We start from the raw sequence: 72,089 nt of genomic DNA, 5'->3' as shown, positions 1-72,089 counted from the left end.
ATGAAATAAAATTACAAAAGAATATCAGATACTCAAAACATAAAATGAATGATGAAAACAAATCAGATCTCACACAATTGTATCTATTCTAATGGCTTCAATTTCCTTTGACCAAGTCTGAAAGTTTAGCCACACAGAGCCATGAAGAAAGTTGAGGGAAACCCTAGAGAAAAGAGGATGAAAATCTGAAGAAGAGACCAAGAGGGGGCGTCCTTCTGAACTCTCCTCGTGCCTCCTTTTTATTTCCTTCTTTCTCCTGGTTTAGGGTTTTTCTTTTCGTGCATCTGGTCTAGGTCACAGTGCACGTGCCACAACTTGAAGCCCAATTTCTACCTAGATGAAACCAGTATTGCTGTAAATTATAAAAATAAAAGTTGTAGAACGTTTTCTTGGAATTCCATATCATCATTAATCATCTCAATTAGAGCTCGGATGAGAGAGTTATGTCCAGATTATGAATCAATGTCTAAACTGTCCACCCAATTGACTTCGTTTTGCACTTAACGCTTCCATTCGCATCCTAAATCAAAATAAAAGAAAAAAGATTATATTGAGGCACCAAATAATTATAAAATCCTGAGCATTAAGGGATAAAAAATGACATTTTGCAATCTCATCAAATTCCCCCACACTTAGCTTTTGCTCATCCTCGGACAAAACTCAAATTCGCTTCCCCAAAAACACTAAGGTTGTAACGCCATCAACAAAGAACAACCAAGCTCTTCATAACTCATAACTTATCATGAAAAAACATTCTTAAACAACTTAAAATTACTAAGTAAGCATTTTCATTCAAAGATGGTGTAAACTAAATAAGTAAACCCTCACAGAAATAAACACTCGACTCTCATGTTTTTGAAGGGTTTGTGTTTCTCTCAAATTCATTCCAATGAAAATGATATACCATAGGCATGCACATCTTCTCATTCTCCACCACTCAGATCACATACATAACACAAATCATAAGGACTTTTCAAGGGTTGTAGCGAGGTTTAGGATCAAGGTGGGAAATATTTTGGAATGTAGCTCAAAAGCCATCGAAATTAGTGGAGTAAAAATGAATCAACTCAAACTCGAATATATATGACATGTAAAACCAATCACTCCACTCAGCAGCGTGTTCAATTTGTATCTATCTCGTATAAATAGACCCCTTTCTTGGAATTTTAGGAGGAATTATGAACTTGGATAGTTTGTAACTTTAAAAGCCATTCCCTCCACTTCCTTTCTTCTTTTCTTCTTTTCTTTCTCTCTCTTTTTTTTTTTTTTTACTCAACAATGGAAATCATGAATTGATGATGAAACCATGTTCCATTTCACCAGTCATAGCCATACCACAAATCCAGACACCCCCACACTTATTTCTTGCACACCCACAAATCTTTATGGTGGACAATGCTCCACTAGCTCTACGGCTTGGGTAAAGGTTTATTTTTTCAGGTTTAAAGCTTGTAACGTGGGTTCACAAAAAAAAAAAAATAAAGCTCAAAGGGGTTCAACAAAAGGAAAAAAATAATACTGACAAGGTAGGCTATTTGGCTTATATAGCTTATAACAAAGAGGGCCATAATCATGTTCATGCATGCATGTGTCAATGTGACCTCAATGAGAATCAAGGCATGTTCTAAAGAAAAAAATTCATCGAATAATATGTCTCTCATGAAAGAAAATAGTGAGACTGATATGGATGTGTCAGTCAAAAGGCTCAAAATCTCACCGTCTTTTGTCTACCGAATTTAGTCACTACCATCCTCATAGAAAATAACTAGACTAATTCATTCTCAGTTGGAAGATTACTTATTCAATCATGTTATGAATCTTTCAAGAGCATAATTTAATCTTGCTCATAACACACACAACCAAAAATCATTAAAAACCACAAAAACAAAGAATTATTTTTTCAAATAATTTTTTAAAACCAGAATTGAAACACAACCTAAATCCCCTCCCCCACACTTAGAACTTACATTGTCCCCAATGTAAGGTGAAATGTAAAGAGAATGCACAAATAACCAAAAATACAAATTCCAAAATAAAAAGAAAAAGGAACGAACTCCCCTTGGGTTGCCTCCCAAGCAGCACCTTTGTTTATTGTCATTGGCTCGACTCAATGCATCCATAATTATGGGTCATCCTACACATAGTATTTGGCATAACTCTTGACCTTATCTCTTTGAGCCCTAGGCAAACCAGGAGGTAATATATTAATAACCAAATAATTTAAAATATTTGCTTACCAAGGTAATGTCACACTCGCGGTGAGCAATTGCTCATCACGGAACGTTTCCTGCAAATGAAGTTCATCTTGCACATGCTTTTCGTCTTGAAGTGCACTAAGTTTACTAAAGATGATCACTGGTAACATTCCACCATCTCCAAGGAACACGTACTTGAGGTGACTTTGGAGAGGCTTCAAATCTGGAGTGGGAACCTACAAAACAGGGGGTAAAGGCCTCTCATTAGAAACTGGTAACACAATATAAAGAACATTACCTGACTGCTGTAATTGTGAAATATCCTTCAACTCTACAACAGTTTCCTGCAAATCAGAACTAAAGGTTAACTCTGCATTCTCTTTCTCAAGATGCTTATTTATGGCAACTTCCAATTCATCTTTTCCATCAAGTTCAAAAACTTCTTGTGCGAAAGAATCAACTACATCAATAGAATAAACATGATTATCATCACAAGGATATTTCATGGCATCATGTTAAACTTAACAATTTCACCATCAAATTCCATGGTAAGTGTGCCACTATGAACATCTATCTTACTCTTGGATGCCTTTAAGAATGGTCTTCCTTACAAAATAGGAGTAGTTTGGTCACCATTTTTCATATCAAGCACATAGAAATCAGCAGGGAAGATCAAATCATTAACTTGCACAACAACATCCTCAACTACACCCTTAGGATAGGCATTAGATCTATCACCCAATTGAATTACAAGATCAATTTTATTCAAAGGTCCAAGTTTCAAAGAAGCATATATAGAATATGGCATGACATTAATCGAAGCTCCTAAATCTATCATGGTCTTCTCAAATCTGGTGTTACCAAACATACAAGGGATAATAAACATACCTGGATCTTTGCACATCGCAAGGAATTTTCTTCGAATAATTGTAAAAACATTCTCCCCTACTCTCACCTTCTCGCATCCTTTAAGTTTTTCTTTCCTCTTAATTGTGCATAGTTCTTTCAAGAATTTAGCATAACGAGGCACTTGTTTAATAGCATCTAAAAGTGGAATATTTACCTCATATCTATGGAAAGTCTCATAGAAATCTTTAATTTGCACATCTTTTCTAGAATTTGCCAAAGCCTGAGAAAAAGGAGGAACTGGTTTATAATCAGAAAGAGAAGGAAAATTACGCTGAGGTACATCATCGTCATTGGGAATGTTCCTGTCTGCAATGATGTTTTTCTCTTTTTCTTGCTCTAACTATGCAGGGGCTGCCTTTACCGGAATCTCAACCTCTTTACCACTTCTCAAAAAGATTGCACTTGCATTTTCTCTTGGATTTACTACCGTTTGAGAGGGTAATTTTGTCGAATTTTGTGCCTCTAGCCAAATAATTACGGTTGCCATCTTGCCCATCTGATTGTCCAAACTTTGAATATTGGCCCTTGCCTCTTATTGAAATTATTTCGTCTCCTATTGAAATAGCAAAGTATTAGTAGCAAGAGACTTAACAATATCTTCTAAAGACATACCAGAATTGGAAGTTTATCCCAGTTGTTGTCTAGGGGGATATGGATGCTTATATTGCTGGTAACTTGAGTAATTTTCAGTCGTGGTGTCACGGGCAAAGATGAGCCTAAACTCCTTTACACTGGCAAAAATTGTAAGTCTCGTATGGCCTGCTTTCAGTCCTTCAAAAATAGTACAGCCTCTTTCCCTCAATCGTCATCACAAGGCTCCTTCCACACCCCCCCCCCCCCCCCCCCCCCCCAAGTCGAACAATAGTATGAAAACAAAGAAAACCAAGAGGAGCAGAGGGGGAGATTACCTTGTATTGATGACTAAAAAAAAACACAATGCTGGTCGTCCAAGTTGGAGGACCAAAGTCTCTCTACAATTCTCTCCCTCATGTGCTATACAAGTTTTTTCTACAATATGGTGAATGACTCTACAAGGGTTGAATGCCTTCGTATTTATAGGCTTCAACCCCTCCCTTCTCTCATGCTTCCGTCCAATGAGAGAAGAGATCCTCCCTTATCAAATCTCCTTGATTTGATCCTCCATTCAAATTCCTTGATTTGCTCCCTATCCAAATCCCTTGATTTGCTCCTTTTGGATTCAATCTTGTATGTGGACATCCTAGGTGTCTCCATTCGTTTGGGCCACCTAGTCAGCATTCAAAAGAGTTCTAGTTGTCATAGGGAACATCTGGGAGTGGCCAAACCCAAAATGGCAACCTCCCAGATTTTGCCACTTTGCATGCGTAAGCATGCACACTCATGGCCACCCCAAATGCGTTGGGTGCCTGCGCTATTGCTTCATGCGCTCACATGCCCGCAACCTCCGTGTCGCATGCACACTTCACCTTCGGCAACCCCAAACGCCAATGCGCCTTCTACCCGGGTCATGTGCACATGCGCTTGGTGTATAATTTTAGTTACATCAACTTTTATACCTCGCAAGCGTACGAATCGTTCGTGTAATCTAGCAGTAAGCGAGGGTCATATCCACAGGGAGGATTGAATTTTGTGTATTCTTCAGTCAACTAGCCTAACCAAATATGATGAATTAATATGAACTAAACACTAATTATATCCTAAATTATCAAGCAATAATTTAATTAACTACTTGCACAACAGGAAACGTCAACTCTGGATTTTACCGTGATTCGTGCCTCTCTCGAGTGCCACGTAACCACGAATCCGGATTCTCAATCCTTGCGTCTAGCCCCTCTCGGGTGCCTAGAGTTAATGACAAAGATCGGATTACAATAGAATGCAGAGAATTAATTTCCTATTGTGATGATGCTAAAATTATCAACTCTGGATTTTACCGTGATTCGTGCCTCTCTCGAGCGCCACGTAACCACAAATCCGAATTCTCAATCCTTGCATCTAGCCCCTCTCGGGCGCCTAGAGTTAAAAACAGAAATCGGATTAAAATACCAAAATTCAACCTCAATTATAATCTTACCCTAATTAGCTAATTTACTCAAATATCAAGAAAACAAATCTTAAATAAACCTTAATTATCCAATCAGATTCAATTAACATTCAAAACCTAAGTTCAAACCATATAAAAACTAAATTCAATAATGACGAATTACTCCCCTTCTTCCTCCTCTCGCTCGGGCAGCAACTCGTTCTCACGGGTGCTGCAATTTCCCAAAATTAATGGCTTCAGGTTGGCAAGAGTGAGTGGCCGGAGGTAGAGACGACGCCGGTGACGAAGGTTGGAAGCCGACGAACGGAGGGAACGTCCGGCGAAGAGTGAAATAGAGCTGACGTTCTCTAACCGGCTCTCTCGAGTCTCGGTTGGAGTCGGAATAGCTTCGGGACTGGTCGGAAATACGTAACCGACGCCGGAGGATAGTCGAAAAGTGGAAGTGGCACCGGAGAAGCTCTCTCAGATCTCTTCTCGGCCTGGCGAGCGACTACTGTCGAACTCACCTCGACGGAGACTCTCTCGAGCTCTCCTCGGGTTTGTTCTCAGTTGCTGGACGGCAGTGGACGGCGGTGGATGACGGCGGCGCGGCGGAAGGTATTGGCCCAGCGAATGACGGTGGGGAACTCCTCTCGGGTCCTCCCCTGTTTTCGGTCAAAAAACCTCTGTTTTGGTCTCCGTTTCTCTTTCTCTTCACGTTGCCTCCCTCCACCTTAATTCTCCTGAAATTCCATAATTAAATCTATAAAAAGCATTTCAGGAAGAAATAAACCTTAAAAACAATGAAATATAATTCAGGAGAGAAAAATATGCAATATCGATAGTGATTAATGCCAAATTCAATAAATGCTCATTTCATTCGAAAACCGATAAATAACCACCTATAACACAATTATAAAGGTTATTCTATTATAATTAACTTAGTTCTCATGTCAGAATATGGCATCTATCAGCGCTCTGCTTGTTGTGTGTCGTGTGCGTCTGTTTCATTTGTGGTTTCTATCTCGATCAACTGTTGGGGCCGTTGCACCTCTTGGTGGTTGGCCATCCATCTAGCCAACTCAAGTGCGTCTTTTTCTTCTACAGCTGCAATCGGGCTGGCCATATGCGTGCGCCCCTTTTGGCCATGCCTTTGCACATGGCCTTGCCTGTCGTTGTTGTTGTTGTGCTTTGGACTCACACAGTCTTCCTCCTTGGTGTCTAGCCACACCCTGGCTTCTTCCTCTGTCTCATACTCCCACCGATATAAGGCCGACACACTCGTCTGTAGCCCCTGGCGGTATGTGGCCACTTTCTTCTCAAACTGCCATAACTCAGCAACATCTTGCCAAGTTGCTTTGAAGTCCGATTGACCCTGCCACTTGACCAAGTATTGCGTCCACCGGGGTTTCCCCCTTTGGCGCTCCTCTCGGTTTGCAATGATATAGTCTACCCTATTGGCAAAGGTGGTAGATATATCCATAGGGGCTCGGGGATCAACTATCCTATCCAAATCTGGGTCTTCAAAGTACGGTTTAAGATTGGATACATGGAATACATTATGAAACTTAAACCTTTTTGGTAGCTGTATTTTGTAGGCTAAGTTGCCCACCCATTCAATAATAGGAAAGGGGCCTTCGTATTTCTTCAAAAGACTCTTGTTCTTGTTCATTAGGTGATGAAATTGCTCAAGTCTGAGTTTGAGAAGGACCTGGTCTCCTACATTGAAAGAAGACACCCTCCTCTTTATATCAGGATATTTCTTCATCTTCTTAGTTGTCTTGTGCAATAAGATCCGTGCCAGCTCCGTTCTCTCTTTCCACCTATTCGCCAGCTGATGAACTGCTGGACTTTTTCGTGAAGTGGCTGGAATGAGACCCATGAGAGCCAAAAGTTTTCGTCCTATTGCCAACTAGAAAGAAATGTGCCTGGGTGATTCTGATTCCTACAAATTGTATGAAAATTGGGCCATGTCTAACAAGTCTGGCCAGTTTTTTCTGATTTGCTGCAACAAAATGCCGTAAGTACTATTCTAACAAAGCATTTACATGATCTGTTTGGCAATCACTTTGATGATGAAAACTAGTGGAAAAATTTAAAGATGTTCCCAATAGTTTAAAGAGCTTGGTCCAAAACTTCCCTATGAATCTGGAGTCATGATCACTGATGATCGTTGTGGGCACGCCCCAGTGCTTCACCACATATGCCATGAATGCCCTAGCTGCTCCGTCTGCTGTAGAATCACTTGGCACCGTTACGAATGTACCATACTTCATAAATCTGTCCACCACCACCAGGATAGATGCCAACCCATCTTTCTTACGTAATCCAGAGATGAAGTCCAATGAAACAGACTCCCATGGCCGCTTTGGAATAGGTAAGGGTTGTAGCAAACCTCTAGGCTTGCGTTGTTCGATCTTATCTTGTTGACAGATAAGACACGTGTGCACAAACTCCTCCACATCATTTTCTATGTCCGGCCAATAATATTGGCCAAACAGTAAGGCCAACATCCTTCTTTGTCCTGGATGTCCTGCCCACAAGGTATCATGGCATTCCCTCAAGAGGTCACGCCATAGGTTATCATACTTAGGCACATAAAGTCAATTACCTTTGGTCTTGAGCAATCTGTCGTCTAGCCAGAATCTTCTCATCTCGACCAAGGCAGCAGCTTGGATAATGCTAAAAGCTTGAGCGTCTTGGCAAAGTCCAGTGCAAATCCTGTCTACTAACAATGCACTAACCTGTGTAATTGCTGCTAAGGCTCGTAATCGCAAAGTCGCATTTTCTGTTTCTGCGCCAAAATGGTCTTCCATGAGCGCGTGCGCGCCTTGCACAAAGCTCGTGTCTCCTGCACTTACGCACGCGTTGTGTTCCTCTTCATGTTCTATTGCTACCACACCGTGCGTGGTGCGTGTCAAGCAAGTGCCGGTTGTTGTGGTATGTAGGGTTACAACCGCTCGAATGCAAGGTGTCGCGCGAGTTTCCTCCTTAGCCGCATGTGCGGATGTTGTTCCAGTTTGTTGCACCGTTTCCATGTGCACTTTTGCAAGTGGGTGTTGCGCCCTTTTCATTTGCATCTAGCTGCTGGTTGCCACACAAGTTGGAAGGGTTGCGGTGTGGACCAAGACCGCACCTGCTGGTGCTAGCTGCGCCATGTGCGCTAAGCTCTGGCTGGTCTCTTCCTCATAAGAGTTAGGTGTGTCCACCTTCCTGCTCAGTGCATCTGCAACACCATTGGCCTTCCCCGCTTTATACATCATTTGAAAGTCAAACTCGGCCAAGAAATCTTGTCATCGAGACTGCTTTGGACTGAGCTTTTTCTGCGTAAGAAAGTAGCTAGATGCGACGCTGTCAGTTTTTATAGTAAATTTGAAGCCTAAAAGATAGTGCCTCCAAAGACGTAAACAATCTACTACAGTTGCCATCTCTCTCTCTTGTACAGTATAACGTTGCTCAGTTTCATTGAGCTTCCTACTCTCATTAGCAACTGGGTGTCCTTTCTGTTCTAGTACACCTCCAATGGCATAGATTGAGGCGTCTACATTTACCTCAAACGGCTTACTGAAATCAGCAATGTGCAGCACTGGTTCAACCACCATGGTGGCCATTAGCCGTTGGAAATGCTCTTTTGCATGAGTCCGTCCATTGCCACTTTTGGTCCTTCTTGAGGAGGTCGGTCAAGGGGGGCTGCTATAGCTGAGAATCCCTTGATAAACCTCTTGTAATAATTTGAAAGACTAAGGAAACTCCTAAGTTCACACACCTTGGAAGGGATCGACCAATCACGCACAGCCTCCACCTTCTTGTTGTCCATCCATATCCGTCCTCCCCCTATCCAATGTCCAAGAAAGGACACCTCTTGCAACCCAAAGGAGCACTTCTCCTGACATACAGCTGATTATTTCTCAACCTTTCGAACACCTTTCGAAGGTGTTTCTTGTGCTCATCCATACTCTTGTTGTACACCACGATGTCATCCAAATAAACAACGACAAACTTGTCCAAGTATTCAAAAAATACCTCGTTCATGAGAGTGCAAAATTTTGCAGGTGCATTGGTTAGGCCAAAGGGCATAACCATGAATTCATAAGCCCCATATCGGGTTACACAAGTAGTCTTCCCCTCGTCTCCTTTAGCAATCCGGACTTGGTAATAACCACTTCGCAAATCCAGTTTGGAGAAAACTTGCGCCTCTTTCAACTGATCAAAGAGATCTGCAATAAGAGGAATAGGGTACTTATTCTTTATAGTTACCTTGTTGAGCGCCCTATAATCGATGCACAGTCTCATACTTCTATCTTTCTTAGTCTGAAATAGTATAGGGGCCCCATAAGGTGCTTTTCTTGGCCTTATGAACCTAGCGTCCAGCAGCTCACTGAGTTGTCTTCGCAGTTCGTCCAGCTCTTTTGGTGCCATCCAGTATGGTGCTTGTGCTGAATTTCTTGCTCCTGGCTCAAGCTCTATGCGATGGTCCACCCCTCTCCTATGTGGTAACCTCGCAGGAAGTTGTTCAGGCATGACATCTTTATATTCATGCAGTACGGGTTGTATCTCTTTAGGGGTAGGCATGACCTCTACCTGCTCTATAGCACAAATAGAAGCAATGTAAGTAGAGCAGCCTTGCTTAAAACCTTTCTTAAGCTGGAGGGTTGATAGAATTAACTCCATTTTTGTTACATCTTTGTTGTCAAGTTCAGAAATAGTACAAGGACTTTGCTCGTCCATAATCCCCACTACCCCAACATGCGGCATTACAAATGTCTTACAAACCGTGAAAATCTCCATTCCCAAAATCATATTGAAATCATCCATGGCAACAATAGTAAAATTCAGAAATTCGAACCCACTTGCCTATCTCCACCGGGACGTTCTTGGCAATGCCTTGGACTTCACGAGCAGCAGAATTTACAGCTTTCATTTTGCTCCCATCTTTCTCTCCTCGTATATTTAGGCGCCTAGCCTCCTCCTCCGAAAGGAAGTTGTGGGTGGCGCCAGTGTCCACCATTGCCTTCACTAGGCTTCCAGGAAGTGTTAAGCTAACAAAAAGAAGTTCTCTAAAACGTCTTACCAGAAGTGGAGGGTCTCGTTCTCCCCTTGAACGAACAGTATTCAGCAATGTTATAGAGCCCATTCTAGCCTCGGTTCCACCATCCCCAAGTTCGGTGTGAGCAGCATTGAGGAGACGCTTCTTTGGGTAGTCCCATGCAAGGTGTTCTCCATCACAAATGAAGCACCGAACCATCTTCTTTGCTTTGTTTGTCTTCATCTTCTCTTATAGCTTGGCCTTGGCCTCTCTTGACCAGGGCTTCTTCTCATTTTTATCCTTCTTTTTAAAATTATTCTTAACAACACCATTGTCCTTATTAACCAAATCATGCTTCCTTTTATATTCAGTTAATTTTTCAGCAGTAGCCAATGCTGAAGTTAGTGTTTTCACTTCTCTCCTTCTCAATTCCTGCTCAACCCATGGACGAAAGCCAGCAAGAAAAAAAAAGAGTCGGTCTTCATCTGACATATTGGAGACGCACAGCATTAGAGAAGTAAAAGATTACACATATTCTCGAATAGTACCTTTTTGTGGTAGTGCCCGTAATTCCTTCCTTGCTTGGTACTCAACATCCTCCGGAAAGAACTGTCTTCATAGCTCTCTCTTGAAGTCGTCCCAAGTTTGGAAAGGCTCTTCTCCCTCTTGTTCATCTCCCATACGCCTCCTCCACCAAAGAATTGCATCATTGGAAAGGAACATGGCAGCAGTACCAACCTTTGTTTGTTCGTTGGTGAGCTTGCTAGCATGGAAGTATTGCTCCACTTGCCATAGAAAATTATCTATGACCTTCGTGTCTCTCTTTCCGGTGAAAGACTTTGGCTCAGGCACCTTGATCTTTGCTTGTATGTGAACAGCCCCTCCATTTGCCAAGGTTTGTTCGCACAAGGAGAGTCTTGCACGCAGCTCCCCAGTGAGGTCTTGGACATCCTTCCCTAATTTTTCCATGTCCACCCTCATGACAACAATGGCTGAATGAAAGTCTTCCTCAAATCCTCTTAGCCAATTCGGAGTTGGTTGATGCTCCTCAATCGTCCTTTGAATGAACTCCACCCAGTTCGTACAAAGGTTTTCAACACTATCCAAACGATGCTCAAGAGTTGTAAAACGAAAGTTAATGTCACTTACTTGTTTTTTGCCACTTGAAGCATCTTCTCCACTTGTGGAAGCCATTGATTTCAACGTACGCTCTGATACCAGTTTGTCACGGGATTAGACGAGACTAAACTCCTTTAGGCTGATGGAAATTCTAAGTCTCATGTGGGCCTACTTTCAGTCCTTCGAAAATAGTACAGCCTCTTTCCCTCAATCGTCATCGCAATGCTCCTTCCCCTTCAAGTCGAACAAGAGTATGAGAACAAAGGAAACCAAGAAGAGTAGAGGGGGAGAATACCTTGTATTGATGACTAAAAAAAACACAATGCTGGTCGACTAAGGTGGACCAGAGTCTCTCTACAATTCTCTCCCTCACGTGAATACAAATTTTTTCTACAAGATCGTGAATGACTCTACAAGGGTTGAATGCCTTGATATTTATAGGCTTCAAACCCTCCCTTCTCTCATGCTTCCGTCGAATGAGAGCAGAGATCCTCCATTATCAAATCTTCTTGATTTGATCCTCCATTCAAATTCCTTGATATGCTCCCTATCCAAATCCCTTGATTTGCTCCTTTTGGACTCAATCTTGTATGTGGGCGTCCTAGGTGTCTCCATTCGTTTTGGCCAAGCCAGCATTCAAAGGAGTTCTAGTTGTCATAGGGAACGGTTGGGAATGGCCAAACCCAAAATAGCAACCTCCCAGATTTTTTCACTTTGCATGCGCGCACATGGCCATCTCAAATGTGTTGGGCGCCTGTGTTGTTGCTTCATGCGCTTGCACACCCGCAGCTTCCGTGTCACATCGCACTTCACCTTCGGCAACCCCAAACGCCAATGCGCCTTCTACCTGAGTCATGCATGTGCGCTTTGCTTGTTGTGTGTCGCTCGCGCGTCTATTGCATTTGCGATTTCTGTCTCGGTCGGCTGCTGGGGCCATTGAGCGTCTTGGTGTTTGGCCATTCGTCTAGCCAACTCAAGTGTGTCTTGTTCTTCTGCAGTTGCGGTCGGGCTGGCCATATGCGTGCGCCCCTCTAGGTCATGCCTTTGCACCTGGACTTGGTCATCACACAGTCTTCCTCCCTTGTGTCTGGCCACACCATGGCTTCGTCCTCCGTCTCACATGGGAAATCTTATCCCATGAATAAAAAAAAATCAATAATCTGTGTATGGACTGGTCTCGGCAAACAGAATTTCCAAAACGATAAAACTATTTTCATAGCTCCTTCTAGATAGAGGGGCATGCATATTCATAATATAATAAGATGAAAGCATTCACATATTCATCCTTGAATCATCATCTGAAAACGAGAACCAGTAGCATAAAAAAATCTTTTTGAACACTTATCTCTTGGCTAGTGTTCTTCCTTTATACAAAAGCCTTCTTTGAGTGGTGTTGATCATCACTTCTCTAGAGCATTCCTTTATTGAGAGATCCTAAATATGTTTCTTTGATACCATGTTGAATTTAGGATCCCTTTTCCATGATCACGAACAAGATAAAGAAGAAAGAAAAACGAGAAAAGGGGAGGAAAGCTCTCGGTAGAGAAGAGAGAAAAGAAAAAAGAAAAGGGTGAGTTGCGTCAAGTAAGGAGAGGGAGAGAGAGAACCAACTCGGGATTGAATGTGTGACCTTCTTAATTCCGAATTAAAACTCCTCTATTTATAGTAGAGGAGGAGGTAGAGTCCTTATACAACTTGTCATCCAATCCTAATTACATTCCAACTCTAACTCTTCAATATAAGTAAGTCTATTCAAACTAGAACTCCTAGAAGACTAATTGGAGTAGAACTAGGAGTCCTTTATTACCCATGATATTATAAGGGATAAGCCAGCTCGTGGCTTTATCCTTGTGGGCCCCTCATGATCCTCAAGCTCACCTTGATAAGAGTGCCAGCTTGTGAGATCTCTGTGGGTCGCACTTGATCTTCAAGTCTTCTAAATCAATTCAGCTTGTGCTTCTTGATTCCTTAACTCGTATTTGCTTTGGGAGAGGACTCTTCTTGGTGTCCCAAGTCCTCTAGGATTCTTCTTGATGACCTACTTCCTCATGGTGGGTCCCACCAGCTCGAGCACCTTGGTGGGGCACACATTGTAACACATTCCAAGTGAAAAAAATAAATAAATATTGCCCTTGCATTGTGAAAGCACAAAAAAGTAAAACAAAGTTGTGCTTTTTTTGGCATCTACTTGTACTTTCTCTCCAAGTGAAAAAAAACAATAAATATTGTCTATTTTTTTTCCTTGTTATTGGTTTAGAGCAAACATGAATATTAACCATGAACTGTGGAGATTCATATATATAGGTCGTATAGGATTAGACCCCTTAATATGAATCAACCAAAATTTACCCTTCAGATTAGTTATCGTAGATAACTCAGTAAGGAATAATTTTAAAAAAGCCATACTCGGAGGAGTTAGAGCAAATTAAAGATTGGGCCCAGTTTCCTTTACAACCTGGCCCAATCTACAAATAGATTTAGATGACAAACATATCCAGGATACCTTGTCCCTAAAAATCTATACAGACAATTGGTTGAAAAATAAAATTCAACCAGGAAGACAAGTTATGCGCATACTTATATGAGTTGTAGCCAGAGGAATCAACACTGGAAAGGTTTCAGTTAAAAATTCTAAAAAAAATCACAGAATTAGCCAAAAATATTGGTTATTCTAAAAACTTGAACATAGAAGAACTCGAACCCAGAGAGTTAACTTGGCCAACAGAATGGGTAGTCCAACCTTTGGCACCTAGACACCTTCCCCTCGCCTGAAAAAACATAAAGGAGATAGAAGGCAAACTAGTGATTACCAACGCTAGGCCCAGCTTTTCCTTCAAACAGGATAGGCCCTCTACCTCTACAAGTAGAGCCTCAACCAGTTTTCATTTCGAAGGAACAGGAAACCCAAGGCCCAATGCCTATGTTCCACTTCACATCGATGATGGCACATAACCTATATAAAGCCTTAGGTCCACCAATAGGTAACAGTGACATAGTCACCTATTCCAACCAAACCTTAGAGTCTTATGGAAAGACCCTTAATAGGTTAGAAAATGTTTTTGATAGTCTACAATAGAAAGTTGATTTCCTCTATGATGAACATAAACATAGAGAAATAATAAAATGTCAAACTATCCTAGAAAATATTCTAGAAAAAATTGACCATGGAAATAGTCTTGTTTTCTTTAAAGAATTAACAAAACTAAAACAAAGTTTAGATAATCTAAACAAAGATAAAATGCAAGAACTTCTAGCCAGAGTATTAGCATTAAAAGAATGTTTAGGTTCCCCTGGTCCATCAAGGTATAAAACCCCTTTTACAGTTGAACTCCAGAATGATCTACATGAAGAAACTTTTAGATCGTTTAGAATTAAAAAGAGAAGGACTTGCCTTTGCTTTACTTCTAAGAGACACTCTTCAGCCTGAAGATGACACAATCCCATCAATGGTGATGTACCATTATCCATGGGAAAGATATAATGATCGTGCCCATAAACTAAGACGCAAGATCATAATAATTAAACAAAATTTACACCTCCTAGCTTTATAAAAATGATCTATAGAGAAAGAGTAATAGATCGTTTAAATCAAGCATGAATAGCAAGAGTTCGCTCTGCAATACAAAGATAATCTCATACCAGCAAATGAAACTATGACAGCTTATATTGAGTTTCAGGTTGAATGGATGAGATTAAACCTTAGAGCACACGCACTACAGTGCATAATCAGAAGCCTTCAACGAAAGATTCAAGAAATAGCTCTATGAATGAGTTTTTCTATTTAAATGATATCGAAACTCTAGTACCTTTAGGCCTTCCTAATATTACTGGATAGCTTAAAAACCTAGCGTACATTGCACCTTGCATAACACCAAGAAAAAAAGATCTAGAACCTTCTGCCTTTAGGAATTCTTCAAAAGCATCATCCTCTACTAATGATGAAGTTTATGCATAATATAATACTTTCGATCGCCAAACAATTTATTATGTTCAAGAGGAAAAACCTTCCTCTAGTAAACCAAAAGAGCAACAAGATAGCGAACCAGAAGCATGGGACTCTAACAAAGTTGTAATAGAAAATACCAAGAAAAAGGAATACTCTGCTAAAGACAAAAAGGCAGATGATCTTGGTAAAAGATTTAGAATACTTCGAGGTGGCAATACTAGCCAACATGAAGCAGAAACTTCAAGGGTACGAGATACCCACGCGCAAGACAGCTTCCAAGACAACTTGTAAGACCGCACAACGGATAACTCTCGAGAAAGAGAAAGTTTCTCCCACTCCAAATTTTCATTCGGAGGACAAAGATATTCGACAAAATATACCAACGTCGATTCAAATCATGCTAACAAAGGACACCGAACCATTGATAGCATAAATCCATTCGGATTTTATCTCAACTTGGATTGTCCCAAGAATGGAGAAAAAGTCCTTAAAGAATGGGAAAGAAGGATGAGCAATGCAGCAAATATGCACAAATCTTGGGATAAAGATTCTGCATTGAACTTTTTTACCCATGCTTTGCAAGGTAATGTAGCTAATTGGTGGGACAACCTTCCCGAAGACCAAAAAACACCTACATCCACATCTATAGTTTCAATTCTAACATGGTTAGTTGCTAAGATATCAAAAGAATTTCTAGGTATACATCCTACCTTAGAAGTTACAACTTATACAAGTTACAAATCTGTAACATTTGTTTTTATAAGAAGTACTATTGCGAATTTGCAAGCTACATCTATAAATTACAAAAAGATGATCAGACACCTTATCTTTCCATCTTTTACGCAAAATTGTCCGAACCTTTTGCAACTGTCTTTGAAAAAGACTATGTTGTTAAATATTGGCCACATAACAACGCAGAATTTCCACCTGCAACAATGGAATCCTTCCTACGTTTTAATACTCTAGGAAGAAGACACAAGTTTGTACAAGACATGTTGTCAAACCTCTATGAAACCCAAAGACTACAAAAGAAAAGTAGTAAATAAAATAAGTAAACATTATATTTTCCTAACCAAAACAAAAATTTAGGAGCTTATGGTTGTAAAAAAAACTCCCATAGCAAAGAAAATATCCAAAAACAAATCCGTAAGAAAACATTTAGGATACAACAAAGTTCAAAAACTAGGTATACTCTCCGAAAGAGATACTTTAGAAAAAGAAAAAACTCTGGCCCTACCACATCTAGTAAAGGGTCTAATGCATATTGCCCAAAGGGGAAACCCCCAAGCACATGTAAATGTTGGATATGCTAGAAAGAGGAACATTTCACTCGCATTTGTCCAAATGATAAGAAAAAATTGCAGTACAATACCTTACATGATACTAGCCAAAGAAAAAGGATTGGAAATCATCCATCATGATGAAATCTAGTCAGATGATGAAGTGTATGAACTTCATCTTGAAATTGAGTTTTCCACCTCGAAAAACTCAGAAAACATGTCAGACTCTTCAGGCACCTTCTCTGAATGAGTATCCACATAAATGCAGAGCATGTTGCCTCTGGAAATTCATATATCACGGTCTTACTTAAGCTTCCAAGATATATCAAATTCCATATACACACTCTAGTAGACACCGGAAGTTCTTATTGTCTTGCTCAACAAAATTTACTTCCGAACACTTTATGGAAAACACTTGAAATACCCTTTCAAATAACAGTTGACTTAGGAAAAAATATTTCACTTCCTGCAAAAGCCCAAAATATTCATCTCGACATTGGAGGTGAAAAGTTTTTAATACCCAAATTAATCAATTTAGAACCAAAAAAAACTCAAGACTAGATTTAGTCCTAGGAAATGAATGCCTCATGTTCCATGCCCCTATAGAACAAACGCCAGCCTACTATAAATTTCGTTGTCGTACCCAACATGAAATAGATAATTCTGCCATATATGTATACACAGTAAAACCCCCTGAAGCTTTTGCCATTTCTGGCAATGGAGACGTCCTCCACCAAGTCTTCAAAAAACACAACAAGCGTGGTGACGAGGTTCCCCCACCCCCCTTGAATCTCTCCTCATTGCAGAATCCTGCAAATTAGAAGTTCAGCAGCTTCAGGATTCCACTAGTTCTGAGAAACCCTTAGAATGGTGAAATACACAAAGACCATATGCTGACCTCGAACTCCTTGATCTTGAAAAAGAAATTCGAGAAAAACCCATGGTATATATTCCCTCTGATGTTGAAGAATTTGGCAACTTAGATCAATGACTTGCTAACCCAAGGATTAATCTGTGCAAGTTATTCTCCACATACATCTCATGTTTTCTGTGTTCGGAATCATGCAAAGATAAAACGTGGAAAAGGTAGAATGGTCATTAACTATAAAAAAATCAATGAAGCCACAAAAATGGATAGTTACTATCTTCCTAACAAAGAAAGGTTAATAGCCACAATAAGAGGAAAACAATGGTTTTCCAAATTTGAATGCAAATCAGGGTTTTGGCAAATTCATCTAACCGAAAGAGTAATTCTCCTTACTGCAATCAGTTTTCCCTCGGGACATTATGAGTGACTTGTTATGCCCTTCGGGTTAAAACAAACACCCAATATATTTCAAAGAAGAATGGACGATATCCTCAAACCATTCTTTAAATTTTGCTTAGTTTATGTTGACGACATCCTAGTTTTTTCTGAAAAAAAAAGATGAACATAAAGAGAAATTACTTAAGGTATTAAATGCCTTAAAAAATACTGGGATAGCACTTAGCAAAAAGAAATCAGAATTTTTTAAAACTAAGATAGATTTCATAGGACTAAACATCTCAAAAGGAGAAATCATTCTCCAAAATCATATTCTAGAAAACTAGCAGCTTTTCCAAATGAAATTGAAGATGTAAAACAACTTCAATATTTCATAGGATGCCTAACGTATGCAAAATAATTCATAAAGAATTTAGCATAAATTAGAAAACCTATTCAACAAAAGCTAAAGAAAGATGTCAAATGGGAATAGACTCCCATTGACAGTTCGGAAGTTATTAGGATCAAACAAATGATAAACACCTCCCGGCGTTAACTCTACCAGATCCAGATGAAAAACTAATTTTAGAAATGGATGCCTCAGATCATACATGGGCAGCAGTACTAAAATGTAAAACTAATGATTCTAAGAGAATATGTAAATATACCTCAGAAACATTTACATCAACTGAAATAAACTATCATTCCTATGAAAAATAAATTTTAGCAGTAAAAAATGGGATAAAGAAATTTTATATATATCTTGCCCTCAAAGAATTTCTAGTTAGAACTTACTGTAAGAATTCTATCGGTTTTATGACAAGAAATATAGAAGATTCACTTTGTCGTGGTAGATTACTCTGCTGGCAGTAGTGGTTCTTTCAATTCTCTTTTATTGTTGAACACATTAAATGAGACAACAATTATTTACCTGATACTCTTACTCGAGAATTTTCTTGTGTTGCAGATAAGTAAAATGGATCCCCTCAGCAACACATTGACGGATCTGGCAGCAGTAATTGCCACCCTCACGGTATTTCTCTCGACATTATAGTCCCTTTTTAACAACCTCGTAGTTCTTTCTGAATGAGGAGAATTATCAGAGAACTTTGCCCATTTTTTGTTAAGTGGAGAAAACTTACAACTCAAGGTTAAGGAATTACCCGAAGAGTTAAAAGAACTCACAAAAAGGCGTGATACACCAAACTCCTCTGGGACTTCTACTGAATCTCCATCACTAGAAAAAGAAGCCATAACGTCGGCCAACAAGCAGATGAATAACTTTAGTGTTTTGATAAACACAAGTCGACCCGGTATTTCTACCAGTCATGCTAGGCATGAAAATGAAATCACAACCCAGTCTTCTATGAAGAAAGGGGAATCAAGGACTTCTACCTGCCAGTCTTGAGCTGGAAAGGAAGCCAAAACGACTCCAAAACCCATGGAGACAGACATGCCCAAGAAAGATACTTCTTTCAAGGCACAATTAGTTACCCCATCTGAGTTCACTAGGTTGACAAAGTGGGTAAACTAGATAAAAAAGAGTTTAATGAGTTCGATTTTCTTATGAAAGTCTAACCTCTAAAACTCTAAGACATTATATCTACAGAACCTTCTCTACGCACTCAAAAGGTGGCCAGTGATAGTATAAAAGAGTCTATTTTCCATAAGACTTAGTTCAAAAATTGGAATGAAAACCTTGGCATAGGGATTCATACTCCCTTTATGACCACGGACTCCAGTGAACACTGGAACCGTTTGGTGATACATCCAGAAATTGATAGTAAATATGTCAATATGTTATACACATACGGACTAATTTGTCAAATCTTTATACGAGCAACAAATTTAACTATACTCAAAAGATTACCAAAAGAAATAACCCATAAAGTAAAACAAAGTCATGCTTTTTTTTTGCATCTACTTTTACTTTCTCTCCAAGTGCAAAAAAAAAAAAAAAAAATTGTCTACTTTTTTTCCTTTGTATCATTCCAAGTGCAAACTGAAAAACAATAAATATTGCCACTGTAGTTGCTAGAGCTAAAAGCAAAACTAAGTCGTACTTTTTTTTCCTTCTATTGGCACTTTCTCTCCAAGTGAAAAAAAAAAAATGTTGCCTACTTTTTTTTTTTTTTTTTGCTTCTTCTTCGTACTTTTGTTCCAAGTACAGTTTTTTGCTTCTTGTTGGTACTTTCGTTCCAAATGCAAAAATAAAACCAATAAATCTTGTCATATATTTTTTTTTGTTTCTTTTGGGCACTTTCGTTCCAAACAAGTTGGAAAATATGATATAATTAGGATGACACTGATGTAATTAGTTTATATTTTTTGTCTCTTATTCACTCTTATTAGGGTGAAAGGTATACTTGTAATATTGATATTTTTTATACCTATAAATATAACTTATGGGAAAGGGTTTGGACATAAATCCAAAACCCTAATTTCTTTCCTCCTCTTTCCTTCATTTACTCTTCTCTCCTCTCTCTTTCATATGTATAATATTCTCTCTGCTTTCTTCTTTCTCCTTCCTTCTCGCGTTTGCTTAACCTTACCTTTGAAATCTTGAAAATCAACATTGTATCAAAGTTGTGATTGTTAAGACTCCATAACCTAATCTCTTTGCTCGGTTCCATATCCACCAGGCAGACCAAGATCAGATCTTGTGTCTCCTTTGCTTCTATTGATCAACAAAATGAAAGTGCTTCTAGGCAGTTTTCATGGCAATTATTTCAGATTGGGTGGTAAGTAATCTGAAGTTGATTTCCTTTTTGGTTTTAGTTATGTTCTTCCTCTAGGCTGGCAACCATGTTACGTTCTGGAACTTAGTGTTATTTTTAGTACGTGGGGTCCAGCCCATGAGTGGGCCCCACCACTAATCTCTTTCGTGTGAAAGAGATAAAGAAAAAGAAACGAAAAAGGGGTTTTTCAACATAGCGATAGAAACAGAGAGCGGAAAAAAAAAGAGGAACCAGCGCGAGAGAGAAACAGTGCGCGAGAGAAACAGAAAGGGTTTTTCGCCGTGAGCGAAAAACAGTGCCGTGAGCGAGAAACAGTGCCGTCAACAATAAGAAAAAGGGGTTCAACCGAGAGGAGAAAGAGAAGAGAAAGAAGAAAAGAGGAGAAAAGAAAGGAAGAAAAGAAAGAAGGTTTTTGAAGCTTCTCCAAAATCGTTTTTTCTTTCATCCTTATTTTGGTGAAATCTCCATATCCGGTGATCTCTAACCTCTATTTATTTGGTTATCTCTCAATTAGTGTGAATGAGTTTGAATTAGAAACTTGTTTTCTCTCATGATATTTGTAAACCTCAAGTTTGGGCAAACTTGAGAGAAATTGATATTGTAAGCCCATATTTAATAGTGGAAGATTATTCGGATTTGCCCCGTGGTTTTTTCCCTTCACACTGAAGGGTTTTTCCACGTAAATCTCGTGTTGTGGTTGTATGATTGAGCTTGGTTGTTAGAGCTTCCATTAAGAGCATTTGGTAGTTTGTGAATTTGCTTTGTGGTGCTTCCCATAACAAGTGGTATCAGAGCTTTTGGTTATTTGGGGTTTTTTTTATCCAATGGAGAGTTCAAATGCAGCTAATAGAATGGTTGGTTTGAATGGAGAAAATTGGATAATATGGAAAGCAAAAATGGAAGACTATTTGTATTGCAAAGACTTGTATGCACCCATTGAAGGGGAAAAACCTGAAAATATTTCAGATGAAGAATGGAAGAAACTTGATAGAAAAGTAGTTGGACATATCCGACAGTGGGTGGATGATAGTATTTTTCACCATGTCTCAAGTGAAACTTCAGCCAAATCATTATGGAAAAAATTAGAGGATTTATATGAGAGAAAGACAGCTGGAAATAAAGCTTTCCTCATAAGGAAGCTTGTGAATTTGAAGTACAATGACAATAGTTCTATTGCACAACATCTCAATGAGATAAAGAGCATTGTAAATCAATTGACAGCCATGAAGATGGTTCTTGATGATGAGCTCCAAGCCCTTCTATTATTGAGTTCTCTACCAGATAGTTGGGAAACCTTAGTGGTGTCTTTGAGCAACTCCACTCCGGATGGAATTGTGAGTATGAGTCTTGTCACTGGCAGCTTGTTGAATGAAGAGACAAGAAGAAAATCACTAAGTTATTCCCACTCTCAAGCATTGGTGTTTGAAAAGGGAGGTAGAAGCAAAAGTAGAAAACCTCAAGAGAGAGGAAAATCTAGAGGAAAGTCAAAGTCAAGAAGGGATCTTGAGTGCTACTATTGCCATAAGAAGGGACATATCAAGAATGAGTGTCGGTTTCTCAAGAAAGCACAAAAGGAAGGAAAATATAGTGCCAAAGAAAAAGAGAATGAAAAAGATGAAAACACAATAGTGTTGGATAATGAAGTTGCCATTATGACTTATGATGTAGATTCTCTTTTAGCAAGTGATTTTGAAACAAGTTGGATTGCTAATAGTGGTGCTTCCTTCCATGCTACTCCTCATGCAGAGTATTTTTCTATGTTTCAGTCAGGTGATTATGGAACAGTGAAAATGGGAAAGACAGGTTTTTCGAAAGTTAAAGGAAAGGGGGACATAGTCATCAAAACTAACCCCGGGTGCAAGATGATTCTTCGAGATGTAAGGTATGTCCCAGATCTTCGCTTTAACATAATCTTTGCAGGCATATTAGATGAAGAGGGATTTGAGAGTCATTTTGTTAATGGCAAGTGGAAGCTTTGCAAGGGATCACTTATACTAGCAAAAGGAATCAAGTCATGTACTCTTTACAAAACTGAAGTAGAAGTCATTAATGAAGGCTTGACTGCAACCCTAGAAGCAAACTCATCAAATTTATGGCATAAGAGACTTGGACATATGAGTGAGAAAGGGTTAGAGATTCTAGCAAAGAAGGACCTTTTACCTAAAGGTATGAAAATTTCTCCTTGTGATGATTGTTTATTTGGTAAACAACATAGACTTACCTTTGCTAGAAATGCTCACAAGAAATATACAAAGATTCTTGATCTTGTCTATTCTGATGTATGCTCCATGGATGTTAAGTCTCTTGGTGGTGCAGAGTATTTTGTTACTTTTATAGATGATGCTTCTAGGAAGGTTTGGGTCAACACTATGAAATTCAAATGGGAAGTTTTTGATATATTTCAAAGGTTTCATGCCATGGTTGAAAGGGAGACAGGTAAACAACTTAAATGCTTATGTAGTGATAATGGAGGTGAATATACTTCTAGAGAATTTAAAGATTATTGTTCAAAACATGGAATTAGGCATGAGTTGACAGTTCCAATGACCCCTCAACACAATGGTGTAGCTGAAAGGATGAATCGCACCATTGTGGAAAGAGTAAGGTGTATGCTTTCTACAGCTAAATTACCTAAATCCTATTGGGGGGAAGCTGTGAGGACTGCAGTTTATTTAATAAATTTGTCACCCTCTTACCCTTTGGGAGAGGATATTCCTCAGAGAGTATGGAAAGGAAAAGACATCTCTTATTCCCATTTGCATGTATTTGGTTGTAAAGCTTTTATGCATGTACCCAAAGAAAACAGGTCAAAGCTTGATGTGAAATCTATTCCATGTGTATTTGTTGGATATGGAGATGATGAATTCGGATACAGATTATGGGATCCTAAGAATAGGAAGTTGCATAGAAGTAGAGATGTGGTCTTTCATGAAGACAAAACCATTGAAGACCTTGAAAAAGTTGAGAAAAGTCAAAGTACTCCAAATATTACCTCATTCTTGCCTCCTATGTCCCTTCCTACACCAGTTATTGAAGAAAGTGTAGAATCTCATGAAAAGGATGATGTTATCCATGAAGATGTGACTCTTAATGATGCTGAATTGGGGGAGCAACTAAATGAACCCTCTCAAGAAGTTGAAGAAGAAGAAACTCCTATTGAACAACCAGTGGCTGAACTTGAATTAAGAAGATCTCAAAGAGGTAGAATTCCTTCTCAGAAATATCCTTCTAATGAGTTTATTACTCTTACTGATGCAGGTGAACCTGAAAATTTTCAAGAAGCTCTGAAAGATAAGAACAAGAATATGTGGTTGAAAGCTATGAAAGAGGAGATAAACTCTTTGCATAAGAACCACACCTTTGAGTTGGTGACACTGCCGAAGGGTAAGAAGACCTTGAAAAAAAAATGGGTTTACAAACTGAAACAAGAAGGGAATAATAATGTCAAGTACAAAGCAAGATTGGTTGTAAAAGGTTTTAGCCAAAAGAAAGGAGTTGATTTTGAAGAAATTTTTTCACCTGTAGTGAAGATGCCATCAATTAGACTGATTCTTAGTCTAGCTGCTAGCCTAGACTTAGAGATTCAACAAATGGATGTCAAAATAGCATTTCTCCATGGTGACTTAGAAGAGGAGATATATATGGAACAACCAGAAGGGTTCAAAGAAAAAGGGAAAGAACATATGGTTTGTAAGTTGAAAAAGAGTCTCTATGGGTTGAAACAAGCCCCAAGACAGTGGTATAAAAAGTTTGACTCCTTTATGATGGGTCAAAGCTACAAGAGGACATCTACAGATCATTGTGTTTACTGTAAAAGGTTCCCAAGTGGTTGTTTTATAATTCTTTTGTTGTATGTTGATGATATGCTAATTGTTGGGCAAGATATGAATTCGATTGACAGGTTGAAAAAGGATCTCAGCAAGTCCTTTGATATGAAGGACTTAGGTGCAGCCAAACAAATTTTTGGCATGAGGATTTCTCGTGATAGAAAGAAGAAGAAAATTTGGTTGTCACAACATAAGTACATTGATAAGATTCTTGAGAGGTTCAACATGAAAGATGCAAAACCGGTAAGTACACCACTTGCAAATCATTTCAAATTAAACTCCCAACAGTGTACTTCAATTGAGGAGGAAAAGGAAGTCATGGAGAAGATTCCCTACTCCTCAGCAGTAGGAAGTTTAATGTATGCTATGGTATGTACTAGACCAGACATTGCTTTTGCAGTTGGTATTGTGAGTAGATTTCTTGCAAATCCAGGGAAAGAACATTGGGTTGCTGTTAAGTGGATTCTCAGGTACCTCAAAGGGTCTAGCAAATTGTGTTTGTGTTTTGGTGGTTCAAAACCTATATTAGAAGGTTTTACAAATGCAGATTGGGCAGGTGACATAGATGGGAGAAAGTCTACGTCAGGTTACTTGTTTACTTTTGCAGGGGGAGCCATCTCTTGGCAATCTAAACTTCAAAAATGCATTGCTCTCTCTACAACAGAGGCTGAATACATTGCAGCAACTGAAGCTAGTAAAGAAATGTTGTGGTTGAAGAGGTTGATGGGTGAGATAGGCTTCAAACAAAAGAGGTATGCAATTCATTGTGATAGTCAAAGTGCTTTGGACTTGAGTAAGAATGTTACTTTTCATAGTAGGACAAAACACATTGATTTGAGGTATCACTGGATTAGAGATGTGTAGGAAAATAATATGTTATCACTTGTGAAGATCCATACTGATAAAAACCCATCAGATATGATGATAAAAGTGGTGACCAAGGAAAAACATGAGTTGTGCACTAATCTAGCCGGTATGGAAGATTGTGGAGAGCCCTCCTCATGGTCTGGAGGGGGAGATTGTTATTTTTAGTAGGTGGGGTCCAGCCCATGAGTGGGCCCCACCACTAATTTCTTTCGTGTGAAAGAGATAAAGAAAAAGAAACAAAAAAGGGGTTTTTCTGCATAGCGATAGAAACAGAGAGTAGAAAAAAAAAAGAGGAACCAGCGCGAGAGAGAAACAGTGCGCGAGAGAAACAGAAAGGGTTTTTCGCCGTGAGCGAGAAACAATGCCGTCAACGAGAAGAAAAAGGGGTTCGACCGAGAGGAGAAAGAGAAGAGAAAGAAGAAGAGAGGAGAAAAGAAAGGAAGAAAAGAAAGAAGGTTTTTGAAGCTTCTCCAAAGTCGTTTTTTCTTTCATCCTTATTTTGGTGAAATCTCCATATCCGGTGATCTCTAACCTCTATTTATTTGGTTATCTCTCAATTAGTGTGAATGAGTTTGAATTAGAAACTTGTTTTCTCTCATGATATTTGTAAACCTCAAGTTTGGGCAAACTTGAGAGAAATTGATATTGTAAGCCCATATTTAACAGTGGAAGATTATTCGGATTTGCCCCGTGGTTTTTTCCCTTCACACTGAAGGGTTTTTCCACGTAAATCTCGTGTTGTGGTTGTATGATTGAGCTTGGTTGTTAGAGCTTCCATTAAGAGTATTTGGTAGTTTGTGAATTTGCTTTGTGGTGCTTCCCATAACACTTAGAACTATTCCCATCATTTTTTGGCTGTCATTGCAAGTTTTGAATGGTTCAGAAATTGGAAACTTAGCCAATGGAGGAAGATTCCTAGACTTGGATGATTTCCGAGTTATTCTCTATCTAAACTTGGAAAGTTTCTAGTTTAGAAACTTGGAAACTTTCCAGTTTTGAATCTCAGGTAGGAGACATGACATAGAAGGAAATTTTTATAATTAAAATGTTCCTAACTCAAGTAAAGTAAACTTGGTGAATTATGGCATGATCTCTTGTATTTGGATCAACCTCCTCTCGCGACTTCTCACCTTCCCTTCTTGTTCATCCTTAATATTTGAATACTAGCAGCTTCTCTTTTTTTCGTGGGACTTCTAAACTTCGCTAAACTTGTTGTTGATCATCTACTTTATTCTTATGACAAACAGACGATGATTGTTACCTGCTATTATCAAAGACTTACTATTCCTTACTATTACATAGGGGGAAGCTGTTTGTATTCAGCCATATTTCTGAATCTGACAAACATATTCAGACATTGGTTTCGTCTCTGTATTTTTTAGAAGTATTTGCAAGAGTCATCGGGTAGCAACAGAGTAACAAACTCTCCTAATTATGTAATATCATCTCTTTTTATAAAAATATTTGCAGCAGCATTACTGGTTAACCTCTGCAAGAACATATTGATTAACAACAGCTGGCGTGGCTGCTGGGATATGATTAGCTTAGATTCAGAGCTTTGCCTCTCTAGTTTCTCTATTCTTGACGACCAATAGCAGAGGAAGAGGCATTTGCTCTTCGATTTGAATTCCTTTGACTCAACAACAACTTTCCTCCTTGCTTCAATACGTTGGGAAGCCTCTTATCTCCATCCTTTTTAATCATCTTCAAGGCTATGTCAATCAACACGTTGCTGGACATAAATAGTATCAGAACACATAGTCATCTGCTTTGGTAAGAAAAGCAGTTGTTGCCTTTATGTTCTCTTGATTTCCAACACTTGGTCTCATTGTTGCGCATGTGCAATCCTGGTGTTTTAATTGAATCATACAATTGGTGATGAGATAATTGGGTGACATTGCTGCTCTTGTTTTGTTTTATTTAGTTGGTGAATCACCAGGTTGTTGATTTTCAAGTGTTCTGGAATCTATATCATTGAGCAGGTCACGTTGCAGCCTCTTTTTTGAATTTCAGAAAGATTGTTGTTTTATCTAGTTGGTGAGTCAGCTTTTGTAATGAGCAATGGTATAATAAGCCTGTTTTGATTTATTGCTGAAACATATCACCGTTGCTGTTTTTATCAAGTTGGTGAATCAGCTATTGTAATCAGCAATGGGATTTAATCAGCACCTTCTCATCTTTTGTTTGAATCTAGCTGGTCAATAATTACTCTCCATGGGATATCATGGATACTCAAAAAATCACTAGTTCAGCAATTATCAATTTGTGTCACATGTTTGGTTTCATAACTCATTTAGTTCTGGAGTTATACCTCAGCTTATTATTGGGTTCAACTTATTATTGGCAGTCTATTACTGATCGAGCTTATTACTTAGGGCACAACTTCCTGATGGACTCTCTATGAATTATTTTGTGTCCTTATTACTCTTAAGGACTTCCATTATTTACCGGTTATCCACTGTTATACAACTGCACATTTGGTACATGTTTTTTGGGCATTGGTCCATTTCTGTTACTGCTATTGTGTCTCTTTGATTGAGACATTATTTTATAAGAAGAACTCCTTGGTTACTTGCCTAAGGTTCATTATTTACTAACTATTGTCGGCATTGGTTCACTTGATGCAGAATATGAATTTCTTAGAAAAATATTTCACATGGTGGTCTCAGCATCTTATCTTTTTCATTACCCATTACCCATTGGTTATTTGGTAGCCTTCCTCCTACCATCCATTATTTGATCTCATTTATCTCCTTTGGACAACCCTTTTTGGTGCATTGATATGGTTGGTCATTTTTTTTATTTATATGGGTGTTTTAAGTCCATTGAGACTTTTTATTGATACCCGTGGGTCTTTTATCGTCGTCTTGTGAATGGCAGCCATCACCTACTCTATTTTTTATTGTTAACCTTGGGTCTTTTATTGTCATTTTGTGAATGTTAGGCATTACCCTCTTTAGTGATTATTATCATTATATTAGTTCAAAATCCTTTGAGGTTATTTTTTACTTATGTTTTATCACTCATTACTACCCTTTGTGAGTCGGTGTCCGTTGTTGGGACACCATGATGGAGTAGTTTATTACTATATCTATGTTATTTGGTTCAAGTTGGGATCGCAGCCATTACCTCCTAGCTTGATGGGGAGTGTTGGAAGATATGATGTAATTAGGGTGGCAGTGATGAACTTAGTTTAAATTTTTTGTCTCTTATTCACTCTTATTAGGGTGAAAGGTATACTTGTAATATTAATTCTTTTGATACCTATAAATATAACTTATGGGGGAGGGTTTGGACATAAGTCCAAAACCCTAATTTCTTTCCTCCTCTTTCCTTCATGTACCCTTCTCTCCTCTCTCTTGAGTGTCTAATATTCTTTATGCTTTCTTTATCCTCATTCCTTCTCTCATTTGCTTAACCTTGCCTAAGAAATCCTAAAAATAAAAATAAAAACACAAAAAAACAATATATATTTCCCCTTGCATTGGGAGAGTTTAATAAAGCAAAACAAAATCGTACTTTTTTTTTGCTTCTTCTTGGTACTTTCGTTTCAAGTGAAAAATAAAAATTAATAACTTTGCCCCTTGAATTGTCAGAGCTTAATAAAGCAAAACAACGTCGTACATTTTTTTTGCTTCTTCATGGTAGTTTTGTTTCAAGTGAAAAAAGAAAAACAATAAATACTGCCCCATGCATTGAGAGAGCTTAATAAAGCAAAATAAAGTCGTACTTTTGTTTGCTTCATTGTGTGGGCCTATGGGCCTTCTCCTTGGTTTGTGGGCCTTGAGCCCATCTTCCACTTCTCTTGAATATAGGGCCCTTCCTTGGTCTTGTGGGTATCTTCTAACACACTTGGACTTGTGAGCCTTCCTTGGTCGTGTTGGCTTAGGCCCATTTCTAATAGGCTCAATGTGTTCATTGTAAAATCAATTTGAGTATTATTAGTAGTGGAGTGACCACACATATGAGTCAATATTTGAAATGTTATCGTAGGAAAAAAGTGGCAATGAGAAAATAAAAAACCATAAACTTTAAACCAATGGTGTCTAATGTTGATCAGAGTCCATCTGCCCTTCCTTTTATGGATTTTGGAGGCAAATATAATCAATCTAGGATGAGAGTACTCATTGTTCATTGGATTTTTATGCATAAGCATCCATTCATGATAGTAGAAGAGGGATTTAAATTTTTAATGAAGATGGCAAATGTGAACTATGAAAAAATATCTTGTAAGACCATTAAGGAGTGTATGCAGGTGTACGAGGCAGAGAAAAAGAAATTAAAAACTTTATTAAAAGAGATTAACAAGATTAGTTTTACCACAGATCTTTGGAAGCCCCAAAATCAAAAGATTGAATATATGGTTATTATTGGGCATTTTATTGATAGTTATTAGAAGCTACAAAAACGAGTCTTGAGTTTTGTGCATTATCCTCCTCCTCGTGGTGTTGACATAGCAGATGTTATTTACAAGTATTTGAAAGAATGAAAAATTAAAAATAAAACATTTAGTATCTCAGTTTGTCTAAGAGTTTTGAAAGATGACTTTTCAAGAAATAGGAAATTGGTTTATGGTGCGAAGTTATTTCCTATACAAGTGTTCTTATTCTGAACTTATTAGCCCAAGATGGTCTTATTCAACTTAAGGATATCATTCAGAATGTGTGTGAGAGTGTCAAATTCATAAATCTAACTGAGGCTAGACTTTTCACTTTTTTTAAAATTGTGCAGCAACCACAACTAGGTGCAAAAAGGTTGGTAATTGATTGTCTAAGTCATCAGAACTCCACTTATGACATATTGTCTTCTGCATTAAAATTCAGAGATGCATTTCCTAGATTTCAATATAGAAAACAAATTTATGATTGTTTGCCAAGTCTTGATGAATAGGAAAAAAATTGAATTGGTATGTGGGATTCTAGAAGTTCTTAATGTAATCATTAATATAATATTAGGGAGTGACTACCCTACTTCTAATTTGTACCTTAGTGAGGTAAATAGAGTAAATGAAATTTTGAATTTTCATTCTACAAATAAAAATATTTTCATTAGGTCAACAATTACTGGAATGAAAGTGAAATTTGAGAAGTACTGGGGTGAATGCGATTTGTTGATGGTTGTTACTTTAGTTTTGGATCCAAGGGTCAAATTAAGATTGATCAAAAAATTATTTTCCAGAGATATATTCTAAGGAGGAAGCTACAATGAACATAAACCTAATTCGATGGACCTTATGTGAGATTTATGATTAATATGTATCCATATATAATGTGAAGATTAGTAATGAAGGGATTGCTTCAAGTATTAGCTTTACAAGTGTTTTCACAAGTTGTAGGTTTCATTTTTCATAAAGTTCAGGTTCGTCAAAGTTAATGGCTTATGTGAAACAAGTAGAAGTAGTGAATTCACCAAAGTCAAAATTAGAAAATTATCTTAAAAAAGGTGTGTATATTTGTGAGGAAGTTTCACAATATGATTTTGATGTTTTAGAATGGTGGAAAGTGAATAATTTGAAATTTTGAGTATTATCTAAGATTGCAGCAGACATCATTGTAATTCTCATATCTGTAGTAGCTTCAGAGTCTACATTTAGTATTGGGTGGTAGAGATTACCCATATCGTTCTTCCTTGGCACCAAATACAGTTCAAGCTTTCATTTGTGGTTGTGATTGGGTTTGGGCTCTTCACAATGTCAAGAGAAATCAAAAGGTGAACTACTTTTGAATAATTATTTATTATGATATTTTTTAGTTTTATATTAAATTTTTGTTTGATGATTATAGCTTGAGAAGAAGACTGGAGATAATGCTACCAGTTACTTGATTTTTCATCTTTTTCTCATCTTGGTAATTTTAATATTTTTCACTACATTAAGTAATTACTAGTGGAAGAGTATTTTTTATCCGACAATTATAAGTTTTTTTTTGTCAAAGGTGGAGGATTTTCTCATGCGAACGTGGACTTAGTATATTGTTTTCAAGCACGAAGAGAAAGAGCTAGAGTTTATATATTTATACTTGATTTATAGTTTTTATTTAGGTGATTGTAAATTGATATTGATATTGCATTTAAATATTTGTGTTTGATTATTAAATAAATTTTATGTATAATATTATGCAGTGTTTATGAACAACTTTACATAGAGTGTATAGACAAATTTATGCAGGTTTTATGTATAGAGGGCATGCCCAAATTTAAATAAAATCATAATTTTATATACAGTTTATTTGACATGTATTTTATGTAAAGTTTTAAATGTAGGTTGGGGCTCGAACTCAGGCTCAAGCTCAAGCTTGAACTCGGTTACAATTTTAGGCTTGAGATTGGGCTCGGCTTGAGCTCGAGTTTGAAATATTTAAATCAAGCCCAGCTCGAACATATGCAAGTTCAAGCTCAGCTCGACTCTATGCCACCCCTGGCAGTAAGTGTAGTGAGTCAGTATATGCATAAACAACAACTTACCCATTGGCAAGCCTTAGAGAGGATACTAAGATATTTAAAATGAGCTCTAGGAAATGGAGTTCTCTATAAGAATCATGGCCACTACAACATAAAAGGTTTCTCATATGCAGATTAGGTTGGATTACCTAATGACCAGAAGTCCACTTCAAGGTACTGTACCTTAGTTGGAGGTAACCTAGTTACATGGAGAAGCAAAAAGCAAAATGTTGTTGCAAGGTCCAATGAAGAAGAAAAAGTACAGAGTTATGGCATATACAATTAGTGAGCTTCTATGGATCATATGCCTTCTTACTGAATTTGGGATTCTATAAAGGAGCGTCTATGGAATTTATTGAATTTATGGAAAATAGAAATACTTCATTGACATATTATAATCAGAGTACATGAACCTCTATTTATAATAGAGGAAGGTAGTAGAGTTCAATTACAATTAAACTACCATTGTCCCAATTACACCCAAACTCTAGCACTTAAAGATAAGTCCTAGCATAATTAAATAACCCAATATAAATAGAAGACTAACACGACTAAAACACCTTTAAACTGAAATTCCTCTATGAGACCTGCTTCCATAATAATTGTGGCTCTATTTGACTTCTTATTGTGTAAGACTTCTTATGCCACCTCACATATTTTATGGGTTTGGACCCATCTTCCAACACTCTTGGATATGTGAGTCTTCCTTGGTCTTATGGGCTTGGGCCCATCTTCCAACACTCTTGGATATGTGGGCTTCCTTGGTCTTATGGGCTTGGGCCCATCTTCAACACACTTAGATATGTGGGTCTTCCTTGGTATTGTGGATTTGGGCCCATCTTCCAACACTCCCCTCAAGCTAGGGGTAAGAGAACACCATGAACTCCCAGCTTGCTGCAAATGATGTATAGGATCTTTTCATATAAAATAGTAGTCCACCATATCTTCCAATACTCTCCCTCATGTTGGTGCTCTCTTCCATGAGGTTCAGCTGGCATAAGATAAGTGAGAATAAAACCACTCCAAGTCGTATGACATTGTGCCATACTCCAGTCATAACCCATGTTGGATGTAGGGTACACTCCTATCATTCTCAGGTAGTGGCACTCCTATCTTTTGCAAGTAGTGGGTCTATATGCAAGGCTTAGAAGTGTAATAAAACTCTTCCATTGCTATGTCCCTCCACAGGACAACGACTCTCAAGTGGTAGGAGTAATAAATGCCAATTAAGGGGGGTAACATATATGTAGTAATAAGCTCTTCCATCACTGTGTCCCAACCCGAGCATTGACTCTCATAGGTAGAAATGGGTGATAAATACCTATAAATCACAAGACGGTGATAAAAGACGTGATACGTGATAAATGTCTGTCATTCACGACAACAACAAAGGACGTGATAAGGGGGTAATGCCTGTCATTCACAAGACGGCGATAAAAGACGTGATATGTGATAAAGGTCTATCATTCACAAGACAGCAACAAAGGATGTGATAAGTGGTAATGCCTATCATTCACAAGACGGCGATAAAAGACCCATAGGTATATATATATAGATATAGATATATAGATAGATAGATAGATAGATAGATAGATAGATAGATAGATAGATAGATAGATAGATAAATAGATATAAGTCTCAATGGACTTAAAACACCCATATATGTGATGGACTTAAACTCCCAACCGAAGCAACATGCAAAAAGTTGGCCCAAAGATGTATGTGAGAGTCAAATAAAGGATGGTAGGAGTGATGTTATAAAATAACCAAGAAGATAGGATGTTGAGGCCACTACTTCTTCAATAATAATGTCTCATCCAAAGGGACACAATAGCAACACCAAAAATGGGCCTGGGCCCATATAACACGAACCAAAATAATAAAAATTCATGTAGAAAGGACCCATGAAATAATCCAATACAATATGTTGACCAAGGAATATGTTGTGAATACCTCAAAAATAATAATCCAGGCGGAGAAATAGAATCGTGTCAAATATCACCAATAATTACCACAATTATTACTACGAGTCAAGATTCTTGATCTTCAATTTTTTTTACTGCAAAAAATTTCTTCTTAGAAGTAAATGCTTCATCTTTTATGATCCCCCTTTGTTGAATATTTGGTCACATAAAACTTACCACAACATATGGAATAAAATACATCTTTCTTGTACTTCTTCTACTTCTCCCCCCTCAAACAGGGAGGTAATAGCAGTGTTCCCAGCTTGAACCAAATAACATAGATATAGTAACCGAAAAAGGGGTAAGTCAGATATTTTTCTCATATAGTTGATCAATAACAGCAACTCAAAATTTGACGCAATACAATCGACTAAAATTTGGATTTTTCAATGCAACAGGATACCAGTATGATCTTCGATTCTTCTAATGAGAATATATCTTTAAATATAGATCAAATTGACATGAAATTTTCTCCTTATAAAAATAGACTTAAATAAATTTCATCCAAATATAAATTCTCTTCATAAAATATACTTCTATTGAGATATATAATCTGATAGATTTTGATCTCTACCAAACCAAGTACTTTTTCCTCTTTTTCCCGCATGACCATTGACTCTTCCAAGATCAACATTTCCATATAAAAAACTCAGATTGAGAATTGGTTGAATAGGTAAGAAAATAGACTTACAGATATTTCTTTTAATATATAATTGTCATTATAAAACTTCGTTCTTGATAGCATAAAATAGCTCGGAATTTGAAGTTTTTTGCTGCTACATGAACATCTTTTGCAATCTGACTTTTGCTGCTTCAAATATTAATTTCTCTTTGTAGATAATTCCAATTTCAAAAAATATTTTTTCCTTGGAAATTAGACTCGGATATCTTTCCGTCAATATATAATATGCAATATGAAAAGCTCAGTATAAAGGTGAAAACGTAAATCAAATAAAGGGTATACGGAGTAAAAAAACAAAAATACGAACCTAAACTGTTAGAGATAATAAATCAGAAAAGGATCACATTACCTCTATGGGTTGACTGAGTCAACTCACAGAACCTGCTCTGATACCATATTGAATTTATGGAAAAGATAAATACTTTATTAACTTATTATAATCAAAGTATATGAACCTCTATTTATAATAGAGGAAGGTAGTAGAATTCAATTACAACTAAACTACCTTTGTCCCAATTACACCCAAACTCTAACACTGAAAGATAAGTCCTAGCATAATTAAATAACCCAATATAAATAGAAGACTAACATAACTAACTCACTTTGAAATTGAAACACCTCTATGAGACCTACTTCCATAATAATTATGGCTTTGTTAGACTTCTTATTGTGTAAGACTTCTTATGCCACCTCACATGATCATGGTGGGTCTCATATCTTATGGGTTTGGGCCCATCTTCCAACACTCTTAGATATATGGGTTTTCTTTGGTCTTATGGGTTTGGGCCTATCTTTCAACACACTTGAATAAGTGGACCTTTCTTGGTCGTGTGGGCTTGGGCCCATCTTCCAACAAAATTATATTGTGACAACTAGGCGGTCATCATATTACTTCAAATTTTGTCTTCCATGAGAGGACAAAACATATCAAGTTAGATTGCCACTTTATACGAGAGAAATTTCAAGTTGGTATCTTATCTCTCAGTCATGTTTCATCACAAGGGTAGGTGGCAGAGATTCTTACAAAACCAGTAACTTTCACGATCTTAACCATTATATGTGGCAAGCTAGGTATCTACGATATTTTATCTTCACTAGCTTGAGGGGGAAAGGTTGGAAGACACCTCAAGTGGCATTAAGGTGTAATTAAGTGTTCTTCTCATAAGGATGGAACAAGGGTGTAATTATTTAAGAGGATGTATGTCTACTTATTATGTCTTTTCCTTTTGAAAGATTATAGCCCTGGGAGCATTGTAGTTATTATAACACTCTTTCATAAACTATAAATAGAGGTTCAAGGTGGGGGTAGATCATTTTAAGTCTCTCCTCTTCTCTCAAATTCATCCTTAGCCTTTCTCTTCTCCCAAACTCTCTCGAACTCCCTCTCTAGCCATCCTTCTCTTTCTCTCTTCTTCTTGCTTCCTCTCCTTTCTTCTCTTTTTCTTCGTCCTCTCTTCTCTTTCACCCTCTACTTGAAGACAATAGGATCCTAAATCCAACAAAAAATTGAAATAAATAAGAGTAATCATCAACCAATTAAAGAGAAATTGACCAAAGCACATAGTATAAATAGTACTTTCGTAAGAAAATATATGGTAATGAGTTGATTCATGAGCCAACAAGTCGAGTTTAGAAAATCTCGAACTCAATTTATTATACTTAACGAGTCTTATTTCAAGTTTGACTTTGAGCCAAACTCAATTAAAAACTAAATTGGTAAGTTTTTTCAAGCCGAGTTTGAGCGACTTCTAAGACAGTTTGGCTCAGTGCCACCCCTACAAGTGGGTGTTGACAGGCAAGGGTCCCACTATCTTGGCCCACAAAGGCACTCGGAATCCTAAGAGTAGAAAGCAAAAGGGACCTGATCAGACCAACAACATTGGTTATAGAGACCGCCGCAGTCCGCGTCATGCAAAATTTTCCAAATCGAAATAGCGGAGCCTCCAAATGTGTGGCCTCAGATTTTTCTCCCGTTGTGAGATAGCGCCTACGAGAACCAGTCAGTAAACTAATGGTTCTCAAATGAACACATATATCGCCTCCAGCAACACAGCAAAAGATTTTTCACAGCAATAGACTCCCTCCCACAGCGGAAACAATCAGCGTAGAAGGACAAGAAGAAAGAAGAAAGAAGAAGAAGAAGAAGAAGAGCGTGTAGCATTGGGAGAGAGTGTGCTTCCCCGTACCCTCAATGGCCACATCAATTTCTGCTTCGGGCCTCTCTTCTTCTTTTGGTGGAAGTTGGGCCACGTCCTTCGGCGGGGAAGGCCGGGCCATGCTGGCGATGTCGGTTCCGACGTCTGTCCGAGTCGGGAAGTCCACTCGCGCCAATCCCGTGATGAAGAATGTTAACGAAGGGAAAGGATTGTTCGCACCATTGGTCGTCCTCACCCGTAACATAATTGGGAAGAAGCGCTTCAATCAGTTCAGAGGCAAAGCCATCGCTTTGCATTCGCAGGTATATGTTTGTTGCTCACTGCTCCATCTGTTTTTTATCCGTTTAGGATCTCTCTCTTTTTGGTTTCGACCTTTTGAATAATTTGAGTGTCCGGTAAATATTCAATTTGCTACAAAAAAGGACCGATAACCGACGATTCATGGATTTTTTTACTCAATGTGTCAGCTTAGAGCTATATTTTCTGTTGGTTTATTTAGAACTGGGAATTTACAAAAATGAGGCTTCTTACTCGAATGAACGAAAATATATTGTCTGTATTATTTCGATTTTTTTTCCCACATCTTATAGGAATATGTACTCCAATAGGCGTCCATCATAATCTACTGGTGGCCTTTCAGCCATATCAGTTCCAGAGTCGTTGGGTGTTTCGCAAAGTCTCTCGTTCATGTCGAGAAGTTTCCTTTTTCTGTTTGCTCTTGATGGATCATTGTATCAAACTTCAGGTGATTACGGAATTCTGTAAGACGATTGGTGCTGATGGGAAACAAAGGCAAGGGTTGATTCGACTGGCGAAAAAGAATGGTGAGCGTCTTGGATTTCTGGCGTGATGAAGAAAAATATCACTATTGGCTTGGGGATTCCCAACTCAAGCAAGTCTTTGGTTCCGAGTCCTAATCTGTTAATGATTCAACTGAAAACCGTATGTATATAGATAGAGTATAAAGGTGAAGCCATAACCTCATCAGTAATCAAGATTCTATTACTTCATTCCAATCAAAATGCAAAAAAAAAAATTCTAAACTGTTTATAATATCAATTCTGTAGCTAACAGGAATACCAAATCAGTTACAAAACCAGGTGGACTGCTTTCACATGCTGGATGAGGTCCATACATGCTCAGAAATGAAAATCAATTACTAATAGGTTGTAAGTGATTCTGATACAACAAATTTGGACCAGCTGACACTGGTCTTATCCCATTTTGAGCTGTGCAGGTAACATGAAAGAAAAAAATAAAGCTCTCAAACGATAGAAGCTATTTTTAGCAAGACAAAGTTGCTCGAATACAGCTCCCCACCAGAATCCATCTCCTGTTACTTGTTAATATGCAAGTAAACAGTGCCAAGAAAGATGGCTCAAACTGTGTATCGACTTCTAGTTAGCTTTTCCCTCTTCGAATCATCCTGCAACATACAATCAAGTTAATATTGCACTGCAACAGTAGGATCAAAAGATGAAACTTCCCAATAAAAGACTTACATGGAATGTGTATGTGATCTTATCAGTGACATCAATGATCTCCTTCCACTTTCTTCCAATGCTTATCTGCAATATTTGTAGCATAGATGTATCAAAATGCATACAACAAGTACCCAGATATAGTTAATAATAGTTGAACGACAAAATTCCATAACTTGCCTAACTACAGCAAACAGATGCAAATCAATACAAGCAGTCGTCGACAAGCTTAGTAAAGCAGGGTCGGTGTCAGGGGATTGACATTGATTACCAAGCCAGAAATGGGGAAGCACCATGCTCGAAGAAACATATAAGAAGCACCATGCACAAATTGTAATGAAAGATTTAAAAAATAATCTAGTAATAAATTTGTTTTCAACGTTTTGACATTATCAAATCTTCACACAAGGTTTCCTACAATATTTAAGAATAGTTCTTTCAGTTTCTGAAAAGGTTATATAGAATAGCAACTCCTACCAAAAGAGTTTTTGGTAAGTACTAAGATAATAACCACTGTAAAAACATAACCACAACTTTTATTAAGATATGAGCCCACAAGAAATAGGGAAGAACAAAAAATGAAATGATTAAAGTTGAGGAAAGGCTACAAAAAATTTAGTCCAATATGAAAGTGGTATATGATAGGAACTGATTCATAGTGGCAGCTTAAACATAGTTGAGCAGCAGAAGCTTGGGAATGATAATGATAATGGGCTTGACGGAAAGAGAAGCATGGCTTCAAAAAATTAGTACCAAACGGAGATAAAAGATATTGGCAATGAGAGATTTTTAAAACATCTTTTTTAGTTCTTAAGGTTAGCCACAGTTGTTTCAATTATTAACTTTGCACTTGACACCTACTGCAAACTTTTGCTCAATATTATAGATGAACATCATGCTTCAAATGTGGCACAGATTATGAGGCCACTCTCCATGCTCTACCTAATATGCATAACAAGGCACATGTATTATCAGCTCCACTCATATGATCAACAGAACAACTCTTGCATGGTAACAATCTGAAAGAGAATACAACGTTTGAATGGAAGGCAAGCCAGAAAGGAGAAGGGAGCATAGGAGGGAATGAGATCGAAGGTGAGATGAAGGGAGAGATGGTGGACGAAGATCTGGTGATGGTGGTGAGGACAGAGGCGAGGTCGAGGCTGAGAACTTTGAGTTATAGATCACAGCACAATGACTCAGTGAGTAGTGACAGTGATGCGACAGCAGGTTGGCAACTAGTTCAAAAAAGAAGGTGAAAGTGCACAAATAAGGATGGAGAAGACAATGGAAAGAACGAGCACTCCCGGCACAGGAGAACTCAGTTGAGCATTGAGGAAAGGCAAAATCAACTCGGAGCAATCATTTGTGTTACAATTCAAAATAGGAATAAAAGGTCTTTTATTAGCATCCTCAAGGCTGCTGGTAAGAGTTTCATCAAGCAACTGCAAAATGCCTTCACTGGTCAGGGATTCAAGACCAGCGAGCTCTGGACAGGCAACAGTTTTACTTCTCTGCTTTATAGTACCATAGTGAGTGGGAATCTACAATGCCACAATGGAGATAATCTACATCCTAGAACGCAGGGCTCTCACTTGATCGAGCTTTTACCCCCCTACTGTTGCTCCACCTTACACCCGTAGACCCTAGCTGATGGCCGGGAGAAGATGGCTCTGGGTTTAGTTGTGAGTGTCTCTTCTGCGGGGACCTCTGGTGCAGACATCAGCCATTGGATCTCTGCTCACTGCACTTTATCACAGGAGCCTAAACGCTCCTCGGGAGGCAAGAATTGGCTAATCTAGCTTGCAAGTGCCAAAGACAAAGCCCTGGTATTAAAAGTGGATCTTCCCCCTCATGGCCCCCTCACAGGTATCCGAGACTGGACCCATGCAGACATTGAGGAACGCTGCAGTCAATGGATTCGTATCCATGGCATCCCAGCAGAACTCAGGTAAAAGTCTGTTATCAACCAGATAGCACGCACATTCGCAAGACTAATTAAGCACGACGCTATCACTTTTAACATGAGCATGCTTGATTTTGGCCAGAGCCTTCATTATCATTTTGGAAGTGTAAACTGGACCCCATGTGAACAAGTTCGATGTTGGGAGAGAGGTTTTCTGGGTTCACATCCTCTTTGAAGAATTTGGCAATAGCCTGCCGGACATGGCCAGAAGAGAAAGCAAGGGTAACGACAAGTCAAGTGTCAAGAGACCAGTAACTCGCTCCCCTCTCAGCTTTGAAGCGATCCCACTCAGCTAGCCAAAGGCAACTTAGGCAGCCACTCAGACCTGGATGCTGCATCTTCCACCATTGGACTTGTTGCATATTCAAATTCAAAATCAGGAGACAGCACTAACATCGACCATACTGGCCAGACCAGAATATTTAGGCACTGATTCCGCCCTCTCCAGTGGCCAAGATCTGTTACCTTGACCCCTTCCCTATCATCTTGATGGAGACACTTCATTCATCCCCAGTCCAATAGGGCCTCACTGATATCTGTGACCAATCAACCCACCTAATCCCCTCACTCAAATACCCATGTCTCCCTTTGAGCGAGACTCCATCACCCCATCCTTGCCACTTGTCAAACCCCTATCTCTCGGACCAAAAACACACACAATGAGCCCCAACCTATGCACCAATGCTGAATCTGGTCCTGCAGCAGCTTCTATTAATGCTATAACTACCCCTTCAACACAACGCCAGGAGATGGCCCTGACCAAAGGACATCAGAACCTATCCTAGTTTGAGGCTTCTCTTGACAACTGGTACCCAGAGCTTATCACTGAAATGGAAATTCCTATACAGAGGACCAACCACCCCATCTCCATTTCCATATCCAATCTCCCTCTTCCAGCATCATCCACCTAGCCCTCCCATGCCAAATCTGGAATGCCATGAACAACAGTCACCCTCTTTCCTTACCCTCTTACGAAACTGAAGGCACAAACAACAAATCTTCTTCCATGCCAACCAGCCACATCCAATTGACTGTGACATGGGCAGGCTGTGCATTCCTCTGCCTGGTGCAAGATAATCAAAGCTGGTCGAAGCCCTGCAGACTGAGAAGCCAAGTACAACGATGAAAACTGGTCTCAGATGATGGATGTCGCTCAGGTTATGGTGTAGTATACAAAGGAAAGTTCTAGGGTGAAAGAGATTAAAGAAGTCAGAAAACCAAGAGATGGAGAATAATGATTATCATCTGTTGGAATGTCAGAGGAAATAGATCCTAGAGGAAGAGGGCCTGTATTCATACCTTGCTTCACTCTCACAAGTCCCAACTCATCATCCTCCAAGAAACCAAGATGCAATATATGCTCAGCTCCATTATGCATGACTTTTGGAATTGCTCCTCCTAGGAACGGAAAGTGGTCAGCACAGTTGGCACTCGTGTGGTGTCTTTGTGATGAGGGAGAGTAATGTGACTGATGTACTGATGTTGTCTCGGGGGATATTTTAATTGGTCTGAAGTTGATGGATCATTGCACTGGATGCAGCTGGAGCCTTGTGGGTGCATGGCCCAATCCGGTACAGGCAACGGGCTACCTTCCGGGATGAGCTTCTGTCTCACCCAGAACTGGACCCTCCTGTGGCTCCTTGCCGGTGACTTCAATGCCATCCTATACTGCAGTGAAAAGTCCCTTCTGGCTCCCAGAATTACCTTCATCCATGCATGGATTTGCTGATTTCATAGCTAGCTGCAAGCTTGAAGAAATTGCTCTCTTAGGTAAGGAATACCTGGAGCATTGGACAGCGCACCCCTACCCTCTCGAAATTAGATCAGTTTCTTGCTACCTTTGGGTGGCTCCAGCTCTACCAAGATGTTGACAATCAAGTCATAACAAAGGCAACTCAGAGCACTGGCCCATTCAGCTGACACCAAGTTGGAAGGTGGGGATCTTCTCCCTTTCGCTTTGAGAACGCTTGGCTGTTGGAGAAGGTTTTTGACAGCTTGGTAGAAGTGTGGTGGAGTGAGCACTCTAATGGCAGAACTGCTGATTGGAAATTGCCTATCAAGCTCAGAGACCTAAAATCAAGAATCAAACACTGGTCTATGAGTCATTGTGCTGCCACTTCGGCCTGCAAGAACTCCTTGCTCCCTCAAATAGCAGCCCCCGATGCCATTGAAGAATAATGATCCCTCCCCACTGAACTCTCTAATATAATTGTACTTTCTACCTAGTTCCAAGAAATTGCTCATTGTGAACGCACTTAATGGAAGTAGTTGGCGAGGTTCACATGGTTAGCCGAGGGTTGGCAATACCAAATTCTTTCACACAGTTGTCACAGCCCAACGTAGACCTAACCAAGTTAGCTCATTATGCATTAATGATGAGATAGCTTTGGGTACGTCTCGTATTACTAAACGAATTGTTGAGTTCTTTCTTAGATATGTACAAGGAGGAATGTGCTGTTCGGGCAATCATTTCAGGCGTTTATTTCCCACGCCTCTGCTCCTCTTGCTGATCTACTTGAGCTCCCCTTCTTGGAGAAGGAGATTGAACACGCTGTACTAGGCCTTTCCCTTGATCATGCTCTAGAGATTGATGGACTTAATAGTGAATTCTACAAAAGGTTCTGGCCAATTCTGAAGCCGGGTACCTGGGTATGGTGAAGAGCTTCTACTACAATGGCATCAGGTGCAACTACATGGGCACTTTGTTCATTACTCTGATTCCAAAGAAGGACAACATTGAACATCCTTCGAACCTTCATCCAATTAGCCTTGTATCCAGCATGTACAAGATAATCGCTTGTCTCCTTGCTTGTCAGCTCAAGGTGATCCTCCCTATGGTAATTCATGACAACCAGAGTGCCATCATTAAGGGACGGTGCATTATGGACTCAACAATTACTGCACATGAAATCTTCGATTACTTCAAAAAGGCAAAAAAGCTGAGAATCGAAAAAGCTGAAAATCATGCTCAAGTTTGACCTTGAGAAAGCCTTTGACCGTGTCAATTGGAACCAGTTGGATCACATTAAGGACTCGATGGGGTTTGGAGTTGGACCTCCAATTTAATTTACCGCAACAACTCGCTACACATGAGCCTCGAAAGGGTGTTGAACTACCAAAACCATTTGAACTGATGAGCCTAGATTCATCTCTTTTATAGAGCAAACTTCCAGACCTCCCATAAATTTGGCATGAAAACAACCCTCTAATTAACAGGGTGTACTTGGGCCAAAGGATCTTCTTAAGACTCTTGATGTGATTTCTAATGGAGGCTGGTCAAGGGATAAAGGACATGAAGTAGTGTGGAAGCCCCACAAGGCAAGAGTGTAAGGCTTCCTAGCTTCGAGAGACGTTTCCCTTTCCTCGTTGATAGGTGAGCTTCCATCTTCTTAGTAACCCGAGTCCAGAGCTCTTTATCAAGCCTCTTATCAAATACAGGCAGACCTAGATAAGTGGCTGGTAGAACTAGGATAGAACAACCCATGAAGTGCACCTAAGCATATAGATCGGTCTCAACAATGTGCAATGTGATGGTGGAAGATTTTTGGTAGCTGATCTATTGTCTTAGGAGGGCCTTAATCTTCTAAGCTGCTCTATAGAGCCACCAGAAAAGCAAATAGTATCATCTACGAATTGGAGGAGCAGGACATCTAATTCCCGGATATCGGTAGTCAAACAACAAGGGGGAGAGGGGATCACCTTGTTTGATGCCTCTGCATCCTTTGAAGAAACCACAAATTGTACCTTGAGGAGGGAGTAGCTAGCAGAAGAGGGGATCCCCCCCCCCCCCCCCCCCCAATACACACACACACACACAACCTGTGTTTTCTACGGTTATTCATCAATACACAGCAAATGGCCAAAGTATCCAATTTTGGAAGGACAGATAGATTGATAATACTCCCCTCATGTCTTCTTTACCACAGCTCTAACAATCTAGCAGGAAACTAGTGTGTTTCGGTGGCCTACTCTAGAAGGGCATATGGAAGTAGTACTAATTGGGATCTTTAGTTCTGGAGAGGGTTGATGAAGGATGTTGAGGCTGAGGAGATTTGCAGACTCATTTATGCTCTCCAAAGTGTGCGGCTACGTGATTCCTCAGAAGATAAACTCATTTAGACCTATGAGGACAATGGTGAATTCTTAGTTTCTTTGGCCTATGCAACCCTCAAGGGTAGACAAGCCGAGTGCATGCCGCCATTGTCATCAACAGAATCTCTCAGGGCTCCCCAAGATGCACTTCTTCCTTTGAGGTGAACGACTGGGCAAGATTCTAACTATAGATAATTTAAGGAGAAGGGGGAATGCAATATAGAACATCTTTTTGCTAATGTTTGCCAGAACATAGTCCACCCTATGCAATCCAGGTTTCATGTACCTCAATCAGCCAACTTTGTGGCCGACTCTTTTGCTAGACACAGAATTGCCCTCCAATCCCTCAATTGTTTTGGGCCCCTATTTGCCTTAGTTGTTTGTTTCTCTAGCTTTGCCTTTAATGAAATTTCAATATCTCAAAAACAATTTGAAAGACAAGACTCAAATGCTGCATTCAAGTATGGCCCTATCAATACTGGACTAAGATTTGATTAAGACATTTAACAGAAGTATGAAGCCTAACAATTTACAGAAAGTCTATGATGACCCACTATCACTTAAGATTGCATAGAGTGGACTACATTCGGGCAAACATCAGCAAGCAAGCATGGGTGGTACAGAACTCAATCAAATATGCCCAGATACATTATCGATTTCAAAATCATTTCATATTTCAAACCTAGGTGCTCTTCATGCAAATTATCCTTGACAGTCCAAACAGAACTGATTCCCTAACTGAGCACTAGGAGCACTTTTTCAACATGTCAAAGGTCATAGTGGGGGCTTACAATGGACTTGTATTTTTTAGATCTAGATATAACTACGTGTATTTTATTTTAAAGGATGTAATCCTTGCAAGTATAAAAAAAATACTTAGAATCACTTTGTCATCGATGATACCCATAATGTTTTTCCTGAAATAGTCATTAGTTTTAATCACAAAGTATCAGAAAAGTCACTAAGGGGTATTTTGATATTTTCACATTAACAGATATTTCTGAAGTCTATATTATCTTGTTCTACATGTTTAATTATGTTTGTAGGCTTAGTTTCATATATTTTGACAATGTATACTGGGAGACATAAGGGTTTAAGTGTTTGAAGTATTGAAGGGCATTTTTGTATTTTGACTAAGCCTCACTTAGTAAATAGAAGAGGGGGTCGTGCTAGCGAGACTCTTCTCAAGAAGCCTCTCTTCCCCTCTTCTTCCAAATATATCACAGATGATCCTCTTGTACCTATGAATGATGATTGGAAGGCAAAAGACTGCCAAGTTTTGACATGGATCCTAAACAGTGTTGATTCCAAATCAGGGCAGAATTATCTTAGTTGGTCAGTCTCTACGAATGTATTTAAAGGCCAAGCAAAAGTTCATCTATATAAAAAATGGTCCTCCTATACCTATGAATGATGATTGGGAGGCAAAAGACTGCTAAGTTATGACGGGGATTGTAAACAATGTTGATTCTAAGTTGAGGAATCAAATCATGAACTGCAAAACCTCAAAGGAGATGTAGGTGTCCCTATAATCATTGTATGCAAAAAAAGAGCAACCTATCTCGAGAATATGAATTATATACAAATTTATTTGATCTCAAAAGAGGTAACAAACCTGATACAGAATAATACAATGAATTTCTACGGGTATAGCAGGATATAAATGTTTATCATCCATTCACTACAAATGAACGGGATTAAGAAAACAGCAGAACCAGCTGTTGGTTGTTAAATTCCTTGATGGCCTGGTTTCTGAATTTGATGTAGTAAAGGCACATTTACTTGCTTCAAATGATGTGCCTACCTTATCTACCACATTCAACAAAATCATGCATACTAAAACTACTGTGATACCCAGGGTGCTAAAGGAGTTAAGATGACGGATGTATTTGCACTTAATACCTCTAGTTTTACAGAATCTTCTAGAGGTCGTAACAGTGTCAATAGAAGTAGAGGTAGAGATGGATCTAGTCGAGGTTGAGGCCAAGGAGATGGCAAATTTGAGAGAAAATGTAATCATTATGGTAGGACAAACCATTTCTCAAAAAAGTGTCAGATCAAGTTTGGTAACCAGTATTGGCAAACTTGATCATTCGTGATAGTAGTGAAACTCCTATTGAGATGGTAAGCACTGTTACACGAAGGTCATGTGATGAAATACACCAACTACTACAGCAACTAGTGCAATGTATGGCTTGGCATAACTCTCAACTGCTTCTTCCATAGCATCTATAGCTCAGACTTCTGCTCCTACAGCCACTTTGGCTAGTTTAAGTATGTCTACTCTTCATGTGCATCATCCACCTAGGTTCTTGACTCATGAGCTACAACTCATATGTCTGGTATGTCATATTTATTTTCAGATTTAAAAGAGTCATTTGATATTAAACATGTTACCTTAAGTAATGGTTTTGTTTCATCGGTTCAAGGAGTTGGTACGGTTGCTCCTACATCATTTATATCTCCTCAAATCGTTCCCAAGTATCCCCTTTGTTGTTGTCTATTAGTGAGTTGATAAAATCAATGAATAGTTCGTAATTTTTTTATCCTATCCACTATGTTTTTTAGGATCTCGTAACAAAGAGGACAATTGGTTCCGCACATGAGAGGGTGTATTGTATTATTTGGAGAGCCACACACTAGGTACAACACTACATGCTTTACACTCTGTAGTCTCACCTCTACAATGGCAATTTACAGTTAGGTCATCCATCTCAGGCAAAATTGGTTCAAGTTTTTCCTGCACTTCCTTACAATCTTTCATTTTAGTGTGATCGTGTCAATTGGGCAAGCATCACAAGACAATATTTCTTGTATCTAATCACATGAGCAATCAGTAATTTGACATTGTTCATTTTGATGTTTGGAGTCCTTATCCTATAACTAGTTTATTTGGCTATAAGTATTCTTTTCATTCATTGATGATTTCAGTAGATGTACTTACGTGTATCTCCTTTATGAGAAATCTGAGGTGTTCAATGTATTTCAAAACTTTAACAATAAAATAAAAAATCAGTTTGTCACTTCTATTCATGTACTTCATACTGATAATAGGTAGGAATTCATGAACTAGAAATTTGATATCTTTTGTCAGAGCCAAAGGACTATTCATCAATCATCTTGTGTGTTTACTCCACAACAAAATGGAGCAGCTGAACGTAAAAATCATCATTTGTTGGATATGGCACATACAATGTTATTTCATATAAATGTGCCTAAGTCGTATTGGGGTGATGCAGTCCTTATTGCATGTTTTTTCATCAACAAGATGCGTTCTTTTGTTCTTGGGGGTAAAATTCCCATAAAGATTTTACTACCTTTTGTTCTATTATTCCCATTATCTCCATGTGTATTTGATTGCGTTTGTTTTGCACATGTTTAGTCCAACTTGAGATAAATTGCCACCTCATGCAATAAAGTGTATTTTCCAGGGACATTTCGTACACAAAAGGATACAAATATGTTTGCCCCTTTAAGAAGTAAACATTTGTATTTGTTGATGTAACATTTGTTTAGGATACTCCCTTCTTTGCATCCTCCACTATAGATGTGATTCAGTCCTCCACTATGGGTGCAGATTTAGTTGTTCTAACACCTATGGAAGATAGTCCAAGACCTTCACCTAGTGTTACTGTTGAGAAACCACTGCAAGTATATCATTGGCGACACGTGCCTTCACCTCAAACTACAGTTCCCTCTCTCACATGGGACCATGAAACCACTTTGTCCGCAAGTCCTAAGGTAAGTGATTTACATCTTCCTATTGCTCTTCGGAAGGGTGTTCGAAAAGATACTCGTTATCTGTTGTCAAATTTTGTTTCCTTCAATTCATTGTCTGACTGGTACAAAGTTTGTTTTGTCTTTGTCCCCTTGCTCTATCTGTTTTTCAGTGCAGGTTGTTCTCTGCTTCCCACATTGGAAGCAGGCCATAGATGTTGGAATGGAAGCATTGTGGATATGGGGATATGGCAATTGTGTGATCTGCCCCCAAGTGTTACTATTGTAGGATGCAGATGGGTGTATGCAATGAAATATAAGATCGATGGATCTATGAGATATACAAGGCTAGACCTTTTCTCCAATTTCTAGATTGTCCTCTTGGTTTCTATTGTTGCGAACTAGGAGTGGTCACTGTGTCATCTTGACATTAAAAATGTTTTCTTGTATGGTGATCTAGAAGAGAAAGTTTATATGGAGCAACCTTCAAGGTATGTTGCTCAAGGGGAGGTTAATAAAGTTTACAAGCTCAAGAAAGCTACATATGGTCTCACACAGAGCCGTGTGCGTGGTTTGAGAAATTCTGCCAAGTTGCCATATCCATTGGATTTTCTAGAAGTCACTATGATTATTCGCTTTTTGTTCTGAAGCGGCCATCTGGTATTGTAGTATTGTTAGTATATGTGGATGATATCATATTGTTTGCCAGTCATGTGACGGGTATAGAGGAAGTAAAAACACATTTGGCAAAACATTTTCAGACTAAAGACTTTGGTTCTCTGAAATATTTTATGGGGATTGAAGTGGTGAGAAACAAGGTAGGTCTTGTGCCGACATAGAGGTAGTATGTCACAAATATGTTGCAAGAGTATGGACTACTAAGTGCCGAGCCAATTGAAATTCCAATGGAAGTTGGACATGATCTTCATGATGATTAGAGTGTTGAACCTAGTGATAAGACGATATACCACCGACTAGTTGGTAGACTCATATATGTTATTGTTACGTGCATGACATCTCTTTTGTCGTCAGCATAGTTAGTCAATTCATGGAATGTTGAAACAAAACCCATTTGGAAGTTGCACAGAGAATCTTGAGATATTTGGAAGGGTTACCTGGAAATGATATCTTCTTTAAGCATCATAATCACTTGAAGATAAAAACTTTTTTCAGATGCAGACCATGTAGGTTCTAAACTGGATAGAAAATCTGCCATAAGATATTGTCTCTAGAAGAAAATTTGATAAGTTGGAAAAGCAAGAAACAAAATATTGTAGCTCAATCCAGTGTTGAGGCTAAGTATAGAGCAATGGCTCATGCTGTCAGTGAATTAATGTAGAAGATCTATAGTCTGAGAGTTGGATCTTCATCAAGATGAACCTATAACTATGTACTATGACAATTAAGCAGCTATACTTACTATGGGGAATCCAATTTTTCATGAAATGACTAAACACATTAAAGTAGATTGTCATTTTATTCGGGATGCAATAATAGGGAAAGAAGTAGGCACTCCCTATGTTCGGTCCGGTGATCAAATTGGAGATATGTTTACTAAAATTTTGGGTAAACACAAGTTTGTGATATTCTGCAATAAACAGGGCCTTATGGACAAATATCGCCAGCTTGAGGGAGTTTTAAAAAAGCCACTATGGGAAACTTTGGTCTTTTCACATTAGCAGATATTTCGGAAGTCTACATTATCATGTTCTACATGTTTAATTATGTCATCAAGCTTAGTTTCATATATTTTGATTATGTACATTGAAAGATATAAAGGTTAAAAGTGTTCTTAAATATATAAGGGCTTTTTTGTACTTTGACTAACCCTCAAATAGAAGAGGGGGTCAAGCACGACCGCCAATGAGACTCGTCTCAAGAAGTCTCACTTCCCCTCTTCTTCTTCCCTCTTTTCTTTTTCAATTTCTCCCTTTATATCATCTTATTTTACATTTTCACACTAAGAATATATAATCATTTACATCAAGAAAGTAGAGAAAGGGTCCTTTGCTAATATGTCGACAAGGGTTTGACAACGCTTGAAATACTTAAACTCTACTAACAAGCGGAATTCTTCAGACGACAGTGGTGATAATCTCATCAAGAGTTTCCATAGTGAGTGTACCTCCTACAAGTTGGAGCCCTCTAGATGTCATTTGAAGATCTAGGATGAGATTGATGGAAGTGTTGTTGATGCTTGATGCTTCTCTTCAGCATGAGATTCTTCCCCCATATTGGTTGCAAGCAACTCCAACTTGTTCATAATAAATACATGTTGAGGGGGAGGATTAGGGACATGACTCAAACCCTAATCCTTCTTCCCCCCTTCACAAACTCTCTAGCCGTCTCTCACTCTTTCTCTCTTTTCTCTCTTCTCCCTTATCTTTTTTTCTCTCTTCTTTCTTCCCTTCGGCCTCTCATCTTCTCTTGACTGATCAATCCACGTTCTTCATCATGGGATCCTAAACTCAACATGGTATCAAAGCAATGGATTTAGAATCCCGACATTAAGGTGGTAATTAAGTGAGTTTTATCAAGCTTCATGTGGTTTTGTTGGTGAAGTAAAGGCTCAGCAATGAAAAGATAAGATTTTTTTTTTGTTTCTCTTCCTTTCATGAGATATTTTTTTATGATGTCTTGATCTTGGCAAGATGTTTACTGATTGATTTTTCTCGTCTAATCTAGATAGAAGATCAATGTTACGTCTTATGCAAGATTTCTTATGCTCGGTTTGCTTTGAATCATGCAAGTTGATAAACAAAATGTTAAATGCTTGGTTTAAGCATAGAAGTTCAACTTTTTCTCCTTGAAAAGTATATGTTGGATGAAGATTTGCTCGTCCTTTTGCTGTATAAGTGGATTGTCATGATCAAATCATGATTGCATTCATTGAAGACTAGTTTATGTTGATTTTTGTATGTTTGATCTCTAAAAAAAGCTCAGTGAAGACTGTTTTCTAATTACCGAGAGGAGAAATTTTTTTCTGAAATGGTGCTGGTCTTTGCAACAGTTTTTTGACATTCCATTTGTAGTGTTATTCTCTAGATTGTCTAATCTTAAAAAATCGAGGAGAAAATGTAAGATTAAGTTGTGATTTAATCACAAAGTTGGTGCTCTTTGTATAGAAGGAAAGTTTCCTTCTTCTAGAGCTAGCTGAGAGGAAAGTTGGAAAAAAGAAAAGTGTTGTGGTTTATCTATTTAAAGGCTTCCTATATTAGATTATTCTCTAGAAACCCTAATTTCTTTCCTAAATTATTTAAGGAAAGATGGAAGTCAAAGATTGTGATCTTGTATTGATAGTTGGCACAAGTAACATAGAAGGAAAGTTTCCTTCTATAGAAGATCAATTAAGTTGTCCAAGATCCCTTGAGATGTCACTTGCCTTTATAATTCTTTCTTTTTTTTTTTTTTGAAGATGTATTAATAAAGCAGAAGAAAATTACAAAATTTGTGGGAGCATGTCCCTTACAACCAGCGATTGTAGAGTAGCTCCCTACCTGGCAAGCACATCTGCCGCCGAATTTGCTGATCTCGGAATGTGAGACCAAAACAAGAAACAAATGACGTAATTTCTAAAATTTCTTTAAAAAGTATCCCAATGCCTCCACGGAGGAGAAGACACGTTCTCACACCAACCTATCACCACTTTGGAGTCTCCTTCAACATGGAGGGGGCCCCTGCATTTATCTTTGAAGACACGAAGACTAGAGAGGAGACTATGTAACTCAGCAGACGTAGAGTCTGATATACCAAGGGAGCCGGCATAAGTGAAAAGCTGATTGCCGGAATGGTCTGAATAACTCCTCCGAAACCAGAAATACCAGGGTTGCCAAGAGACGAGCCGTCAAAATTTAACTTTAGAAAACCAAGATCAGGAGGAGTCCATTCTTGCATGACCGGAGGTTTTTTTCCAATGTGCATCAATGCCAAGTTTTTCCAATTTTCACAAATAGAGGAACCCAGATAAGAAGAGAAAGCTTTCTTTTATAATTCTTTCTTAATTGAGAAAGATTTGAAATCAATATTATATGATTTGGATAAGCACGTGGAGTAAAAATCTCCTTTATTACATGCATGATTAAGGTTGAATTGTTGATTGCCTCGGTTTGGCTTACTTTGGCTTATCTTGTTTCCTAGATGATTCAATCCACCATAGTGAGTGCACATCCAATTATCAGTCCTCAAAGGACCAGAACCAGCTCTATAATTTCTACCTCGCTATCTGTTGGTAGAATTTGTACCCCTATTACCTGAGTACATAGCAGAGGATACCTCAGTCTGAGGAGTGGAAGTGGGGTCTGGTATCCAAAGAAGCATAGCACAGGTGTCATAAAATGATAGAAATGCTGAGGAGCTGAGAAGTTGTGATTTTGCCACTTCTAGATATAGTTTGATGTTAGTCAAACAAATAGCAGCTGCTAAGGCCTCCCATTGCTTTTCTTGAACCGAGATGTCAGTGAAGTAGTCAGCCCTTTGAACCTAGCTAAGTACTGATGCAAGTTCTCCCATTGTTTTGTATTAAACATGTTCTAAAAACATCATATAATTTTTGTAGATTCTCGGTGCTAGAGTACAACTTGGAACAAGTGTCCCATATCTGCTTTGCGGTCTCAAGGTTGACAACATTATTTGCCACATGTTCCTCCATGTTGTTAATTAGCCAATTGATAACCAGTGTGTCAATTTTAAGCCATTTAATATAGAAACTATCTTCCTCGTCTATGGATGGAACTGATTTAGTCAAATGTCCTAAGAGATCTTTAGTGATGACAAATCTCTTAACCGATTAGGCCCAACTTAAGTAATTTAATAAGCCTCTCAAGAAATAGTGGTAACTTTAAGTAGGTCACTTTTACCACCACCCATATTCACATATTCTTCAGCCATCACTAATGAATATCCAATGCACTATATCAACCAACCAACAATAGAAGTGAAGAAACCAAACTGAGGCAATCAATCAATCAATTCAACCAAAGCCTAATCATGCATGTAATCAAGGAGATTTTCACTCCACGTGCTAATCCAAATCATATAATATTGAATCAAAGTCTTCCTTAATTAAGAAAGGATTATAAAGTCAAGAGATTCCTTAAGGGATCTTGAACAACTCGAGTATCTTCTAAAAAAGGAAACCTTACTTCTTTGTTACTTGCGCAACTAGCAAATAAAGGAACACAATCTTTACTTCCTTCTTTCCTTAAATAAATTAGGAAAAAAATTCCAAACAATAATCTAATATAGGTAGCCTTCAAATAGGTAAATTCCAGCACTTTCTTTTCTCAAAATTTCCCCTTGATAAGTTCTAGAAGAAGGAAACTTTATTTTTATCCGGAATATGTCAACCTTGTGATTTAATCATAGCTTAATCTTACCTTTTCTCATCAAATTATTTAGGTAAGATACCCCAGAGAGTAACACAACCAATGAAAGGCCAAAAACTCAAATTGCAAGAACTAACAACTCTTTCAAAAAATAAAAAATAAAAAAATCTTCTCGGTAATCAGAAAACAGCCTTCACCAAACTCTTTTGAGAGCAAGCCATACAAACATCAACATAAAGCAATCTTCAAAGAATCCAACCATACTTTGATCATGATAATCCATAAATACAGCAAAAAAAGAACAAATCTTCATCCAATATATATTTTAAAGGAGAAAAACTCAAACTTCCATGCTTAAACTGAGATCTTAAAAACTGTTTATCAACTTGCATGATCAAAGGCAAACTGAGCACTGAAGTCTCAGGCTAGAGCATAAAGCTTATAAAACATCAATTTCCTATCCAATTTGGATGAGAAAGCTCATGTATCAATCAATCTTTCAAAACCGAAAAGTGATAAAATAACTAATCAATGAGGAGAGAAAAACTTATCTTTGTGAAAGACCAAGTTCTTGATTCACTAATAAGAGTTCCACGTGAAGCTTGATAAACAACATGCACTAAACACCATATAAACCTTGGGATCCTAAATCCACTTCTATGATACCATGTTGGACTTAGGATCCCATGATGAAGAACATGAAGTGATCAGTCAAGGGAAGATGAGAGTTTGAAAGAAAGAAAGAAGAGAGAAAGGAGAAGAGAGAAAGAGAGACAGATTGATGGACGGCTAGAGAGTTTGAAGATTAGGTTGTCACGCGATTAGATTTAGGCTAAGTCCGTCTAGCCAAGCGGAATATCTACCCCGTGCGGCCTAGTCCTTCCCAAGAACTAGTCAGCTTCGGATCCTCCAACCAATACTTCACACTAGAAGTTGCAAGCCAAAAAGGACAACGGAAAGACTAAAGATATAGAAGAGAAAAATCAACTTTGTATTGAGAATACAATGTTACAAAAGATGGCCAAACACTCTTGAAGGCCAAAGGCTAAAAACTCTCTCTATACACTTGAAGAGCAAAGAATGCTAAGGATTTTTCAACCTCCTTACAATGGGAGAGGCCCCTCTATTTATAGCCCCTCTATTTATAGCCTCTCCCCTGGCCTTTAGAAATCTCTAAAAACGCCCAAAAATCCGCCAGATCCTAAAAATTCGAATTCTGGCTACATAGGCGCCCTGGTCAGCGGGCGCCTTTGCAACCCCATTTCGCTCGCCTCAGAATGCACCTGGGCCCAACCCCGCTTCGCGCGCCTCAAAATGCGCTGGAGTTCTGGTCGCGTGCGCGCCTGCAAATGCACCTGGAGTCCTAGTCGCGCGCACTTGGAGTCCTTGCCGCGTGCAACCCCATTTCGATCCGCCTGGAGTCCTAGTCACGCGCAACCCCATTTCGACCCTCCTGGAGTGTCTGTTGGCGTGCTGCCTTATGTCTGGGCTGGCTGTTGGGGTTGTTGCGCGCCTTGTTGCTTGGCCATCCGTTTGGCAAGCTCAAGTGTGTCTTCTTCTGCTACAATTGATGTCGGGCCAACCATATGTGTGTGCCCCTCTGGGCCGTGCCATTGCACTTGGCCTTGGCTGTTGCTGCTATTATTGTGCACTGGACTTGCACAGTCTTCGGCCTTGGTGTCTGGCCACACCATGGCTTCATCCTTCGTCTCAGTTGTCACGCGTTTAGATTTAAGCTAAGTCCGTCTAGCCAAGCGGAATATCTACCCCGTGCAGCCTAGTCCTTCCTAAGAACTAATCAGCCTCCTTAAGCCTCGGATCCTCTAACCAATACTTCACACTAGAAGTTGCAAGCCAAAAAGGACAACGGAAAGACTAAAGATATAGAAAAGAAAAGCCAACTTTGTATTGAGAATACAATGTTACAAAGGATAGCCAAACACTTTTGAAGGCCAAAGGCTAAAAACTCTTTCTATACACTTGAAGAGCAAAGAATGCTAAGGATTTTTCGACCTCCTTACAATGGGAGAGGCCCCTCTATTTATAGTCTCTCCCCTGGCCTTTAGAAATCTCTAAAAACGCACAGAAAACCGCCAGATCCTAAAAATTCGAATTTTGGCGTCAGAGGCGCCCTGGTCGCGCGGGCGCCTTTGAAACCCCATTTTGCGCGCCTCAGGATGCGCTTGGAGTTCGGGTCATGCGCGCGCCTACAGATGCGCCTAGAGTCCTAGTCGCGCGCGCTTAGAGTCCTTGCCGCGCGCAACCCCATTTCGATCCGCCTGGAGTCATAGTCATGCGCAACCCCATTTCAACCCGACTGGAGTCCTGGTCGCGCGCAACCCCATTTTGATCCGCCTGGAGTCCTAGTCGTGCACAACCCCATTTCGACCCACCTGGAGTGTCTGTTGGCGTGCTGCCTTGTGTCTGGGCTGGCTGCTGGGGTTGTTGCGCCCCTTGTTGCTTGGCCATCCGTTTGGCAAGCTCAAGTGTGTCTTCTTCTGCTACAGCTGATGTCGGGCCAACCATATGTGTGCGCCCCTCTAGACCGTGCCATTGCACTGGGCCTTGGTTGTTGCTGCTATTTGCACAGTCTTCGGCCTTGGTGTCTGGCCACACTATGGATTCATCCTCTGTCTCATACTCCCACCGCCATAAGGCAGACGCCCTCGTTTGCAACCCCTGGCGATAGTCGGCTACCTCCTTTTCGAACTGCCATAACTCGGCAGCGTCTTGCCATGTTGCCTCACTTTCCGATTGACCCTGCCACTTAACCAAGTATTGCGTCCTTCGGAGCTTGCCCCTTTGGCGTTCCTCTCGGTCTGCAATAATATACTCTACCCTATTGTCAAAGGTAGTAGTTATATCCATGGGAGCTCTTGGGTCAACTATTCTATCCGGGTCCAGGTCTTCAAAATAAGGTTTAAGGTTTGATACATGAAAAACGTTGTGGAACTTAAACCTTTTCGGCAGCTGCAATTTGTAGGCGAGGGTGCCCACATGTTCAATGATAGGAAAGGGTCCTTCATATTTCTTCAAAAGACCTTTGTTCTTGCTTATTAGGTGACGAAATTGTTCAAGTCTGAGTTTGAGAAGGACCTGGTCACCGATATTGAAAGAAGACGCCCTCCTCTTCAAATCAACATGTTTCTTCATCTTTTTAGCTGCCTTATGCAATAAGACCCATGCCAACTCCGTTTTCTCTTTCCACCTCTTCGCCAGCTGATAATTTGTTGGACTTTTCCGTGAAGTGTCTGGAAAGAGACCCATGGGAACCAAAGGTTGTCGTCCTGTCGCCAACTCGAAAGGACTATGCCCGGTTGATTCCGATTTCTGCAAATTGTATGAAAACTGGGCCACGTCTAACCAGTCTGGCCAGTTTTTTTATTTGCTATCACAAAATAGCATAAGTACTGTTCTAACAAAGCATTTACCCGCTCAGTTTGGCCGTCACTTTGAGGATGAAAACTAGTGGAAAAACTTAGAGATGTTCCCATTAGTTTGAATAACTCGGTCCAGAATTTTCCTGTGAATCTGGGGTTGCGATCACTAATGATCGTTGTGGGCAAACCCCAATGTTTCACCACATGTGCCATGAATGCTCTAGCTGCTCCGTCTGTTGTACAATCACTTGGCACCGCTACGAATGTACCATACTTCGTAAATTTGTCTACCACCACCATGATATACGTCAGCCCATCTTTCTTATGTAATCCAGAGATGAAGTCCATTGAAACAGACTCCCACGGCCGCTTTGGAATAGGTAAGGGCTGTAGCAAACCCCTAGGCTTGCGTTGTTCGATCTTATCTTGTTGACAGATAAGACACGTGCACACAAACTCCTCCACATCATTCTCCATGTCTGGCCAATAATACTGGCCAAACAGCAAGGCCAACGTCTTTCGTTGACCTGGATGTCCTGCCCACAAGGTATCATGGCATTCCCTCAAGAGGTCACGCCGTAGGTTATCGTACTTAGGCACATAAAGTCGATTACCTTTGCTCTTGAGCAATCCGTCGTCAAGCCAGAATCTTCTCGTCTCGCTCAGGGCAGCAGCTTGTACAATGTTGTAAGCCTAGGCGTCTTGGCGAAGTCCAATGCGAATCTTGTCTAGCAACGCCGTACCAACTTGTGTAATTGTTGCTAAGGCTTGTAATCGCAAAGTTCCATTTTCTGTTTCTGCGCCAAGATGGTCTTCCATGCGCACGCTTGCCTTGCACAAAGCGCATATCTTCTGTGCCTACGCTCGCGCTGCACGCCTCTTCGTGTTCAGCTGCTACCGCACAGCGCGTGGTGCGCGTGGTGCGCGTGAAGCAAAGACCGGCTATTGCGGTATGCAGGGATTCAGCCGCACGCATCTTCTCCTCTGTCGCATGCGTGCATGATGCTGGTGCTTGCTGCGCCATGTGCGCCAAGCTCTGGCTGGTCTCTTCCTCATAAGAGTTAGGTGCGTCTACCTTCCTGCTCAGTGCGTCGGCAGCACCATTGGCCTTCCCCGCCTTGTACATCATCTCAAAGTCAAACTCGACCAAGAAATCTTGCCACCGGGCCTGCTTTGGACTGAGTTTTTTCTGCGTAAAAAAGTAGCTAGAAGCGACATTGTCAATTCTTACAATAAATTTGGAGCCTAAAAGATAGTGCCTCCAAAGACGTAAACAATGCACTACCACCGTCATTTCTCTTTCTTGTACAGTGTACCGTTGCTCAGTTTCATTGAGCTTCCTACTCTCATAAGCGACTAGGTGTCCATCCTGTTCTAGCACACCCCCAATGGCATAGTTTGAGGCATTTGTATGTACCTCAAATGGCTTGCTGAAATCAGCAAGGTGCAGCACTGGTTCAGCCATCATGGTATCCTTCAGCCGCTGGAATCTTTGGCATGAGTCCGTCCATTGCCACTTTTGGTCCTTCTTGAGGAGGTCGGTCAAGGGGGCTACTATAGCTGAGAAGCCTTTGATAAACCTCCTATAATAATTTGCAAGACCAAGGAAACTCCTAAGCTCACGCACCTTGGTAGGGATTGACCAGTCACGCACAGCCTCCACCTATCCAATGTCCAAGAAAGGACACCTCTTGCAACCCAAAGGAGCACTTCTCTTCCTTGACATACAGTTGATTGTGTCTCAATTTCTTGAACACCTTTCGAAGATGTTATTTGTGCTCCTCCATACTCTTGTTGTACACCACAATATCATCCAAATAAACAATGACAAACTTGTCCAAAGTATTCGGAAAATACCTCGTTCATGAGAGTGTTGAATGTTGCTGGTGCGTTGGTTAGGCCAAAGGGCATAACCATGAACTCGTAAGCCCCATATCTCGTTACACAAGTAGTCTTCCCCTCGTCTCCTTCAGCAATCCGAACTTGGTAATAACCACTTCGCAAATCCAGTTTGAAGAAAACTCTAGCCTCTTTCAATTGATCAAAGAGATCAGCAATAAGGGGAATAGGGTACTTGTTCTATATGGTTACCTTGTTGAGCACCCTATAATCGATGCATAGTCTCATACTTCCATCCTTCTTAGTTTGAAACAGTATAAGGGCCCCATAAGGTGCTTTGTTTGGCTTTATGAACCCAGCGTCCAGCAACTCGCTGAGTTGTCTTCGTAATTCGTCCAGCTTTTTGGGCGCCATTCGGTATGGTGCTTGTGCTGGCTTTTTTGCTCCAGGCTCAAGCTCTATGTGATGGTCTACCCCTCTCCTAGGTGGTAACCTTGCTGGGAGTTGTTCAGGCATGACGTCTCTATACTCATGCAAAATGGTTTGTATCTCCTTAGGGGTAGGCATGGCCTCATCCTGCTCTATAGCACAAATAGAAGCAATGTAAGTAGAACAGCTCTGCTTAAGATCTTTCTTAAGCTGGAGGGCTGATAGCATTAAGTCTTTTTTTGTTACATCTTTGTTCTCAACTTCAGAAACAGTACAAGGACTTTGCTCATCCATAATCCCCACTACCCTAACATGTGGCATTACAAAAGTCTTACAAACCGTGAAAAACTCCATTCCCAAAATCACCTTGAAATCATCCATACCAACAATGGTAAAATTCAGAAATCCTACCTACTTGCCTATCACCACCGGGACATTCCTGGCAATGCCTTGGACTTCACGAGCAGCAGAATTTATAGCTTTCATTTTGCTCCCATCTTTCTCTCCTCGTATCCTTAGGCTCCTAGCCTCCTCCTCCGAAAGGAAGTTGTGGGTGGCGCCAGTGTCCACCATTGCTTTAACAATATGTCCAGCAAGTGTAAGAGATATAAAAAGTTCTCTTGAGGGTCTTACCGGAAGTGGAGCAGCCTTCTCCTCCTTGGAACGGACAGCAGCATTGAGAAGGGTTAGAGAGCCCATCCTAGGCTCAATTCCTCCATTGTCCGTTTCAGTTTGAGCAGCATTGAGGAGACTCTTTTTAGGACAATCCCTCGCATAGTGCTCTCCCTCGCATATGAAACAATGGACCTTCTTCCTCTGTTTGTCCCCTCTCTTCTTCTTTTCCGGCCTAGCCTTGGTGTCCACCTGGAGTGTCTGTTGGATTTAACCTAAAGAAGGATTAGGGTTTGAGTCACGTCCCTAATCCTCCCCTTCACATGTATTTATAACAATCGATATATCAAGAATTACACCAATACCCCTTACTCTAATAAGGGAGGAAAAGGGACAAAAATAAAGAATAATTTACATCATTCCGACTACACATAAGTTGTATCTTCCAACATAAATGTAGATAGAAGTGCCGAAACACAATGATCAGAGGGTATGAGTAGCAAATAGAAATCTATCACAAGAAGAAAAAAACCACTAAAGATTCATAATATGGCTTCGACACCCTACTGACAAGCACTTGAGGGTCAGCATGTTATTGGAGTTGGTGATGATATAATTATTTAGAAGTGGAATCAGAAGCACTTGAGGGTCAGCATGTTATTGGAGTTGGTGATGATATAATTATTTAGAAATGGAATCACAGGCAGCTCCACTAAGTTTCATCCTTTGACAAGAGAAGGGGGACACCTACTACCCAACAATGTGCTACGGTAGGCATGATTTGGAAGCTGTTAGGTCCCCCCTAAAACCCTGTTCTTTGGATTGTGTGCTGTCAAAAACAAAATCCTCAATTATGATAATCTTCAGAAGAGAAGAACATTGATAATTAACTCCTCTAGCAGACTTGCAGAGAGATGGATGACTCTATTGACCACCAGTTCCTTTTAATGCCTTTTCACCTACCATATTTGGTGTCTCAAGTTGCATAGCATTCAACAATGAATACACCTCCCTTTACATAAATATGGGAAGATATTATGGAGGACTGTGATTGTTGTTTTGCCCTGAAGCATATTGATAGAACACAACAATTGGGTCTTTAACAACAAGGCCAAGCCCCCAGCATCTCATTGTCTCGTGGCTTCTTACCAGAAAGGATTTCTCTGAACCCACCAGCACTTACATAGGAGAAAATTGTGATCAAATTGCTTCTCTTTGCTCGGAAAAGTTTGAAGGTAGTCTCATGGGATCCCACCTTACTTGGCTTAGTGAAGCTGAATTTTGATGGTAGTGCAAAGGGTAACCCGATCTTGCTGGTTTTGGTGGGTCTTTTGGGATCATGATCAAAAATCATTTCTCCCATGCCCCCTAGGTCAGGTTGATTCTCTCACCACGGAAGCCCATGCTCTCCTTAATGGCATCCACCTTGTCCATGAGCAATTCAATCTTAAGTTCTTGTTTTGCTCCTTGCTACTGTTAGTTTTATAGTTGTTCTTGTTTGTTCTGCTGTTATATCTTCTTTTTTCTGTTTACTACTGTTAGCTTTTATAGTTGTTCTTGTTTGTTCTGCTGTTATATCCCTTATTCAAGCCAGCCGCCTCAGTTTGTGAAGGCAGCAATTTGTATCTCCATCTTTTTTAATAAAATCTCCATCTCGTCCTTCACAAGAAAAAAAATAACAATTGGGTGACTGAAGGTGTTCAACCAGCAGAACTACGAAGAGATACATAATACATAGAAATATTAATTTCAAGAATAATAACCTTACTCTAAACAGGCTGCGCTAATACAAAAACCTTTGGATGTTGTCCACCACTGCCACCCCCTAGATTATTGTCAAAAAGTTAAACGGGACTTTTGAGGGCAAGCAAAATTGGATTGATGGAATTATAGAGGCAACAATGCATTGTAATATATTCAGGGTAAGTAAATACATGGAGACCTCACATCTTCCTGGCTCACTCATTAGACATATGGGAAGACAGTAAATATTTCTGCTAATCATGATATTAACAGCTTTGTCTCATAGACCAACCCTCATAATGAATGCTTAAAGCTCAATTCCAATGGTAGCTCAAAGAGCAATCTGAGGCCGACTGTACAGAGAGGGTCATTTGAAACATGTTTGGAAAAACATCCTTTTCTTTGCTCTGTAGATCATTGTGAATCAATGGCAGTGGATTTAACAGCCCTACTATATGGACTTAAGTCTTTGTTGGTAAATTTTCCTCCCCATGCTGCAGAACGGGACCTGAGCAGTGGTCATTAATGAGGTTGAGGAGTCGCTTTCAATTTTTTTTTTTTGAAATGAGCTTTCAATTTTAATTGATGAAACTGAAGACATCTGTAGACCTTTGACCCTTACCTGGCTACATACCCCTAAGAGCGCCAGTAGCATAGCTAATTTAATTATTTATTTATTTTGATGTGGCATAGCTAATTCATTGGCTAGGGAGGATGTTCCCAAGAAAACCTCATTGGTGGCAATTCCTTCCCTACTTGGTGTCTTGTGTGCTTTTATGCTTTATTCTTGTTGCCTCTATAAGGGTTATACCATTGTATCTGTTGTCACTTTAGCTTGTATTTTTATCCTTCGGGAGCTTTCTTGATGGAATCCCCTATTTCATCATTATAAAAATAAACAAATAAATAAACCATATTAGTTTCTTTCGTCCACCTTTACTCTGATTCTGAGGTAATGGTTTCTACTAGTCAAATACTTATTTTTTTGAGAATTTACTAGTCAAATACTTATTGAGCATGATTGGAGTGGCTTTCTAGCCAATTTAATAATACATGAGGAATACTCCAGCCCAAGCAGTGTTTACATTAAAAAGCTGGACCTTAAAAAACATAACAGCTGAAAGCAAAATGTGACAGTGACCTATTGTGCCTGTTTCAACAAAAGGTGTACGTTTTCAGTGTCATAAACAACAGTAGATATCCTTGATGTGATTGGGCAAGAAAAGAGTAAATACTAGCATTTTTTAGTGACCAGCGGATAGATCTGGGACGATCAGTGGTAATAAATATAAAAATGAAGAGACTTTGAACAGTTGGGTGGAAGTAGCAACCTGAACAGCTTCATTCGGCGCTGCCTTAGTCCAAAGGGCAAGCTTGTCCTGCCTCTGACGAACGCTAGCAACAATCCCACATATCTCATCACTTTCATCGAATTGCTCCCCAATCAAAGCCATCAACTGCAAAATACGACCCAATAAACTGTAAGTCTATCATTAGGTATGGTCAATTAGAAACCTGAAAATGTACCCTTGATACACTAAAAAAACGCAAAAATATAACAGCAAATAGTTGATATTACCGTTTCGAGCCACATGCTATCAAGGTTGGCCTTCCGACTGCTGGTTACTGACCACTTTCCCCCGTTTGCGCATTCCGGATCTTCCCACTTGGGCTCAATCCCTGCTTTGAAGCAGTGAAAATCGGCGTTGGCCAGCAACTTGCTCGGACGGAAAATCTGATCGTACAAGCTGCGAGCAACAGAAGAGAGTAACTAATCCACATCGTCTAAACAAAACAGTAAAGTATTTGCAACTCTCACCACCAAAACTCCTCGACTGTGTCGAAGGCGTAAACTTTTTTAAGAGAGGTTCCCCAAGCGGCGCCTTGTTTTGGCTTGGACTGGTTATCGTACCAAAACGTCCATTTTCGATCGAGGTGGTGCGGCAGTTTTGCCTCCGCCATCTCCGTGCTGATTGTCGATTCGGATACATCTGTCATTGTGTCACCGCCCAAAACGGCTTTGGGGCAGGTGAGCGGCTAGTCCAGACTCGAGACGCCGAAAAGTGTAAAGATCTGAGGAGACGCAGCACGCGATTATTGATCTGAAACCTACCGGGCTTGGGCCGGTTGGGTTCTATTCTGTGACCCACCCTTAGTATACGATTCGGACGGGTCAAGTATAAGAGCGGGGGTTGGGTGTCATTCACGAACCTTCCATAAACAATGTCACGAGGTCAGATAAGCCTAAACTCACTTAGGCTAGCGGAACTCTAACTCCCATGAAGGCCTACTTTCAATCCATCAAAGATAGTATAGCCTCTTGCCCCTTAGATCAGCGTTACAAACTCCTTCCTCTCAAGTGGAGTACGAGTAATGATAAGGTAGAAAGACAATGGATTGAGAGAGAAAGTAACTCCGTATTAATGCTAAAAAATATTACAAGGAGTGGTTGTCCAAGGTGGAAAGCCAGCACTCTACAAAAACTCTCCCTCACATCTATGCTTTACAAGCTATCTCCAATGATACAAGGGTCGTCAGCCATGGAATTTATAGGCTTCGACCCCTCCCTTCTCTCGTGTTTCCGTCCAATGAGAGTAAAGATCCCCCCTTATCAAGTCTCCTTGATTTGATCCTCCTTTATCAAATCTCTCGATTTGCTCCCTATCTAAATCCCTTGGTTTGCTCCCTATCCAAATCCTTTAATTTGCTCATTTTGAACTCAATCTTGTATGTGGACGTCCTAGATGTCTCCATTCGTTTGGTTGCCCAATCAGCGTTCAAATGAGTCCTAGTTATCATAAGGAACGTATGGGAGTGGCTGAAGAAGAATCTCTCTCGAAATGGCAAGCTCTCAGATTTTTCCACTTTGCATGCGCACGCACGCGTGCGTTGTGGGACCAGCATGGCAACCCCAAATGCGTTGGGCACCCGCGTTGTTGCCTCAAGCGCTTGCACACCCACAGCTTTCGCACCGCGCGAGCATTTCACCTTCGGCAACCCCACATTCATTCTTCTGTGTGGGGCGCCTTCGTGCAACCCCAAACGCCAATGTGCCCTCTCCCTGGGCCGTGTGCGCGCGCTCTACTTGTTGTGCGTCGCGCGCACGTCTGTTGTGTGTCTTGGTGTTTTGGTGTTTGGCCATCCATTTGGCCAACTCAAGTGTGTCTTCTTCCTCTATAGTTGTGGCCAAGCTGGCCATATGCATGCGCCCCTTTGGGTCGTGCCTTTGCACTTGGCCGTCGCTGTTGTTGTTGTACTTTGGACTCGCACAGTCTTCCTCCTTGGTGTCTAGCCACACCAAGGCTTTGTCCTTTGTCTCATACTCTCACCGCCATAAGGCAGACGCCATCGTCTGTAACCCCTGACGGTATGTGGCCACCTCCTTCTCGAACTGCCATAACTAGATAGCATCTTGCCAAGCTGCTTCAGATTCCGGTTGACCCTGCCACTTGACCAAGTATTGTGTCTGCCAGGGTTACCCCTTTGGTGTTCCTCTCGGTCTGCAATAATATAGTCTACCCTATTGTCAAAGGTAGTAGATTTATCCATAGGGGCTCGGGGGTCAACTCTCCTATCCGGGTCCGAGTCTTCAAAGTACGGTTTAAGGTTGGATACATGGAATACATTATGAAACTTAAATCTTTTTGGCAACTGTAGTTTGTAGGCTAAGTTGCCCACCCGTTCAATGATAGAAAATGAACCTTCATATTTCTTCAAAAGACTCTTGTTCTTGCTCTTTAGGTGAGGAAATTGCTTAGGTCTGAGTTTGATAAGGACCCGGTTACCTACATTAAAAGAAGACACCCTCCTCCTTATATCAGCATATTTCTTCATCTTTTTAGTTGCCTTAGGCAATAAGACCAGTGCCAGCTTCGTTTTCTCTTTCCACCTCTTTGCCAGCTGATGAGCTACTGGACTTTTTTGTGAAATGTCTGGAATGAGATCCATGGGAGCTAAAGGTTGTCGTCCTGTCGCCAACTCGAAAAGACTGTGCCCGATTGATTCTGATTTCTCCAAATTGTATGAAAATTGGGCCACGTCTAACAAGTCTGGCCAGTTTTTTTTTATTTGCTACAACAAATTGGCGTAAGTATTGTTCTAACAAAACATTTACACGCTTTGTTTGGCCGTCACTTTGAGAATGAAAACTAGTAGAAAAATAAAAAGATGTTCCCAATAGTTTAAAGAGCTCGGTCCAAAACTTCCCTGTGAATCTAGGGCCACGATCACTGGTGATAGTTGTGGGCACGCCCTAGTGCTTCACCACATGTGTCATGAATGCCCTAGCTGCTCCGTCTATTGTACAATCACTTGGCACCGCTACGAATGTACCATACTTCATAAATTTGTCCACCACCACCATGATAGACGCCATGTTATAGACCAAATTGTGAGCCGAGTCAGACCGGGAGACCATGGCTGAGTCAATTACTCTGACTGAGTTAATTATGTAGTCATTTAATTTTTTTTTATGTTAAATGCCATAGAGGGGCAAAATTGTAATTCTCTCTGGAACCTTGAAAGCATCAACCCTATTTAAGGGACGTCATAGAATGAAAGGGATAAGCAGAAATTTATCAAAGTATATGTGCTTTCCTTCAACGAACCAGGGTCGGCGTTCCCATGGAACCCTAGGATCGACGTTCTCCGAAAACGAACCCAAGGTGCAAGCCTCCCTTCGACGAAGCTTGATTATTCCCCTTTTTCCCTTTGATTCTCACTCCACCGTCGTCGTCTACCCCTCCCCTTTTCCAGTCCGTCATTCAATTCATCTCCACTTCTTCTTCTTCCCTTCGAATCATGTTGTGGAACTAGGACCACAACACACCAACCCATCTTTCTTACATAATCCAGAGATGAAGTCCATTGAAACAGACTCTCACGGCCGCTTTGGAATAGTAAGGGCTGTAGCAAACCCCTAGGCTTGCGTTGTTCTATCTTATCTTGTTGACAGATAAGAGACGTGCGCACAAACTCCTCCACTTCATTCTCCATGTCCGACCAATAATACTGGCTAAATAGCAAGGCCAACGTCCTTCTTTGACTTGGATGTCCTAACCACAAGATATCATGCATTCCCTCAAGAGGTCATGCCATAGGTTATCGTACTTAGGTACATAAAGTCGATTACCTTTGGTCTTGAGCAATCCGTCGTCAAGCCAGAATCTTCTCGTCTCGCCCAAGGTTGCAGCTTGCACAATGTTGTAAGCCTGGGTGTCTTGGCGAAGTCTAGTGTGAATCTTGTCTAGCAACGAAGCACTAACCTGTGTAATTGCTGCTAAGACTCGTAATCACAAAGTCGCATTTTCTGTTTCTACGCCAAGATGGTCTTCCATGCGCGCGCGCGACTTGCGCAAAGTGCATCTCCTGCGCTTACGTAAGCACCGTGTGCATCTTCATGTTCTGCTTTTACCGCACCGCGCATGGTGTGCGTGAAGCAATTGTCGGTTGCTGCGGTATGCGGGGTTGTCGCTGCTCGAATGCAAGGTGTCGGGCGCGTTTCCTCCTTGCTTTTAACTTGCTCCAGTTTGCTGCGTCACTCGTCTATGCCCTTTACATTTGCGTCTGGCTGCTGGTTACCACGCAAGTTGAAAGGGTTGTTGCGTGTGCCAAGACCGCACTTGCTGGTGCTAGCTGCGCCATGTGCACCAAGCTCTGGCTGGTCTCTTCCTCGTAAGAGTTAGGTGCGTCCACCTTCCTGCTTAGTGCGTCTGCAACACCATTGACCTTCCCCGCCTTATACATCATTTGTAAGTCAAACTCATAAACAGTACAAGGACTTTGCTCGTCCATAATCCCCACCCCAACATGCGGCATTACAAATGCCTTACAAACCGTGAAAAACTTCATTCCAAAAATCACATTGAAATTATCCATGGCAACAATAGTAAAATTCAAAAACTCAACCCTCTTGCCTATCTCCACTGGGACATTCTTGGCAATGCCTTGGACTTCACGAGCAACAAAATTTACAGCTTTCATTTTGCTCCCATGTTTCTCTCCTCGCATCTTTAGGCGCCTAGCCTCCTCCTCTAAAAGGAAGTTGTGGGTGGCACCAGTGTCCACCATTGCTCTAACAGTACGTCCAACAAGTATTAGAGAGATAAAAAGAAGTTCTCTTAAGGGTCTTACCGGAAGTGGAGCAACCTTATCCTCCTTTGAACGAGCAACAACATTGAGAAGTGTTAGGGAGCCCATCCTAGGCTCAATTCCTCCATTGTGCGTCTCAGTTTGAGCAGCATTGAGGAGCCTCTTTTTAGGACAATCCCTCGCATAGTGCTCTCCCTCTCATATGAAACAATGGACCTTCATTTTCTATTGTCCCCTCTTTTCTTCTCTTCCGGCCTAGCCTTAGCGTCATTTGCCCGTGTCTTTTTCTTCCCTTTCTCCTTCTTAAAATTCGGTTTACCATTGTTATTTTTCTTATACACTTTGTTAGCCGAATTATTCTTCTCTCATATTAGGTTAACTTTCCAGCAGTAGATAAAGTTGAAGCTATTGTCTTTACTTCTCGTTTTCTCAATTTTTGCTCTGCCCATGGACGTAAGCCAACAAGAAAGGAAAAGAGACGATATTCGTCTGACGTGTTGGAGATATAAAGCATAAGGAAAGTGAAAGATTGTACATACTCTCTAATGGTACCTTCCTGTGTCAATGCACGAAGTTCCTTCCTTGCTTGGTACTCGACATCTTCTGGAAAGAACTGCCTCCACAACTCCCTCTTTAAATCGTCCCAAGTGTGGACGGGGTCCTCTCCCTCTTGCTCATCTCCCATGCGTCTTCTCCACTAGAGTATAACATCATTAGAGAAGAACGTGGTAGCAATACTAACCTTAGTTTGCTCGTCTGATAGCTTGCTTGCATGAAAATACTGCTCCACTTGCCATAGAAAATTATCTATGACCTTTAGATCTCTTTTGTCGGTAAAAGACTTAGGTTCAGGTACATTTATCTTGGTGTTCCCTTGGGTGTTGCCTCCACTTGCAATAGCACATTCGTGGAGAGAGAACCGTGCGCACAAATCATCCATCCTTGTGCTCATCTCTTGCAGAACTTCCTTGAGATCAACACGTATCTCAACTAGTGAAGTCCTCACGTCTTCTTCCAAGCCATATAACCATTCCGGGCTTGGATATCTTTCTTCTAGTGCTTGCCTAATGCCCTCCTCGACTTGTATAGATAGAAGGTCATCTGAAGTCGCCTGGAGGCGCATAAGACCAGAAAGACGATCTTCAATGGAAAGAAATCGGTTTTCGAAGTCACTTACCGGTTGTCTTGCTCTTGAAGCCTCTTCCCCACTTGTTGAAGCCATTGATTGCAACGAACTCTCTGATACCAGTTTATCACGAGGTCAGATGAGCCTAAACTCACTTAGGCTAGCGAAACTCCAACTCCTGTGAAGGCCTACCTTCAATTCGTCAAAGGTAGTACAACCTCTCACTCCTTAGATCAACGTTGCAAACTCCTTCCTCTCGAGTGAAGTATGAGCAATGACAAGGTAGAAAGACAATAGACTGGGAGAGAAAGTAACCTTGTATTAAGGCTAGAAAAGATTACAAGAAGTAATCGTCCAAGGTGGAAGGCCAACACTCTACAAAAATTGTCCCTCACGTCTATGCTTTACAAGCTATCCGCGATGATATAAGGGTTGTCAGCCATGGAATTTATAGGTTTCGACCCCTCCCTTCTCTCATGCTTTCGTCCAATGAGAGCAAAGATCCTCCTTTATCAAGTCTCCCTGATTTGCTCCCTATCCAAATCCCTTAATTTACTCCTTTTGAACTCAATCTTGTATATGGACGTCCTAGGTGTTTCCATTCATTTGGCCACCCAATCAGCGTTAAAATGAGTCCTAGTTGTCATAGGGAACGTATGGGAGTGGCTGAAGAAGAATCTCTTCTGAAATGGCAACCTCCCAGATTTTGCCACTTTGCATGCGCATGCACTCGCGCATTGCGGGACTAGCATGGCAACCCCAAATGCGTTGGGTGCTCGCGCTGTTGCTTCATGCGCTTGCGCGCCCACAGCTTGCGAGCCACACGCGCATTTCACCTTCGGAAACCCCACATTCATCCTTCCGTGCGGGGTGCCTTTGTGCAACTCCAAAAGCCAATGCACCCTCTCTCCACGCTGTGCGTGCTCAGGCACGTTTTGCTTGCTGTGCACCGCGCTCACGTCTGTTGCGTTTGTGGTTTCTGTCTTGGCCGATTGTTGGGGCCGTTGTGCATCTTGGTGGTTGGCCATCCGTTTGGGCAACTCAAGTGCGTCTTCTTACTCTGCAGTTGTCGCCGGGCTGGCCATATGCGTGTGCCCCTCTGGGTCATGCCTTTGCACTTGGCCTTGGCTGTCGTTGTTGTTGCTGTGCTCTAGACTCGCACAATCTTCCTCCTTGGTGTCTAGCCACACCATGACTTCGTCCTCCATCTCACTCAAACTCTAATTTCTCGCTATTCATTGTGTTTGCCCTCATGTCTCCCATCTCTTGCAGTTATCGCACTGCTTCCACGCCATTTTCGGCTATAATAATAGTGCCAAGTAGTAAGTACTAATAGAATAATAATTATTACAAAATATAATAATTAGTACTAGTATTACTAATATAGATATTAAAATTAATAGTTAATATAATAATTAGAATAAATTTATAGTTATTAAGTAATACTTAATAGAACTAGTAAGTATTAAGTATTAATTCACTAACAAAAATAATAATTAATATACTAATATTAATAATATTATTTTTTCAATCAAGTTACATAATATGAATCATTATTTAATGATAATATTTTTTTAACGAAAACAAATATTGGTTAGTAAGAAATTTTAATTAGTATTTAATAGAAGTAATAAGTATTAAATAAGATATAAGTCATTAATTAACAACAATAATAGTTAATAAAAAATATTTGTTATTAAAAAATATATTATTAACTTATTGGTTATTTTTTGATTTATATGTGCATTAGTTTCTCATAAAAGAGAAAAATTGTACATAAATCAACGAATAATTATGCTGTAAAATCATTGGCTATGCTGAGTTGCAAAAGTATTAAATTGCTAAAAAAAACTTAATCATGACAACACACTAATTTTAAACAATTTATTATGATATGAAGCTAATTATATGTAATATATTATATACCATAATAATTTGAATTATTTTATTCAATTTTAAAATTTTTTCTGGCTAAGTTACTATGTAGATTTTTTTTCTGGTTGAGTCACCTAGTAGAATAAAATTTTTTTTTTATCGCTGCCCTAATCGACTCGGGCTCGATTAGCGCCAAGTCGGGTTTTGATCCTGATTTGCAAAACTATATTTTTTTCTTTTCCTCGCCTCTCGGCCTCCTCGTCTCGGCCTCTCTTCCCTCTCTGCGTCTCGAGTTCCCTCTCTCCTCTCGGCCCTCTCTCTCACCTCTCACCTCTCGCTCTCTCTTTCCCTCTCTTTCCCTCTCTCTCGTCTCAAACTTCTTCCGAGTTCACTATTTAGCCGTCGATTTCCCGTTTGATTGCCCTAACTTCAACCTATTTCCCCCAAATTTTAGAAGGTAACCCTAAACCCTAATTTTTTTAGTGTAATTTACTGTTTGATATTGTTTTATTTAATTTATGTGTGGTTTTTTTGTATTGATGTACGATTTCAGTATAATTCCGGGATTTAGGGTTAGGGATTAGAGTATTTAGGGTTTAGGGTATAATTTCGGGATTTAGGCTTAGGGTTTAGGGTTTAATTTCGGGTTTTAGGGTATAATTTCGGGATTTAGGTTTTAGGGTATAATTTAGGATTCAGGGGATTTGGGGGATATAGGTATAATTTCGGGGATTAGGGTTAGGGTATAATTTTTATGGTTTAGGGGATTTAGGGTTTAGGGTTAGGGTTTAGGGGATTTAGGGTATAATTTAGTGTCTCAGGGTTAGGGTATAGAGGATTTTGGGTTTAGGGTAAAATTGTTTTGGTTTAGGGGATTTAGAGTTTAGGGTTTTATTTCGGATTTTTGGGTTTGGGTATAATTTCGGGATTTGGGGGATATAATTTCTGGATTTAGGGTTTTTGGTAATTAGGGTGTAGGTACATAGAGTTTGAGGTTTTCAAGGGTTAAAGGGTTTAGGGTTTTAGTTTGGGTTTGGTGTTTTGGGATTATGCTCCCTTAGTTTCTAAAAAATATGAGATTATGAGTTATAAAGCAAGTTAGACATTTGTATCAATTTTCTGGAGTTGGCATTGGAGGTTTTCATTAATTTTTGGCATTTGTATTGGCAAGGGGCTCTTGCATTTGTCAAAGTTAGCAGTGCATGAGAAACAAGTGTTCGTGTTCCTTTGGAGAGTGAACTCAAATTCTATTTTTGCTGGTCTATTTTGTTTTTTATCATGTGCTTATGCTAGTTGTCCTTTTTTTTTTTTTGATAAAGATGTAATTCATTAAAAAGGCGAACAATTGCAAAGCGATAGGGATCAAATCCCTAATAACAAAATGTTGAAGAGATTCTCTCTGTTTGGCAAGCACATCTGTTGCCGAATTTGCAGATCTCGGAATGTGAGACCAAATACAAGAAAATAATGTGGTAATCTCTAAAATTTCCTGGAAAATTTCCCAATGCCTCCATGGCGGAAAGGAAGTGCCACAACCCCATCCAAGGACTACCTTGGAATCCCCTTCAATGTGAATTGGGCCACTGCATTTATCTTTGAAAATCCGGAGCCCATTGAGAAGACCATGTAGCTCTGCAGACGTTGAGTCGGAGATGCCTAATGGACCCGCATAAGAAATACACTAATTGCCAAATGAGTCCGAAATCACACCTCCAAAACTTGCGATCGCCGGATTGCCAAGAGAAGAACCATCAAAATTCAATTTTAAGTATCCAACCTTCGGGGGGCGCCCACTCTTTCATAACTTGAATCTTGGTCCCCAAATGCATCCTTGCTAGGTTGCTCCAGTTTTCACGAATGGAAGTGCCCTTGAAAGAGCAGAAAGGTTTTTTGTCAGGAGCCAAGTGGATATTTGGCCCGTCACTTTTTCCGCTACAGTTTTCTCAGATTCAAATTTAGCCTCGAACCGCCTCCTATTCTGTTCATTCCAAAGCCCCCATGGCACAAAACTGACACATGCTGA

General features: G+C 39.9%; 3 protein-coding genes across 4 annotated transcripts in view; 2 read left to right on the top strand and 1 right to left on the bottom strand.

The window, feature by feature from the left end:
* Positions 1-36,314: 36,314 nt before the first annotated feature.
* On the top strand, positions 36,315-37,421 carry LOC137962867 (protein PROTON GRADIENT REGULATION 5, chloroplastic-like). Its single transcript, XM_068809978.1, has 2 exons — positions 36,315-36,694; positions 37,138-37,421. Exons 1-2 carry the CDS (start codon positions 36,428-36,430, stop codon positions 37,240-37,242), a joined length of 372 nt encoding a protein of 123 aa, XP_068666079.1. The 5' UTR covers positions 36,315-36,427; the 3' UTR covers positions 37,243-37,421.
* LOC137962866 (eukaryotic translation initiation factor-like) lies at positions 37,374-63,025 on the bottom strand. 2 transcript variants are annotated; one of them, XM_068809976.1, is made up of 5 exons: positions 62,795-63,025; positions 62,555-62,723; positions 62,307-62,432; positions 37,895-37,960; positions 37,374-37,818 (listed from the first exon to the last, which is right to left on the bottom strand). In XM_068809976.1, exons 1-5 carry the CDS (start codon positions 62,971-62,973, stop codon positions 37,771-37,773), a joined length of 588 nt encoding a protein of 195 aa, XP_068666077.1. In that variant the 5' UTR covers positions 62,974-63,025; the 3' UTR covers positions 37,374-37,770. The 2 variants fall into 2 exon arrangements, with proteins under 2 accessions (XP_068666077.1, XP_068666078.1); XM_068809977.1 differs by lacking the exon at positions 37,374-37,818 and adding an exon at positions 61,001-61,057 and having other exon boundaries at positions 37,898-37,960.
* A 7,276-nt stretch (positions 63,026-70,301) lies between these two features.
* LOC137963593 (uncharacterized) overlaps positions 70,302-72,089 on the top strand; it is a 14,562-nt gene continuing 12,774 nt past the window's right edge. Inside the window, exon 1 of the mRNA XM_068810729.1 lies at positions 70,302-70,523. The gene's annotated coding sequence lies outside the window, so the exon portion shown is untranslated. The remainder of the gene's footprint in view (positions 70,524-72,089) is intronic.

The sequence above is a fragment of the Aristolochia californica genome, unplaced genomic scaffold (assembly GCF_029961685.1).
Source record: "Aristolochia californica isolate CCGP_79_NKW_82.1479 unplaced genomic scaffold, dmAriCali1.0.hap1 SCAF_4, whole genome shotgun sequence".
Lineage (NCBI taxonomy): Eukaryota > Viridiplantae > Streptophyta > Magnoliopsida > Piperales > Aristolochiaceae > Aristolochia > Aristolochia californica.
Note: the sequence above shows the minus strand (reverse complement) of the source record. Positions and strands in the feature narration are given on the sequence as shown.

Bases quoted from the DNA above. Each gene is read 5' to 3' on its own strand.
- LOC137962866 (XM_068809976.1), bottom strand. From the start codon at position 62,973: ATGACAGATGTATCCGAATCGACAATCAGCACGGAGATGGCGGAGGCA. The intron at 62,724-62,794 runs GTGAGAGTTGCA...TGTTGCTCGCAG, and splicing joins ACAGTCGAGGAGTTTTGGTG to CTTGTACGATCAGATTTTCC. The intron at 37,961-62,306 runs GTTGCTACTTCC...CAAATATTGCAG, and splicing joins CGCCGAATGAAGCTGTTCAG to ATAAGCATTGGAAGAAAGTG.
- LOC137962867 (XM_068809978.1), top strand. From the start codon at position 36,428: ATGGCCACATCAATTTCTGCTTCGGGCCTCTCTTCTTCTTTTGGTGGA. The intron at 36,695-37,137 runs GTATATGTTTGT...ATCAAACTTCAG, and splicing joins CCATCGCTTTGCATTCGCAG to GTGATTACGGAATTCTGTAA.